The sequence below is a fragment of the Bubalus kerabau genome, chromosome 11 (genome assembly GCF_029407905.1).
Source record: "Bubalus kerabau isolate K-KA32 ecotype Philippines breed swamp buffalo chromosome 11, PCC_UOA_SB_1v2, whole genome shotgun sequence".
Taxonomy (NCBI): domain Eukaryota; kingdom Metazoa; phylum Chordata; class Mammalia; order Artiodactyla; family Bovidae; genus Bubalus; species Bubalus kerabau.
Genome location: NC_073634.1, coordinates 55,897,417 through 55,969,505, shown reverse-complemented (window position 1 = coordinate 55,969,505; position 72,089 = coordinate 55,897,417).

Sequence of the window (72,089 nt, the reverse complement as noted above, 5' to 3'; positions counted from 1 at the left end):
AACTGAAGTGACTTTGCACAACATATATACTATTTCCAGTATAATGAACTATAAGTTCATTATTTACAGGGTGTCAAATGATATTCATAAAAGTTGATAAGCCAGATAGAGAAATGTTAATTATTCTTGAGTTAACTTAAAATTTGAAATATAAAGCATTATATTGTATATACATATGTTTATTCCATATAGGGCTTCCCTCGTTGCTCAGATGGTAAAGAATCTGCCTGTAATGCAGGAGACATAAGAGATGCCGGGTTGGGAAGTCACAGGGTTGGGAAGATGCCCTGGAGGAGGACATGACAACCTGCTGTGGTATTCTTGCCTAGAGAATTCCACGGGCAGAGGAGCCTGGCAGACTGTAGTCCATGGGTCTCAAACAGTCAGACACAACTGAAGTGACCTCAGTACTTATTTTGATTGATAAACCTTATCTTCTAGTAGTAGATTTAAGAAGTGTTTGTGGGTATAGAATTCTCTCTCTCTCTCTTCTCTTGCTGTCTTCTTTACTCATTATTTCTTTTTAGAGGAAAGTGGATTGTCATATGAATATGTTTGAAGTTGGATTTCAATGACTTTAGCCATGTGGTAAAGTTCAACAAGTCCTTATATTTTCTGTATTTCCTATAAATTGAGACAAGAATAGACAATATTTTTTGATCAAATTCTGATCCATTTTAAAATATTGGCCTCTGCTTGATGTTCACTGGTCAACTAATGGTGAGACTATACTTGAACATGGACCCTCTGAAACAGTTTAACAGTAATTGATGAAAATATTGTGTGAAAAAATGAATGCATAAATATAATATATCTGTGATATTATTACTATTATTATTTATTATTCTTAAGATCTTATTTGCTAATCTCATTAAATTTAGTATAAAATATCTGATCCTGGGTTAAGAGACTGATGGGATTGAAATCAAATTTAAACTCCAGTGGCTTTGTGCTAGAGGCCACATGCTTAATCATTATGCTGTACTGCTCTCTATTTACTCTACATTTCAGAGATAGTTATATAATATTCATATTTAACCCATTACTGTATTCTTGCCTGAAGAAATCCATGGCAGAGGCTACAGTCCATGGGGTTGAAAAAAGTTCGAACACAACTAAGAGACTAACACATAACTTATATAATAATCATTTCAAACTTTAGTAGGTTTCATACTCTATCTTCTCTACTCAATTTACAGGCTATACAACATAGAAGAAGAAAAATAAGTATCAGATGAATAGAAATTGTGTGACTGCCTAAATCTAAGATATTAACAGCTGCCAGAATGTTGCCACACTTTAGGCAAAATATATAAGAAAACTCAGTGGGGTATACTCCAGGAAGAGTAGGAGGTAAGCTAGCAAAGAGAGGGAAGAGCTAGGATCAGAAATAGAGTTTAGTTAAGGAATCAACTCTCTGAAACCAAATCTTAAGAGAAACACTTTTATGTCTTTCTTTTACAAAAGATTTACTTTTAATTATATAAAATGATAATAGAAAAATAAGATTTTTTAAATTTCTAAATTAAATATTTTTGTTAAAGTTGCATCAGAAATCAAATATTTCTTTGACTTTTTCAAGAGGCTTTGTTATTAACTACAGCTATAGCTGTTAGTAGTATACAGAAACACATTGTTTAAAATATAAGCCATTTCTTTTCCTCTTTAATTTAAATGAAATATAAAATCAAGGATTTTGCAACATGGATCACACTGGCAAACACTTAACACTGTGTGAACAACTCTTATACAAAAGAAAATATCCCTGAAATCACAAAATGTTCTAACCCATGAAAGTGCCTAGCATAATACTTGGCACATGTTAGGTTCTGTGTTTGTTCGTTCACACTCTCATTCAGTCACTCATCCAGGCCTAAGGAGAAACTGCATGATGAGAATGATAAGGACAATGTTTTATCAACAAATTTGTAGTTTTGACAAAGACTTTGGCAATGGAGACTGGAAGAAATCATCTAATCCTTGAATCTGAGAAGGAATGCATTGTTTCCATCTATAATATTTCTATAATCAAGAACAAATAGGGAATAATTACTTTGAGATCTAGAAACTGATAATATCTAAGTGAGACTATAGATTTCAGTTAGGTGAGTGAAGAATGGAGCAGAATTCATCTTTCTGTGACAAGACTCTGACAATGGAAGGACCTAAATACATGCATAAAGTCCAAGGGACTCTCATAGGGATGTATATGAGAGATGGCACACCCAAAAGCAGTCTGCATGCAACAGACATTTCTATGTTCAGACATGGTCAGTTCAGATAATTGTTCATTTACTACCCATTTAATGGCTGCAAGAGAAGTGAAGAGATTCCATTCGACACCTAGAAAAGTGGTCTGTTATGAAAACTGGTTTAAACCATTCAAATATCAGCTTTACAAAAGCAAACAAATGTTTCAAGAAATGAATAACAAATGGCATTACTTCATAAAAGCATCCTGCCTATTGATGATGGTTCTCTACTTAGGTCTATTTACAAAAAGTGATCCATAGTCTTCGAAGATGCAGACAAATTGAGAGCACTTTTATTTATTAATTCACCTGAAATAAATTCAATCTTGGGCTTTGAATGATACATTTCACACCTGAATGAATATATTTTGGGAGATTGCTATTTTATGTTTTTATCATTTTAAATTTAACTTTAATTTTATATTGGAGTAGAGTTGACTTTCAATGGTGTGCTAGTTTCAGATTATAACAAAGTGATTTCATTATACATATACACATATCCATTCTTATTCAAATTCCTTTCCCATTTAGGTTGTTACAGAATATTGAGTATAGTTTTCTGTGCTATACAGTAAGTCTTTGTTGATTATCTATATTCTATATAGTAATGTGCTTTTTTTTTTACTTTGAAATTACAACCACAAAAGTCAAAACCAAAAACACTTCCTGACTTTTTATTCAAAAATATATTCTCTCCTATTTTGACATCATTAAAAAATAATAATAACCTGGGCATATCTGTGTTCCAGAGAAGTTGAGTTTCATTCTGGAAAGAAGGAACCTGTTTTCTTTGACTCTTTTAGGTATTTATTTTCTGCAACTAAGATGTGTGCTTACAACGAAAGCAGGAAGGGAACTGTGCCCTTGGTCCTGATAAAAACTGAACTAAACTGGTGCACCTTCTGAAAATTTATCATTTGTATCTACCAAGAGTTTTGTAAGTTATGCTGGGAAAATTGGACAGCCATGAAATAAAAGAGCTGTGGTCTGGGGGCCCTACTTATGTCTCAATTTTTCCATATCTCTTTAAGGAGCCAGCATAAGAAATTCTTCATAAATTTGCCTTTTTGGAACAAATTGCTATGCTTTCATGACACATAAGTGGAAACTGAATTAGTGGTCCAAGGTATCTCACAAAATTCTCAAAGTCATATGACATAGGAGAATTGATTTCAAACTCAAGAGGTATGGCTCATGGCTCACACACACACACACACATTTTATGACATTGTATATCCCTTTTTGATCACATGATAAAGGGATAATAGTTAATGACTTACTGAAATATGTGTAAATAACTGATTAAAAAGTGTGAAAAGCCAAAATAAATGTCAGTTATGCTATGTTACTGCTGTCTCTGACATAGGCAAAAATGCAACCAAATTATTAGAAAACAATAAAAACTGAAAACAAACATTCCAAATATTATTTTAGAAAGAAAAAGGTTTTATTTTAACCACAAAAGAAATAAAATTGAAAATATTTTCTTAATATTAAATATATTCTTTGTAATCTTTTTCTCTACTTGCATTTAATTACTATTGGATCATTCAACTTTGTGTTTTGGATTTCATACACTGTTCCCAAAAAGTGTTAAAGTTCCTCAACTCTGAATTTCAGTTAAATTATACTTAATTATAATTGTATAATAGCTGCTAAGAAAATAGCAGACACACACATAACATGCAAACTGATTCTTATTATGAAAATCATGCATTTTTTGGCTATTGAGGGTATTTAATGGCACCCCACTCCAGTACTCTTGCCTGGAAAATCCCATGGATGGAGGAGTCTCTTAAGCTGCAGTCCATGGGGTCCCTGAGTCGGACATGACAGAGCGACTTCACTTTCACTCTTCACTTTCATGCATTGGAGAAGGAAATGGCAACCCACTCCAGTGTTCTTGCCTGGAGAATCCCAGGGACGGGGGAGCCTGGTGGGCTGCCGTCTATGGAGTCGCACAGAGTCGGACACGACTGCAGTGACTTAGCAGTAGCAGCAACTATTTATAACTGGTGTTCTTAAAATTAATCCATCCTCAGACCTTCCTAATTGCTCCTGTTATCTGTGTTCATACATGTTCTCTCCCCTTTAGGCTTGCAACATTGATATAAAAATTGTGCAGCCCATGGTTATTGATTATAATCCTTTTTTTTTTTTTGCTTGTTTGTTTGTGAACTGTTTTTAGATTCATATACCTTTTATCAGTTAAATATTATTGAAACTTTAATACGCTTTTTTCATTCCTAAGTTTATAATGTGAAATCATGATGGACTTCATGACTAGAATACAATATTCTACTAGTAAATGCTGATTAACCTTTCATGAGGAGTTTGTAATAGATAAAAATTTGCAATTAATTTGCCCTGGGATATAATTCTGTAGCTTTGTCTTTGCTAGATCAGGTCTTCAAACTCACTCAAATGTCTAATTTTTCATCATCAATTGAATTGTTTCATATAATAACGTGAACCTATCACTAGGATGGTAGAAATAATCTAATTTACCTTTTTTTGTGTGTTAAAATGATAATGAAACAGCCACTTAACATTCACATCACTTAGAGAAAATTACATCTTCCATGTACCATTTTATCTTAAATCAGTTTCAAGGAATGCTCTGAAGCAAAAATGGTAGTTATTATTAGTCATTCTTTATCTTATCTTTTTTGTTAGAATACTGATACTCCGAAATACAAATTGATTTACTCAAGGTCAGCCAGCCAAGAAGCAGTAGAGGCAAAACTCAAGCTCGAGTGTTTTGGCCTCTGGCTTGGTAGGGTTTTTACTACAAAAGACACTCCTGGATTGACAGCCCTACAATGTTTTAAAAACACTGGCCTATGTCACATGTATCTTCTGACCATCTTACTCTGGCTTAGATTTCTATAATTCAGAAATATGAAGAATTAAACAATTTGACAATAGATCCAGCCAAGTTGAATTTTGGTATTTCAGAATAAACCAGAGCTCTTCGGCAAGAGATTAGGAAATCATTAAAGCAAAGAAACAAAAAATGCTTTGCTTCAAGTTTCTCAGTGAAAAGAGAACAAATTAATCACATAAGGCAAGTTAACCTTTTATAACAATCCACATGTTATTTATGAACACTAATTCTTTATCATGTAATTTGGGATGTAGGGTTAAAAGGGACATTTGAGGTCAAACAAACAAATTAATTAAAAGGATGCATATTCAAGCAGTTTCTAAATGCTAATTGATAGTAATTGTAGGTTTTAAAATTTATTAATTGCATACTTATCTGGACATATTGTGAATTACTGTAGATAAACTAGAAAAAAATGTACATGCATGTGAGAGAGAGAGAGAGAGAAAGAAAGAAGGGAGAGCCTTAAATCAGGAAATCAAGGGTGGTTACAGTTGCAATTGGACCACCACAGGGATGGAATATTCTTAGAGACTGGTCATTCTAATGTTCTCACCGCACTTATAATGCAAAGTCTGTAGAGCCAAAGCCCTACAGAGACAAACTGATATATGCCATGGGCAGCAATACTACAATTCAAGCCTTCTGAGCTATTCCTTGTTAATTCTGCAGTACCATAATGCCTCAAGATGCCACCTCTTAAAAGAATCCTTCAAACTTAATGGAACAAATAATACTACCAAAATATGGTACCCAATAGCTGAATTAATTGATTAATTAATTCAAAAATCAGTCATTGAGTGCTGTGAAAATGAATGAAAAGCCCACTAATGAGAAGAAGCAAAGACTATTCAGAGCTTGCTAAAGTGAAGGGGTAAACCACCACCTCTTGCATTTTGGCAGATATTAGAAGATAGAGGTGGAAGAAAGCTTTGTAGCAAGAAAAAAAGACTGAACAGCTGTAGGTCTGAGTGCAGATTATATTATATGAGGAAGCTGAAGATAGACTATATAGAAGTAGAGTATCCTATGTGAGTAGTTAAAGCAAAAGTTCTAGGTCAGTTGAACAAAAGTAAAAATTGAATAATAAAAACAATCAACCCCAGACTTGAACAAGTTAACAGATCTAGAGTTTCTCTCTTTTTTATAAAGTCTTTTTTCCCCTGCCCTTATCACACTGAAAATTCACAGATTTAATTAATAATATTTGTGAGGTGCTTTTTTTTTATTGTTTGTTTTGCTAGCCAGTATGTGGGATCTTATTTCCCCAACCAGGGTTTGAACCCATACCCCCTGCAGTGGAATCACAGATTCTTAAGCACTAGACAGCCAGGGAAATCTCCAGATCCAGAATCTTTTGAATGAAGGGATGATAGTTTCTCTTGAGGAAGGACTCTGGTACACTGCCAAAAATCAAACTGTTAACTTTTATCCCAGTCTTCTTCAAAGGGACTTATGACCTTTTACAAGGGTACTGTGCACTGGGAAAAAGGAAATAACTAAAACTCTCAGGAGCACTGAACACTGACTCTGAACTGACACTAACACCAGGAGACCCCAAATAACACTCTGATATATTCATCAAAGTATGGGGCTTAAAGATGTCAGGTGATCAAATTAGTTTTATCTCAGATCTATGTCAATATGGGCCTACTAGATCACTAAACTCATCCTATAACTGTTCTCCAGGAATGCATAATTGAAACAAACACTATCAGCAGTTGGTAGAATCCCAATATTGATTCCTTGAGCTGTGCAATGAGTGTCATCATTATAGAAAGATCATATGGAAACCACAAGAAGTGCCTATGCCTAGGAACATAGAAAACCAAAACAATGCTTCATTCCTGGAGGAATTGCAGAGATTAGTGCCACCATGTGGACTTGAAAGGAACAGGGGTGATGTGTGTGTGCATGTGTGTGCTCAGGTGTGTCCAACTCTCTGGGACCCATGGACTGTAGCTTCTCTATCCATGGACTTTTCCAGGCAAGAATTCTGGAGTGGCTTGTAATTTCCAGGGGATCTTCCTGACCCAGGGATCAAACCTGCATCTCTTGAATCTCCTACATTGGCAGGTGAATTCTTTACCATTGAGCCAACTGGTGATATCTATCAAATCCTATCAGCTCAACTACTTGACCTGTGCAGAAGACAGATGGATTTTGAAGAATGACAGTGGATTATCACCAGCTTAACTAGGTGGTGATTCCAATCACAGCTGCTGTACCAGATGTGATTTCATTGCTTGGGCAAATTAACACAGCTATCTAGAAAATATTTTTTTTTCTTCATACTTTTTAATAAAGACCAGCAGAAACATATTGCTTTCAAATGATAAGGCCAGCAATATACCTTCACTGTCCTATCTTAGGGGTATAGCAACTTTTCAGCTGTATGTCATAATTCAGTTTGTGGAAATCTTGATTTGCTTTCCTTTCTACAGACTATTATATCATCCAGTATAATGATACATTATGCTGATTGGATCTTTTGAGTGAGAGATAGTGACTACTCTAAATTTATTGGTGAGACATTTACATGTCAAGGGGCAAGAAATAAATCTGGCAAAAAGTTCAATGGTCTTCTACATTGGTGACATTTCAATGTGTGGGACCTGGAGAGTATCCCTTCTGAAGTGAAGGGTAAGGTATTGTCTCTGGTTCTTGCTGAAGCCAAAGAGAGAAACATGTCTTGTAGGCCTTTCTGGGTTATGGAGATAATATATTCCTCTTGCAGGTATGTTATTCTGCCTCATTTAGCAGTTGACCCCAGAGCTGCTAGCTTTGACAGGTTCAGGCTACTAGGCAGGCTGCTCTGCTTCTTGGGCAGATCTATTGGTGTGTGAAGTGTCCTTTGTTAGAGATGCTGTTTGGCCCCTTTGAAAGATTCCTATTGGCAAATCATAGAGCAGGCCCTTGGAATATTGGAGCAAAACCCTGCCATTTTCTGAAGATAACTGTTCTCCTTTAAGAAAGAGTTTGGCTTACTATTGCTGCTGCTGCTGCTAAGTGGCTTCAGTCGTGTCCGACTCTGTGCAACCCCATAGACGGCAGCCCACCAGGCTCCCCTGTCCCTGGGATTCTCCATGCAAGAACACTGGAGTGGGTTGCCATTTCCTTCTCCAATGTATAAAAGTGAAAAGTGAAAGTCAAGTCGCTCAGTCATGTCTGACTCTTAGCGACCCCATGGACTGCAGCCTACCAGGCTCCTCCGCCCATGGGATTTTCCAGGCAAGAGTACTGGGGTGGGGTGCCATTGCCTTCTCCATGGCTTACTATTAGGCCTTTAAAAACCGAACACTTAGCCTTGGTCCCCTGTGTTACCATACAACCTGAACTGCTCATAATGAACTGAGTGTTGTCTGAACCATCAAGCTATAAATATGGGCATGCACACCAGCAGTCCATTACTGAAAGGAAGTGATATATATATATATATATATATATATATATACACACACACACACACTCAATTTTTGTTATTGCATCTATAAGTGTGCGTGTGTGTGTGTATATATATATATATATATATATATATATATATATGCTATGCTAAGTCACTTCAGTCATGTCTGACTCTGTGCAACCCCATAGATGGCAGCCCACCAAGCTCCCCCGCCCCTGGGATTTTCCAGGCAAGAACACTGGAGTGGGTTGCCATTTCCTTCTCCAGTGCATGAAAGTGAAAAGTGAAAGTGAAGTCGCTCAGTCGTGTCCAACTGTTCGCGACCCCATGGACTGCAGCCTACCAGGCTCCCCTGTCCATGGGATTTTCCAGGCAAGAGTACTATATATATATATATATATAATCAGGCCTGAGAAGACTCTGAAAGCAGAAGTTAGTTCTGTGAAGAAGTGATCCAAATGCCACCATCCCCAGTCCTGGCATGCTACTTCTTTCTCCCAGTCTGTACCTTTAGCCTCTTCTGGAATTCCCTATGATCAGTTCACAGAGGAAGAGAAACCTTGACCTTGCTGACAAATGGTTCTTCATATACAGCTATCATCCCAAAGTGAACAACTACAGCACTAGCATTGTAGTCCATTTTGGTGACACCTCTGCAGGACAGTGGTGAAGAGAAATCTTCCCAACTAATAGAACTTCAAGCAGTGCACCTGGTTGTTCATTTTGCTTGGAAGGAGAAATGGCCAGATGTGTGTATATTGATTTATGTACCCGAAGGTTTGGCCAGACAGTCAGAAACATTACTGGAACAAATTACAAAATTGATACAAGAAAATTTGAGGCAGGGGCATGGGGATTGACCTCTGTATGGGCACACAATATGAAGATATTTGTGTCCCTCTGTTACTGTTCAGTCTCTGATTCCTGTCCAACTCTGTGCGACCCCATGGACTACCACACTCCAGTCTCCCCTGTTCTATCCTTTTGTCTTTTGGTCAAATGTTGATCTCGGCAAAAGAGGATTTGAATAATTAACTGGAAAGAATGATCCATTCTGGAAATACCAGTCAGTTTCCTTTCCTAGACAGCCCATCTTTGCCTAATGGTTTTATGTATAAAGTAGCCATAGTGGCAGAGATTGACTTTTTGTCTGAAATAAGTAGCATGGACGTTCACTCACCCAAACTGACTTGACTAAGGCCAATACTGAGTGCCCCGTCTGCCAGCAGCAGAGGCCAGCACTGAATCCCTGACATTATACCATTCATTCCTCAGGATGTTTAACCAGATAACTGGTGATAGGTTGATTACATTGGACTCTTTCAATCATGGAAGGAACAGTATTTTGTTTTTACTGGACTAGACATATACTTTGCATACAGATTTGCCTTTTCTGCCCAAAATGTGCCTGCCAAAGCTACTATCCATGGATTTATAGAATATCTATGATATATGGTGCTTTTCCTCCCATCACCAGAATTCACCTGGGGCTTCCCAGGTGGAGCTAGAAATCAGTGGATGGAAATGGAACTTGAACCACTTATTATTCTCCTCAGTGACCCACTAGCAAAAAGTTTGCTTACTGTCTTTGTGACCTTAAGTCTACTGGTCTGGAAGTCTAAGTTCTACATGGAGGAATATTTCCACCAGGAGACAAAACAATGATTCAATTGAACAGAAGGTTAAAATTGCTGTCCAGCCACTTTGGGCTCCTAAAACTTCAGGAAAAAGAAGAGAGGTATTGTGCTAGCTGGGATGATTGTCCTGACTTCAAGGAGAAATTGGACTGCTACTCCACAATAGAGATTCTTTAGGGTATCTCTTAGTATTGATCTCAGAGAGAGAATAGAGAGTGTTTCTGAAGACAGACAGTAGTTCCCTACCCAGGAATTGAATCTGGGCAGCCTGGCTGAAAACCAGGAATCCCAAACACTAGTCCACCAGAGGCTAGGGGCTAGACGCACAGTTCTCCCAACTCTTAGCCCCATTGAAAAATGCATTTCTAAAGGAGGTTAAAACTTTAAAAACAGATATAAAATTTCTTTTACAGACACAGCACAATAGTGAGGGAGCACAGCGAAAAACAGTTTCTTTAAGACAGAAGCAAGGCAGAAATACACATCAAGAGAGTTAAGGGCTTGGGCATCCCGCATAATGAGGAGGGGGCCAGTAAAGGGGTGGTTAAATCATTTATATAGGATGGTCCTTCTGGGTCTTTATTTACCTTTGATCAATCATCTTGTTTCTTTTTTTCACAACTAACCAGTCCTAGGATCCTCTCATACATACAGGCATAACATTTTGCTAAGATGGCATGTATGTATGCATGCTTAGTCATTCAGTCTTGTCGACCCTTTGCAACCACATGGTCTGTAGCCTGTCAGTCTCCTCTGCCCATGCGATTCTCCAGATAACAATATTGTAGTGATTGCCATGCCCTCCTCCAGGGAACCTTTCTCAACCCAGGGATTGAAACTGTGCCTCTTATGTCTCCTACATTGATTGACAGGTGGGTTCTTTAATACCACTGGGGAAGCCCCTTGTTAAGATGGATTTCACTGCAAATGCCTGTGCGTATATGTCCATACTTATTATGGGGTGGCATCCACTCCTGTTTTGACTCCTAATGAGTCTTCCTATGCATGTATATATATAGGGAAGTTTTCCTTGACCTCAGGAGTGATCATCTTATCTCTTACTTCAGCAGAGCTCAGCTTCTGCAATTAGCTTTGTCCTTGGAGCATCTACAGAAAATGAAGTTTCTATTTAACTTTGCTTGATGTCACCAGCTGTCCAGTCCAAGGGCCCATCTATCCCTTACCTCAGTATTATCATGTCTTGTGATGAATACCAGTGGAAAACTATAATAGCCCAATTCAAGGTAGACTGTTAATGACATATGAAGATTTGTCTCACCCTAGCAACTGAGATGCTTGTTGAAGGCAAAGAGGATACTAGTGAAAGAAAGTAGTTATATGTGACAGCTACAACAACATGACTAGTTACAGGAACAAGGACTGTAATGGTCATAAGTATTTATGACCATACTCCTTATTTCATTATTATGATGTTGGTGTGATACACACACACACACACACACACACACACACACATAGTTTTTCTCCTCATCCATTTTTATATATTTACTTTATATTATAGTGTTTAAGTATTGTTAATTTTGCATTACAGTGTTTAAGTTACAAAGTACAAAGGGAGTAGTAAACATCAACAAGGACTTCATCTTCTCTTCTGTATAAAGTACTAGTGCATTTGCAGTTGTATTGTATTCCTCAGGTATGCCTTTTATATTAGTTACATTTGCAGAGTAAGTCTCTTCCAATTAACTTTGCAGAATAGGGCATTTTGGTCATTGGTTTAATGATTATGGTTAAGGGCTTGGAGAGAGGGAAAATCTGTGGGTCCTTTTTTTTTTTTTTTAACTCTCAGAGTTACTATGCATGCTTAGTTGCTCAGTCATATATGACTTTTTTTGTGGCCCAATAGACTGTAGCTCACCAGGCTCCTCTCTCTACAGGATTCTCCAGACAAGAATACTGGAGTGGGTAGCCATTGTGTTCTCCAGGGGATCTTCTTGACCCAGAGATTTAACCCTGAATCTCCTGCAATGCAGGCAATCAACACTCAAAAGAGTTCTAAATATTTCCATCAATATTGTTTTATCTTTTCATGGTTTAGGAAAATTTTAACCATAGCTCTTAATTTAACTTCAATCCACGGTTTAAATTCTGCAGTAATGTATATACATAAATCATGGGATGGATTCATTTTTAATTGCAACTTGAATTTTGGGATTTTAGGAAAGTTGTTCAAATAATGTAGAACATCTGAACAAGAGGAAGAGAAGGGAGAGGCAGACAGAGTTCTACCTAATAGAAATCAGAAGGATTAGGGGAAGAGAGAGAACTGGACATAAGGAGGCAATTGAAGGGAGGGAGTTCAGTTCAGTCCCTCAGTTGTGTCCGACTCTTTGCGACCCCATGAACTGAAGCATCCAGGCTTCCATGTCCATCATAAACTCCTGGAGCTTGCTCAAACTCATGTCCATCGAGTCAATGATGCCATCCAACCATCTCACTCACTGTTGTCCCCTTCTCCTTCCACCTTCAATCATTCTCAGAACCAGGGTCTTCTCCAATGAGTCAGTTCTTTGCATCAGATGGCCAAAGTACTGGAGTTTCAGCTTCAGCATTAGTCCTTCCAGTGAATATTCAGGACTGATTTCCTTTAGTATTGACTGGTTTGATCTCCATGAAGTCCAAGGGTCTCTCAAGAGTCTTCTCCAACACCACAGTTCAAAAGCATCAATTCTTCGGCGCTCAGCTTTCTTCACAGTCCAACTCTCACATCCATGCATGACTACTGGAAAAACCATAGCTTTGAATAGACGCACCTCTGTGGAGGAATGATTTACCAGGAGAATAAATCTAGTTTGTTCTTGCTTTAGCTTGTTAAATTGCCCATTTATTTTGTCCAAAGAGCAGTTTTTAATTTTCTGTAAGTGTTTCAAGAGTACTTTCCATTTACTGTTATTAAAAAAATATTGGCACAATACACAATACATTCTTGAGCCTATTTTGCATCTACTAGTCTGTATTTCCCACTTCATCCCCACTGGTAACCACTAATTTCTTTCTACATCTGTGAGTCTGATTCTTTTATGCTATATTTTCTAGTTTGTTGTATTTTTTTTTAGATTCCACATTTAAATGATATCATACAGTATTTATCTTTCTCTGTCTGGCATTTTTTATTTAACATAATATCCTCCAAATTCACCCATGTTGCTACAATGACAAAAGATCATTTTTTTTGCCTGAGTACTATTCTACTGTATTATGTACATACAGCATCATTTTTATCCATTCATGTATTGAACAGTAGGGTAGTTCCCATGTCTTGGCAATTTTAAATAATGCTGCAGTGGAAATTAGGGTACATGTATCCTTTTGAATTTTTTGTTTGTTTGTTTTGTTTTCATATATATACCCAGCAGTGGAACTAGTGGGTAATATGATAGTTCTATTTTTAGTTTTTTGGGAATCCTCCATATTGTCAACAGTGGTTGCACTAATCTATATTCTCACAAGCAGAGTGAAAGTATTCTCTTTTATCTATGTCATTACCAGGATCTGTTATTTTTATATATTTTGATGATAGCCATTCTGAAAGCCTTGGCATTATATCTCATTGTGGTCTTTATTTGCATTTCTCTGCTGATTCATGACGTTTGGCATCTTTTCTTGTACCTGTTTGGCCAAAGTATCTTTTAGTGAAGGGGTTTTTGATTCAAATTTTCACATGAATTACTTAACATATCAATCAAAACTGTTTTGCATTGGGGTCTAAGAAAGCTTATTCCTTAACTTTTTTAAGGTGCTTGTGAAATGAATGATAATGTGTAAATGAAATGTTCCTCAGAGTGACCAGTGAAGTTCCAAGTTATCCTTAATGAAGTGATGTCACTTAAAAGCATAGGATCAATAACTAGAATTCTAATGAGAGTACATGTGAGAAGAAGAGTGTTTCGTGGAAGAGTAGAAAGTTTATATTTTGATAGCCCAACAAAACCTAGCAACATCAGTGAGGATGCAATAATCATGGATTTAATGTATAAAAGTCTCTAATTTGATGGTTGGCCACCTCCAAACAAACTCAAAAATTCTCAACTCTTGGCAGGTAAAAATCTGAATTTTCACTCTGGATCAAATCCAAGGTCTCAAAACAAAAAAATGAGGTTAAAAAAAGGAAACCTTTATGCTATTTTAATTGATAACCCACAGAAAAGTTTGTATAGTTCATGTCTTTGTGGTGAGAACCTCAGATTCATGAGTCTCTGAGGCCAGTTCATACAATAGAAGTATAAGACCTTTGCCTGTGTCTATGATTCTCCTTCTTCTAATAAACACACTTTTAACAGTAACACAAAAGAAACTGGGGAAGGATGGAAAGGAGCTTGATGTCACCAAGGATGACAGGAAATGGAAACCAGTAACAAAACCTGCATACTAACCTGGAAATAAAGAGCTAAGGCACTGAATGAAAAGAAAGCAGAGCTCAGACTACATGCTGACTTAAACAACTAATTTTAGACTCCACAAGTCAGGACCAGCAAGGCACACATGGCATGTGTGAGTGTAATTAATGGTTAAAGGCTGGGGTCTGAGGCAATGGATGGTGCACAGTCAATCTCTGTGACTACTGTAGGGATGGAGATAAATGAAGAGCACCAAAATGAGAGCAGAGCTTATAATAATGATAGAGTCAGCCACCATCACTGGTATTTTGGCAGAGACTTGAAGGCTGAGTGCAGAAGAATTGACAGTTTCAAACTGTAGTGCTGCAGAAGATTCTTAAGAGTCCCATGGACAGCAAGGAGATCAAACCTGTCAATCCTAAAGGAAATCAACCCTGAATATTCACTGGAAGGACTGATTTGAAGTTGAAGCTCCAATACTTTGGCCACCTGATGTGAAGAGCTGACTCAGTGGAAAAGAGCTTGATACTGGGAAAGATTGAGAGCAGAAGAGAAGGAGATGACAGGGGAGGAGATGGTTGGATGGTATCACTGACTCAACAGACATGAGTTTGAGCAAACTCTGGGAGATGGTGAAGGACAGGGAAACCTGGCATGCTGCAATCCATGGGGTCACACAGAGTAGGACATGACTGAGCAACTAAACAGCAACAATAAGGGCAGACAGAGAAACAGGAAAGCTTTCTAGTGGAAAAAGCAGAAGACTTCAGGTATGCCATGATTGGAGGCTGTTAGCCTGAGAACCTGTCTCTGGGGAAAAAAAAAAAGATATCCGTGGCTAAATATATTAGCTCTTCTCTCCTACATGCTTTTTTGGAGATTCACAATGAGCCATACTGAAATATTGACACCTCTGGGAAGTTCTATACTAAAGAAATATTTTTTAATTTGGATCTTCCCAAACTATTTCTTGCTACTTTATTTTCTAAACTTTATTAATGTTCTATACAAACAGAAACAGTTTTATTGAAAGCCAAATGCTCAATCATTGTTAGGTTACTGACACCCAAGATGGGCAGCTGTCCTTCATTTAAGGCTAGAGATCCACCAGTTAACTGACAGAAATGATGCTACCATGAGGTAAGATCAAAATATGCTTCAGTGTTCATCCCTGTCCCAAGAAATATATATTTTTAACAGCAAAGTATATTAAATAAATAAATAAAGATGTATGTTACTAGGTTTTTTCTTGCTATGTTTTCTTTTTTGTTTTCTTTTCTTCCCATCCTGCCAAGCCATCTGGCCATCATATCACTATCACTATTCCTGTGTCTTTGAAATAAACCTAAGTTTCCAATGTTGGCAGGTTTTTATAGGCTATGGCAGAGCTAAAAATTGTTAGATTCTGGAGAATTTTGATGAAATAACAATCTAGGTGATCAAACTGTTCCTTAGGCAGCTTGTATAATGTCTTTCCTTTCTTACTGTCTGGGAAAGGGCACTGCTATAGATTTCCTTCTACTTTGCAGGTTTGAATTTGTGTTATCTTAAAGGTGCAACCCTGCCTAGATAGTACCTCTAATTGGGAGCACAGTGGAGGTGTTTCTCTTCTACCTTATTCATTAGGGGACAGCAAAACAAATAAAAAAGCAGCAATAAGATAGTTTTGAGTCCATTAATATCTGAGAAACATATAATTTGCTGTTTGAATGCAAGTTTTCATGGTATTAATGGCTGCTAAAGTGTTAACAGAGTTACCTATTTTGCATGCAGCAGCATTTTAATAGGGAGCACTTAAGATAAATGTTGTTTTGGGAGAAAACTGATCTTTAATAAAGGCCTTTCAAGTATTAAAGGGAGATAACAGTGATGAATTATGAACACTAGGGAACTGTTCCAGTGCTGCATACAGCAAACTGTCAGTTGCTTACAACACAGTAAGAGAGTATCTTACTGGGGTTATGGGACAGAATCTAAGCTTATAATATATCATAGCATATTATATATGATATTATATTTATGTTATCCTTGCCTCCAAAATTATCCTGTTCACTTATCTTTTCTTATGGATTACATTCATCAACTCCTTGAGATATAATAAAAAGGCTAATGATATAAAATCTTTCATTTCCGGAAGAGTACTCAGTTTTGTTTGAAAGGACACTTCAAGCACACTGAAATATCACTTCTCTTCATAAAAAGAAGGTGAAATTACTGACCTGAGAAGACTGCTTACTAGGTTCCTAGTAAAGGAATATTTTAATGAGTCTTTTAGAAGGATGAGGGGTTAAGAGTAAATAGACCCTCAATCTCCCCAAAATGTCCTGTAATTGTGCTTCCCCATAAAGTCATTTGAAATTGGTCACACAGCCTGAAGAGAAAAATAAGAATCAAACCTAACAAAAATGAAAGAGCCCAGTATAAAACTAACCTAAAATAGAATGTTTGCCCCTGTAATGTAACATTTTTACTTATGCATTTGAATTTATTATCATCAAGAACCTCTGAGGGAGGAGGCCATCTAATCTCCACTTGATCTCAGGGAACACGTACAGATAGAAAAATAAGAATGTGCCTTCTTCCAGCAGAGCCCATGGATGGAGAAGGGATCTGGCACCAACACACTGCAGGACACCACAACATTTTAGGTCATCACACATTTGTTTTATATACCACCATGGGGTAAAACAGAGAAGGCAATGGCACCCCACTCCAGTACTCTTGCCTGTAAAATCCCATGGACAGAGGAGCCTGGTAGGCTGTAGTCCATGGGGTCACGAAGAGTCAGACACGACTGAGTGACTTCACTTTCACTTTTCACTTTCATGCATTGGAGAAGGAAATGGCAACCCACTCCAGTGTTCTTTCCTGGAGAATCCCAGGGACGGGGGAGCATGGTGAGCTGCTGTCTACGGGGTCGCGCAGAGTCGGACACGACTGAAGTGACTTAGCATAGCATAGCATGGGGTAAAAAGTTCATATTATTTTTCAGAATTATTTCAGGTTAAAATTTTCTGGTGTTTCCCTCCCCCAGTATAAAATATTTTTATTACCTTACTCTAACTTTCCCACCAGGTCTCATTCCCCAAATTTCTTTCATCCACAACCTCTATTCACTCTCTCTGACTTTCCAACCCGATTCTTCTCCAATATTTTCAATTACCTTTTTTTGTTTTTGTTGTTGTTGTTAGGTGTAGGTTATCTATTTCATGAAGAATTTTACTCTCTCAATTCTCTGAATAATAAGATGCTATAGTCTTTCTCAGTGTTCACTTCCTCTGAGTTCTCTGCCATCCCCTCAGACACTAAAATTTCCTTCTAGCATTTTAGTGAATATTACCTAGCTAAATTCTAAACCCTTAAAAGATAAACTTGCGTCTTATTTGTCCTTCCTTTCAAGGAGCTGATACAGGGTCTGAAATTAGGAAACAGGAAATGTGTATTTCTTCAGTGAATTAACTGAAAGCCCCAGCTTCCAATAGACAGTAATGTAGCTTCTTCATGTGAAAGAGCTTGATATCATCCAAGGTAGTCATGCTATGTAGCATGGAAATTAAGACTAGGTTTTAGAGCCAGACTCCCTAAGTTTGAATTCTCACTCTTTTGTTACCAGCTGTGTTTTGAATAAAGTCATCTCTTCATGCCTCAGTTTACTCAATTCTAAACTGGATAAGAGTGGTGGAGTGGAGTTGAAATGTTATTTTAATGACATAACCTGGATTGTGTATAAAATTTTTAGACTCATGACTTTTCTCAGGACATCATAAATGCTATATACACATGCAGTTGAGCAGAACTAATGTTATAGAACAATCTCTTACTAAGTGGTTCATTCCTTGTCACAATAATACCTTTTAAAGTTTATACCTATATTGCTCCTTGGGCTTCCCCATTGGTGGCTTGTTGGTAAAAGAATCTGCCTGCAATGCAGGAGATGCAGTAGACATGGGTTCAATCCCTGGATTGGGAAGATTCCCTGGAGGAGGTCATTGCAACCCATTCCAGTATTCTTGCTGAGAGAATCCCATTGATAGAGGAACCTGGAGGGCTATTGTCCATGGGGTCACAAAAGAGTTGGACATGACTGAAGTGACTGAGCACATGCACACATATATTTACTCCTTATTTATACACCTTGATGTGTCTAAATAGTCCCAATGTTTGGATGGTGGCATCTTGATACTTCACTTACACTGACAGTATCTAATCAGTCAGTGAAGTGGTGGCTTGCAAGAGAAAGCCAAAAAGGAATTAATTTAAGCAGAAAGGCCTAGTATGATAGATTATAAGTATGAGAGGGCATGCTAATAAACATGTTAATTTATAGTCTCCATTAAGCATCTCACTTTCCTCCTTCACTGAAATGAAAGCAATCTGCCTAAGCCAGTCATTAATAGTCTCTCAGAGTCTAACTCCCTGAAGACCCATTCTGTTTGCAGGAGAGTATTTTCTTCCCATTTAAAAATGACTTGACTTCAAAGAAATTAAAGTAGCAATCCATTTTGCAAGTTGTAAGTGTACATCCATGAAGCTGGAAATGGCAACCCACTGTAATATCCTTGCTTGGGAAATCCCGTAGACAAATGAGCCTAATGGGCTACAGTCCATGGGGTTGAAAAATAGTGGAACATGTGACTTAGGGACTAAACAACAAACAAGTACACAGTCAACTACTAGTCATTATTGAAAAAGTAATTATCTAGGAAAATATAAAGAAGCTTGCAAAATACCTTTGAACATCACCTAGAATACAAGCAGATTAAAAGGTATGTTTCTGCTAAACACATCTCTCATTTCTTCAGCATATTTCACATATGTTCACATTTCTGCAGTTTCCAAATTCTATAAAATAAAATATATTTTATGTTTATGTGATAACAAATATTTAGATTAAAAATACATCACTTGGATTGGAGAGTGTGTATATTAATATATTACATTCAGGTGTAATTGGTAAACCCCCAAAATGCATTTGTATTTCATTCAGGGAGGTATATAAAATCCATACTCTGCTCTAAATAAACAGTGTGTGTGTGTCTGTGTGTGTGTGTGTGTTAGTCACTCAGTTATGTCCGACTCTCTGCCACACCATGGACTGTAGCTCAACAGCTTCTTCTGTCCAAGGAATTCTTTAGGCAAGAATAATGGAGTGTGTAGGCATGACCTTCTCTCGGGGATCTTCCAGACCCAGGGAGTGAACCCAGGTCTCCCAAATTGCAGGCAGATTCTTTACCATTTCAGCTACCTGGGAAACCCAAATAAACAGCACTAGTACTTTAATCATTTCAAATTTCCTATAACCTCTCTCTTTTTTTCTTTGTTGAAAATGTAAATATCTGTCAAAATCAAGGGCAGGAATTGGGGTAGTGTTGGAAGCCTTACATTCCTATTGCTTTCCCTTCAAAGAGTCTTGAGGCTGTAGAATTCTGCTGGAGAGTATTCTCAATATTATATAATTTATATTATTTTCAAGATCAAAGGAATCGAGGTGGTATTTATCAGACTCAAATTCAAGGGTCAGAATAAAATGGAGATTTTATAAAAGAAATAGTTGTATTTGCTATAGATAGCTGCTTCCTTCTTTGAGGGGGGGCAAATTATGAATTCAAAAAATGTGTGTGTGTGCTTGTGTGTGCATGCTCAGTGGCTAAATCATCCTGACCCAGGGATAGAACCTGCCTCTCTTGTGTCTCCTGCATTGGCAGATGGATTCTTTACCACTGAGCCTCCTGGAAAGCCTCAAATCAGTATAAATCAATTAGTACATCCACTTTGTGGGTAATTCATCTTCAGCTCTCTCCTTTTATTATACTGTGTGTTGAGATGAATCTCCTTTAGCACACCTATATGCAACCCTTCCTTCCTAATAGGCCCACATCATGTACCTTGGGCCTCAAGCTACCTTGAGGTAGGTACCTTGATACCTACCAAGAAGCCTTTTTCCTGGTAGGACATTATTACCTGGACCTACTCTTTATCTTCTCTTGTCCAGTAACAAGTATCTACCTGATTAACTGTCATGTTAGAAACTGTACTTTGATTTAAATTCACATTGAAATTCACTTTATCTCAATGCATTAATTGGTTATTGATAATTTTTCTGACAATGTACCTCATGCTAACAAGTAAAGGGAAGATAATACCTAATGCAGATTTTCAGAGGCTCCAAATATAAAATAAACTGAATAAATATCTGACAATGAGAATTTCGAGTTCCTTGACAAGTTACAGTGTAAAAAGGAGCAGATATATTTTAAGGCAACATAGAAAAATTTTTGTGAAAGAGTATGCTAGCTAAATGCCATAAATCTTAATTTTTATAATCCACCTATTCTCCAGCATTTATTTTTCTTACAAAGTCAATTCTGATTGATGGAATATTAACCTAGAAATCTCATTCTTCTTTGGTTTCCAGTTACATAAGAGATCCTTTTTCTGTGTCATCATTACCATGGAGACTGAGGCAGGCAGTAACTGTTCTCATACACTTCACTGAGATAGCATTTCATACATTTGGATTCCAGGTAACCGAGGTCTAGATGGTCATTTCTTATCTTGTTCAAACTTGCCAGAACTCACACCAGATTCCCTTAGGACACAGGGAGACATATAGCTTTGGATTGCTCTCTTTCCAAACTATTTGGAAAGGGGGCGTTTCAGGTGGCACAGTGAGGAAGAATCTGCCTGCTAATGCAGGAGATACGGGTACAATCTCTGGGTTGGGAAGATCCCCTGGAGTAAGATGTGGTAACCCACTCCAGTATTCCTGCCTGGAAAATTATATGAACAGAGGAGCCGGGTGGGCTACAGTCCATGAGGTCACAAAGAGTTTGACACAACTTAGCATGCACAAGCACATTGAGAGGAAAGAAAAATGTTTGATTTTTGAATCTGTTAGTTTTTATTCTTGAACCACCACAAGTTTCACAATTTATGAAGGGGAAAAAATCTGCATAAAATACATACTCAGGCAAAAAAATAAGTAATCGAAAACTTTCTTTCCTCCCTATTCATCAACTCTCACTTATAGAACCTATTACTATTTTGAGGCTCTAATGTGTATATTTGCATATTGACAGTTTAACTCAGTGTTCAGTTTCCTTATAACATAAGGTACTAGTTCTACTTTCACTGATCTACTTAGAAAATTTTCATCTTGATAGACCTTAGAAGACTCTACTGGCAGCATTTTCTTTGCATCTATTTGAATATTGTTCTATACCTCTAGGCTTTGCCGTTTGGATGTGAACTAGTTTACCAATAGTTAGGATGTCCTGGCACCATGTGGAGCTGTTTTAAGTCTTCTGTTTTTCAGGAATTTGGCACTTGATGTATCTCCTTTTGTAAATAGTTTACTGTGTATAGTGTGGGGCTGATGTTTGGTTTTCCTTATGAACGGATGCACAATTGATGCAGTTTTCACAAGTGATTTAAGGAAAATTATATCATATGTGTGCAATATGCATGCTCAGTCACGTCAGGTGTGTCCGATTCTTTGTGATCTTATGGATTGTAGCCCACCAGGCTCCTCTGTCCATGGGATTCTCCAGGCAAGAATACTTCAGTGAATTGCCATGCCCTCCTCCAGGGAATTTTCACAACACAGTGATTGAACTCGCATCTTCTGTGTCCTCTGCATTCCAGGTGGATTCTTTACCACTGAACCACCACCGTGCTTGCAATAGCCACATTAAAAATGATATATTTTTTATGTTGCATTTTACTGGAAATTGAATGAACCAAAAAAGGATGCTAAGCAAAAGTGAGTAAAATGTTTTCACTAAAAGTTTCACATAAATTCTATTCTAAAAATGCCAGCTAAACAAAATATAGAAAACAACTTACATTTACACTACTCTCTTTCTTTGTGAAAAAATTTTAAATTGAGATATAGCTGACATATAATGCTTCCCTGGTGGCTCAGGGATAAAGAATCTGCCTTCAATGCATGGGCCAGGAGACGTGGGTTCAGTCTCTGGGTTGGGAAGATCCCCCGGAGGAGGAAACGGCAACTCACTCCAGTATTCTTGCCTGGAGAGTCCCATGGACAGAGGAGCCTGGCAGGCTACAGTCCATGGGGTCACAAAGAGCTGGACATGACCGAAGCAGTTTAACACACACACATACATTATATTTAAGGTGCACAATGTAATGATTCAATATTAGTGCAAAATGATCACACCAGTAAGTCTACTTAGCATGCATTGCCATGCATAGTTACAAAATATATTTTTTTGAGATCTACTTAGTCTATTGCATGCTGCTGCTGCTAAGTTACTTCAGTCATGTCTGACTCTGTGAGACCCCATAGATGGCAGCCCACCAAGCTCCTCCGTCCCTGGGATTCTCCAGGCAAGAACACTGGAGTGGGTTGCCATTTCCTTCTCCCTATCAGTAACTTTCAAATATACAATACAGTATTATTAACTACAGTCACAACGTTGTGTACTGCATCTCGAAAACTTGTTTTACAACTCAAAATTTGTACCTTGTGAGCACATTCACTCATTTAATTAATCCCCAAACTCCTGACTTTGGCATCTATCAGTCTGATCTCTGTATCTGTGAGGTTTATATTTTGCAATATTTTAGTTCTGTTTTTCAGATTCTACATATACGTGAGATCATAGCATATTCTTATCTTCTTCTGATTAATTTCGCTTAGTATAATACACTAAAAGTCCACAGATGGATATTTTAGTCTTATGAAAATATCTAATAAGACTTAACCTTCAAAAAATGAATTAAAAATTCACTTTTATTTAAATAAGTTATTTGAAAATTGTATGCACATTAATAATAATTTATATTTTGACTTTTAACATATTATTTATATATTTTAGAATAAAATAACTGGGGAAACTATATGTAAAATAATTTTTAATTTTTTTATTTTAATTTTGCTGAAAATATGTTAAATTTTGTAGTCTTGGAATATGGTTATAAATATTGTAAAAAATAATTTTCATTGAATTATAATTGACCCAGCAATATGTTAGTCCCAGGTGCACAGCATAGTGATTCCATATTTCTATGTATTAAAAAATAATCACTAGTGCATCTACTGAGATGATCATATAATTTTTATTCTTCAATTTGTTAATGTGACCTGTCACATTTGATTTGGATATGTTGAATCACTCCATGGAATAAATGGCACAATCATGGCATGTGATCCTGTTAATGTGAATACATTGTTGAATCCAGTTTTTTTGCCTAATTGTGCATCAATGTTCATCAGTGATACTGGACTTTAATTTTCCTTTTTTCTTGAGTTTTTCTTGGTCTGAGAGTGATGCCAACCTCACAGGAAGCGTTCAGAAGTATTCCTTCCTATTCAGTGTTTTGAAATACTTTGAGAATATGTGGTAACTTCTTTAACTTTACAATATTGTATTGGTTTTGCCATAAATCAAAATGAGTCCACCACAGGTATACATGTGTTCCCCATCCTGAGCCCTTCTCCCTCCTCCCTCCCCATACCATCCCTCTGGGTCGTCCAAGTGCACCAGCCCCAAGCATCCAGTATCGTGCATGGAACCTGGGCTGGTGACTCGTTTCATATATGATATTATACATGTTTTAATGTCATTATCCCAAATCATCCCACCCTCTCCCTCTCCCACAGAGTCCAAAAGACTGTTCTATACATCAGTGTCTCTTTTGCTGTCTCGTATACAAGGTTATTCTTACCATGTTTCTAAATTCCATATATATGCGTTAGTATACTGTGTGTTTTTCTTTCTGGCTTACTTCACTCTGTATAATAATTTCTTTAAATGTGTCATAAAATTCAACTGTGAGGTTTTCTGATGACAGACTTTCATTGGCCAGGATCTTTTTTTCTTTGTTTTATTACAGATTCGGTTTTATTGGTGGTAATTGATCTGTTTATATAGTCTATATCTTTCTCATGTAATTTTGAGATATGTTACATGTCTAGAAACATATCCATTTCTTCTAATTTATCCATTTTATTAGTGGATGCCTATAGGAATCATAATTCTTTGTATTTCTATGGTCTTAGTTTGGTTCTTTTCTTTTTTAATTTGTAATGTTATTTTTTTCAGCTCTCTTTTTTCTTGATGAGTTTTAAATATTTTATCTTTTTAAAGATGTAGCTTTTATTTTCATGATTTTTTTTTCAACTTTTTATTTTTTTCTTTTCACATACTAACTGTGGGTATTGTTTCTTCTTCTTTTCCCAGTTTCTTTAGTTGTTGGTTTAGGTAGTTTTCATGATATTTTTCTTTTTTATTGAGATAGGCTTGTATAGACATAAACTTTCATCTTAAAATTTCTTTCACCATATCCCATAGATCTTGCATTATGGTGCTTCAATTTTCACTTTTGTCAAGGAAGTTTTTTTTATTTCCTATTTGATTTCTTTGGTGACCCATTGGTTGGTTGATAACATATTGCTTAGCTTCTATGTGTTTGTGTTTTTTGCAGCTTTTTTTCTTATAGTTGATTTCTAGTCTTATAACATCACTATCAGAAGATGTGGTTGACATGATTTCAATATTCTTAAATTTATTGAGACTTGTTTTGTGACTGGGCATGTGATCTACCCTAGAGAATATTCCCTATTCTATATCTATCTCCATTTGGTCTAATTAATCATTTAATATCATTGTGTTCTTGATTTTTTTGTCTTTATGATCTGTCCATTTATATAAATCAACTGTTAAAGTCTCCTACTATTATTGTGTTACTGTAAGTTACTGCCTTTATTTGTTAATATTTGCATGATGTATTCAAGAGTTCCTTGTTGAGGGATGACATATTTACAATTGTTCTGGCTTCTTGGATCAGTTCCTCTATTATTATGTAAAGTCCCTGTTTGTCTCATGTTACAATCTTTGTTTAAAGTCTATTCAGTCTGATATAAATACTGCTACCTCTGCTTTCTTTTTATTTGCATGGAATACTTTTTTCTATCAACTTCTTTCCAATGTGTGTGTGTGTGTGTGTCTAGATCTGAAATGAATCTCTTGCAGGCAGCATGTATACGGATATTATTTTTTTTAATCCATTCAGTCACTATACTTTTGGATAGTAGTGTTTATTTATACATTTTAATTTACAGTGTTTATTGATATGTATGTATTATTGCCATTTTTTCACTTTCTTTGAAATTACTTCCGTGGTTCTTTGCTTGCCTCTGTCTTCTTTTGCTCTCTTTTGTGATATCATGATGAGTTGAAATGTTGTTTCTATTTCTTTTTCTTCCTTTTGTGTATATCTATTACAGATTTTGGTTTATGGTTATCATAAGGTAGACATAGATATAGATATACATATGATTTATCAATCTCCTCTAACTAGAAAATGTCAGTTTTCATCCCAATCCCAAAGAAAGTTAATGCCAAAGAATGTTCAACCTATGATATAATTGTGTTCATTTCACATGCTACCAAAGTAATGTTGAAAGTCCTTCAAGCTAGTCTTCATCAGTTTGTGAATCAAGAACTTTTAGATGTGCAAGCTGGATTTAGAAAAGGCAGAGGAACCAGAGATCAAATGGCCAACATCTGTTAGATCATAGAGAATGCAAAGGAATTCCAGGAGAAAAAAAAAATTTACATATGCTTTATTGATTATGCTAAAGCCTTTGACTGTGTGAATCACAATAAAATGTGGAAAATACTTAAAGAAATGGAAAAATTGACACCTTACCTGTCTCCTGAGAAACCTGTGTGTAGGTCAAGAAACAAGAGTTAGAACTGGACCTGGAGCAACAGACTGGTTCAGGTTGGGAAAGGAATATGTCAAGGTTCCTTGCTTATTTAACTTATATGCAGAGAACATTATGTGAAATGCTGGACTGGATGAATCCCAAGCTGGAATCAAGATTGCCAGGAGAGGTTTCAACAAACACAGATATGCAGCTGATACCACTCTAACGGCGGAAAGCAAAGAGGAACTAAAGAGCCTCTTGATGAAGGTGAAAGATGAGAGTGAAAATCTGGTTTAAAACTCATCATAAAAAAAACTAAGATCATGGCATATGGTCGCATTACTTCATGGCAGATAGATGGGATAAAAGTGGAAACAGTGACAAATTTTCTTTTATTAGGCCCCAAAATCACTGCAGATGGTGACTACAGCCAAAAAATTAGGAAATATTTGCTCCTTGGAAGAAAAGCTATGACTAACCTAGACAACATATTAAAAAGCAAAGACATCATTTTGCCAACAAAGGTCCATATCGTCAAAGGTATGGTTTTTCCTATAGTCATGTACTGATGTGATACCTGGATCATAAATGAGCCTGAGTGCCAAAAAATTGATGCTTTCGAACTGTGGTGCTGGAGAAGACTCTTGAAAGTCCCTTGAACAGCAAGATCAAACCAGTCAATCCTAAAGGAAATCAAACTTGAATATTCATTGGAAGGACTCATGCTAAAGCTGAAGTGTCAATACTTTGGCCACCTGATTGTGTTTAGCTGATTCACTGGAAAAGATCCTGATACTGGGAAAGATTGAGGGTACACAGAGAAAGGGGTGACAAAGCATTATGGTTGGATGACATCGCTCTCTCAATGGACATGGGTTTGGGCAAACTTTGAGAGATAGTGAAAGAGAGGGAAGCTAGCATGATGCATTCCATGGGGTCATAAAAGGTCAGAAATTACTTAGAAACTAAACAGCAACAACAACAACAATGGTTGTTTTAAGTTGATATCTTAAGTTTGAATTCATTGTAACAACTCTGTATTGTAGTCCTTCCACATTTTTAATAGTTTTGATGCTACATGCTGAATCTTATTGTTTTGTATATCCTTTAAATACTTGTTATGAGTAAAGATGATTTTTTTTTTAATTTTATCTTTTAACGATCCTACTAGCTTTGTAAGTTTTTGACCAACTTCCACTAACTTTACTGCATTTTTACCTTTACTATTGAGATATTTCTTCTTGTAATTTTTATATTTCTATTTCTGTTTAGGGATTTCCCCTTAACATTCATTATAAAGCTTGAATCGGTACTGAAGACCTGTTTGCAAAATTCTTTGTCTCTCCTTCAAATCTAAATGAGAGCATTACTGGGTAGAATAATCTTAGCTATATATTTTTCTTCTCATTTTTAAATTTATTTTCCCCTTCCTTCTTGCTTGTGGTGCTTCCACTGAGAAGTTGTTTTATAGGCTCATGGAATTATCTTGTATGTAACTAATTACTATTCCATTGCTATTTTAAAATTTCTTTTTATTTATTGATTTTTTCCTGGTTACAATATGTTTTGGTGTGGACCTCTTTGGGTTGATTATGTTTGAGACTCTGTGCTTCCAGTATTCCATGCCTGTTTCCTTTACTGAGTTATGAAAATTTCAGCTCTTATGTCTTCAAGTAATGTGTCTTTTTTCCTTCTGAGAAACTCCCACCCATAATGCAAATGTTATCATGCTTTATGTTGTCCAGGAAATTTTTCATGTTTTTAAAGTTGTTTTAAAACTCTTTTGCTTGGATAGATTTCCATTACTCTGGCTTACAGTTCACTGATCCATTCCTCTGTATCATCTAATCTACCAGTTTTCAAAAATTTATTTATTTCATTATGCTTTTTTTTTTTTTTTTTTTGCTGTATTGGGTCTTCCTTGCTGCACATGGGCTTTCTCTAGTAGCATTGAGTGGAGCAGCTCTCTAGTTGCAGTGCACGGGATTCACATTGTGGTGGTTTCTCTTGTTGTGGAGCACAGACTCTAGGGTGCACAGACTTGGTTGTGGTACACAGGTGTAGTTGCCCTGAAGCATGTGGAATCTTTCTGAACCAGGGATCAAATCCATGTCGCCTTCATTGGAAGGCATATTTTTAACCACTGATCCACCAGGGAACTACTCATCTAATGTACTGTTGATTCCTTTTACTGTATTTGTATTTTAATTGTCATATTTTTTAGCTACGTTTCATTCTCCTTTATACGTTTTAACTCTCTGTTAAACCTCTTTTGGTGTTTTTGTACTCTTCTTCCATGTTTTCTGGGCATCTTGATGATTATTTGATTGAATTCTTTATTGTTATATTGCTTACTTCCATTATGTTTAATTCCTATTGTGGGGTTTATTTTATCTCGTTATTTGTAACATATTTCTATACTACCTCATCTTGCTTATTGTGTCTTTATTTCTATATATTAAGTAAGACAGTTATATTTCCTGGCTTTACAGAGGTTGCCTTATGTAAGAGTGCTTAAATCGGGCTCAGCAGCACATTCCTGATTGGTCACCAGAGGTATTGCTCTAAAGGTACTCCCTATGTAGCCTGTATGTGCCATTGTGTTGTAGTAGGGCTGACTACTATTTGTGCACTAGTAAAGGTCCGTCTAGTCAAGGCTATGGTTTTTCCAGCAGTCACATATGGATGTAGAGTTGGACTGTGAACAAAGCTGAGCACCAAAGAATTGATACTTTTGAACTGTGGTGTTGAAGACTCTTGAGAGTCCCTTGGACTGCAAGGAGATCCAACCTGTCCATTCTAAAGGAGATCAGTCCTGGGTGTTCTTTGGAAGGAATGATGCTAAAGCTGAAACTCCAGTACTTTGGCCACCTCATGTGAAGGGTTGACTCATTGGAAAAGACTCTGATACTGGGGGGGGGGGTTGGGGGCAGGAGGAGAAGGGGATGACCGAGGATGAGATGGCTGGATGGCATCACCGACTAAATGGACGTGAGTTTGAGTGAACTCCGGGAGTTGGTGATGGACAGAGAGGCCTGGCGTGCTGCAGCTCATGGAGTTGCAAACAGTCTAACACGACTGAGTGACTGAACTGAACTGAGGCAAGACTGGCCCCTGACACAGTTGGCTGTCAGGAACTGCTTTGTGTGGAAGTAGCTGGCTTTTAGTGGTTGGTTCAAGGTCCCTAAGAAAATGGTTAGAGGGGCAGGGGAGACCTCAGCTAGTACCTGCTCACTCTTTGGTGGGACTGGGACCTTGTAAGGACATCCACTTGGCCTGAGGGGTCCCAAGACTGGTGCCAACCAGCTGGTGAGTGGGCAAGCCCATAGTCCTAATGGGCAAGAGGGAATTCTACAAGTCTATAAGGCCATCTCTAATATGGATGAAACTGACAATCTCTATTGCTAGGAGAAATTTCACCAATTCCTGCTCCTACCAAATTAATTGGCCAGGTTAAAGATATTTGAATAGACACCCATAATGGAAACTGGGACTTTTTATTATGTACAACAAGGGGACTAAGTTCCTGGTAGTGTACAGAAGAGATGGTGTACACTTGGACCTACTTCTTCCCATGTGAACCCCCCTGGTAATGAGAGTGAGCTTCTGCTTCACATTTGGGAAAGGACTACTTCTACTCTTGCTTTTGCTCGCTCTCTCTCTCTCTCTCTCTCTCATCTCTCTCACCTTTACTAAAGATAACTGGGAGAAGCCTCTTCTCATTTTGGAGAAAATGATTTTTCCTCCACTCTATATCAATCTTGAAAAATCTAAGATTAACAAGGATAAGACAGGAGAAGGGACACCAAGGATACTCCTTATTTGCCATCCCCTACATTTTTGTAAAATTTACCTGGTTTAGAGTTCAGAAACACCAGCTGGTTTAAGACGTGAGTTAAATGCTCAACTAGTAACTGAAATTACTTTAATGTTATATTTTACCAATGATATCACAGAATTATTAGTGGAAGCTACACAGCTCGAGAGACTTTTCCCTACATCTTGCTTATCCAAATTCCTTGTTACAATATCTTTGCTCTGTAAATCAAGATGTTCCCCTGAACTTTCAGTCCCATAGTACTAAATTTAGAAAAAGAGTTTACAGTTACCTATTAATTAACAATTTCAGTTTAAACCTTTAGCTCTTCCATAATGGAGTCAGAGAACATTAGAAAATCATTTTTATAGCAAGTTAATTCAATTCCTTGATAATTTTATCTTAGTTCCATTTCTATCATGGATCTTGATTCTTATTCTAATATATAATTCTGATGGCCTAGAGATCATAGATGCAAGAGGTATCCCATATTTTCCCAGAGATAAAATATGTCAGTATGTAAATAGCTATAATGGCTCTACTGCAGTATGGATGTAATGCTTACTAAGAAAGTTACAGCTAAAATGAGAGATATGAAAGTTGTACCTCATTTTTACTAAAGACATATAAACATGGCCTAATATCATGCTTGTAAAGTTTCAAAATTTTGACTAGTTCACATCTTTTTATATGCTTTTTTCAATAATATTTTGAAACTATTTTAAAACCATGCTGTGATTGATGACTTTGTTGTTGAATACAACTCATTTTGGAGGTGCTATTTTTTGTCATTTCAAACATTCTGCTATCTTTTAGATGAAACCACTCACAAAGGTTTATGTGTAAATGACTCATGAAGTTAGAAAGCAAATTTCCCACTCAATATTCAGGAGTTCAAATATTCAAAAGAAAAAAATGCCTGAAAAGAAATACTCTTTCTTTTTTTTTTTTTTGGTCTTGCATGCAGTTCCATGAAACTTGATAATCTATGCAATAACTTACAAGACCTCTAATATTTGAACCTAAGTTTGAATAAAAATTGAGATATGCTTTTAAATGTCTTCCTGACCCAGGAATTGAACCAGGGTCCCCTGCATTGCAGTTGGATTCTTTACCAAATGAGCCATCTGGGAATCCCTTTAAATGTTTATGGAAATATTATATATATATATATATATATATATATACACACATATATATATATGAAATATTATGCTATTTTAATAATTATATGTTTAAAAAAGAGTAAATTTCTATATAACTCTTTTACACAGAATAAGATATTTCAAAAGTAATGGTTTCACCTAACCACAGCTGCTGGTGAATTCCAATGATCAATTTCAAGGCAAGGAATTTTCACCATTAGTCTAATTCTCCTTTACAAATCATTTATCACTTATGCAAAGCAGTTAAAGTAGTCAAGGAGCTGAGAAGATGAAAAATAATCCTAGCTCATTTCCAGAAATCTCTTCTCTTATCTTTATTTGATGAAGTGTTAAGAAGAATTTATTGAACTCAGTGTGTACAAATGGTTTGTTCTCTTTAAACAAGCAACATATAATGCCACTGAAGCATTGACCAAAAAAGTATTCCCTTAATGGATGTATGCATTGAATTCCTTCAAGAAGATTAAGCAATCTTTGTTCTGAATATGAATGGTGGTTTTGCATAAAGAAAATTCTACATTTAGACAGAAGATGATAAAAGTATAAAAGTATACATCACAGGTATTTATTAGAATTAATTAGTTTCTAAACTTGACATTTTTGTGAGTGTGGATGATGTGCTCTTGTCCTGTGAACAACAGTCATCTTGCCATGTACTAATACAAAACTAACTGACTTGCTACTCTCTGGTAACTTAGATACCATGCATTGAGAGCTAGAGAAATATATTACTTTGGATATATGACATCTTTGCAAGGTTCTTAAAATCACCCTCTCTCCACTCTTATCAAAAAATAAACACACACACAAAAAAACAAACAAAACTACCACCACAGTAACAATAATCATATCAATGAAAAGCACCATAAACTCACTACAGGCTATTCTCACACTACAATCTCTAGTAGTAACATTGAGTATAATAACGCCTTCAGTTCAGTTCAGTTCAGTCACTCAGTCGTGTCCGACTCTTTGCAACCCCATGAACTGCAGCACGCCAGGCCTCCCTGTCCATCACCAACTCCCAGAGTTCACTCAAACTCATGTCCTAATTTAGTTCAAAAAGTTTGCACTAAATTGGGTCAGGATATATAACTTATACTAAATTTCTCCCCATCTCCAAATATCATACAAAGATTTCCCAATCGCTGGGTGTACTGTTCCATTAGGAAAATAGGGTAATTTTTTCTTTCTTTATTTTTTTAAGTTATAGGATAAAAATGAGTTTACCTTAAGGAAAATAATATTACTTAGCAGAAAGTTGAATATGTTTTGTTTAGAATACAAACTGCCAAATAAACGAAGAAGAGATCGACATGTGTGAGAACAGAAAGCAACATTTCTTACCATCCCTAAATCTAACAGTTCTGGGACCAGAATGTTTTTCTGATTCTCTGTTAAATACTACACAGGAAAATCAAAAAGAACTTAGACACACTTGATCCAGGGAATACTTGCTAATTGAAGTTAAGACTGTGAACCAAAAACAATTGAGCTGATTATTAAAAATAGCAGTTTATCCATCATGGTTTTTCTGAAGACTCATGGCTTCTCTGAAGATTCTCACCAATTCAGTTATTATATCACAAAACTTGCCCAATTCTAGCCAGCTCCTCACTATGCAAGACCTGACTTAAATTCATCCAGCCCAGGGTCTAAAACTACTATGACTTCTCTGATTTTCTCCTTCTGAGATCTATTAAGATTCTGTAAAGGCCTAATAAGATCATCTTTGCTTGGCCAAATGGGACTCTCTGGTAATCTTTTAGTGAGTTGATGTTTGATAATTCTGAACCTCAAGGTTCAACCAACATCCTGTTAAGACAATTTTGCTGCTGTAGTTCAATACTCTTGATGTGGAAGAGCTCATGTGTTCCTGAGCCTCATGCTCCAGAAGTCTGTTCAAATATAAGAGTTAAGTAAGAGCTATGTTAGATCTAGATCCAATTTCTTTTCATCAAACTCTAAAATGATAATTTTATTTTCTCTTTTAAGAATAAAGGGACAATTTTATCTATCTTTTGAATATCTTATCAGATTTGAAAACTCTAATCCTTCATGGAAAACTGCCTTGTTACTAACAGCACTGCTGTTTATTTCTTTGTTGGTCTTTGTTACTCTTTGTTGCAAATATATATATACAAAGAAAGTGAACATAGATTAGATGATCAGATGTTAGAACATAGCTCTGTGGGAGCTGGCCCTGAAGAGTGACAAGATTAGAAGTTCTCATCAAACTGGCATCTTTATAGGACAAGCTTTGTCTTGGATCATCTATCAAGATTTTATGGGAATTAGGAATTCCTCAGTTATCTCATTTTGTCCATAAGAATATTATACATAAAGAGATCTTTCCAAAGTTTGTTTTGGATGAGGATTGCAAAATTTAAAAGTGTGCAAATGGAAATAGCTGTCTATTAATGTAGGGATCTAAGCAATGTAGTAATTTATTTAAAAGATTATTTATTGCTTTTCGATTCATCTTGGTCTAGGTCCATGCTCCAGTCTGACCAGTCTCCTGTAACTTAAATGCTTTTGTGCTCAAAATTTAATTCATATGCTTATCTTTTTGCATTTTATGATAATAATTCAAAATTAGAATAGTTCTTTACGGAGACTGTGATATGCATAAAATTATATATGAAGCTCATTAAAATGAAAATAGTAAAATTTCAAATATTTAATATCTACGTTTTTATTGTAATAAAGATGCTTCCAAAAAACTGAGAATTTATTATTTAGTAAAGTCCTTCAGTTCAGTTCAGTTCAGTCATTCAGTCATGTCCGACTCTTTGCGAACCCATGGACTGCAGCATGCCAGGCCTCCCTGTCCATCACCAACTCCCGAAGTTTAACCAAACTCATGTCCATTGAGTTGGTGATGCCATCCAACCATGTTATCCTCTGTTGTCCCCTTTTCCTGCCTTCAATCTTTTCCAGCATCAGGGTCTTTTCAAATGAGTCAGCTCTTTGCATCAGATGGCCAAAGTACTGGAGTTTCAGCTTCAACAGCAGTCCTTCCAATGAATATTCAGGACTGATTTCCCTTTAGGATGGACTGGTTGAATCTCCTTGCAGTCCAAGGGACTCTCAAGAGTCTTCTCCAACACCACAGTTCAAAAGCATCAGTTCTTTGGCTTACCCAAGGCAAATAAACAATCTGAGTAACTAAAACTGTTTCTCTTTCAGGTCATCTCAAACTACAGCCTGGATCTCAATGTGTTTGTTTCATGATTTTTCTTCTTCTGTAACATATCCTCCAACACCTCTGTTCTTGTCCTTCTTCTCTCCCCTTATAGTTAATGAAAAATCCTGATTTCTCTCTGCATTTTAATGATACACCCTGGTTATAAGAGAAAAAAGTTATTCATGGCTGATTTTTAGCCATAGTTTTTGTGTGTACTCAGAGTCATTTTCAAAAAATGTTCTAGTGACTATACAATTAGAAACAAGCATAAGAGTTTAGAATATTTCTAGCAGCACAAAATCTAAGGGATCCAATCAATGTTATAGATTCATATGTTAGAAGGACCATCAATGGGAAAAAATAATGAAAAAAAAAAACAAAAAAACAGACCTGGAAGACTTAAGAAACCATATACTTGTAGAAATCAGAGGTTTCAAAAAACTGTAGATGTTAAATAAGAAGTTTTAGCACTTATTTCCAAAATATTTCTCGTGAAAATTGACTGGGTTGTAATCTAGTAATGAGATCCAAAAATTTTGGATATGTTTAAAAATTCATGGTTAGGCTCCTTAGTTCTTTAAAAGGATATTCAGAAGTAGCAGTTATGACAACAGTTCCATACCTCACATTTTGTGAATAGCTTTTAGCTAGATTTAAGTGAATTAAAATGCAAATAAAAAAATAAATCAGATGAGAAATATCTCCATTGTCAGATCATTTGTTTAAACATTTCAAAAGAGCAATAAAAGAAAAGTCAACTAAGATTCAGAAACAAAAAAACAAAAAAATGATGGCCTTAAAGTTAAGACAACTAGATACAATCTTCCCAGTTATTAAATCTAAGAGGGGAATGTTTTCATAAAGGGATATGTAAAATTACATGTGGTGTATCAGTTTCCATAGATATTGCCATCACAAATTACCACAGATGTACTAAGCACAACACAAATGTACTCTCTCAGTTCTAGCAACTAGAACTCCAAATTAAGGTGTCAGTAGGGTTGGCTTCTTCTGAAGTTTCTGAGGGAGAATTCAAATTTTTTTTTTCTTTTTTCTTTTCTTTTTCTGACAATCATTGGAGCTCATTGGCTTGTGGCCACATTTATTCCCATCTCTGCCTCTGTTTTCATATGACATTTCTCTCTGTGTGCCTCAGTGTCCAACTCTCCCTCTCCTTTCTCTTATATCTATAAGATCTTATTTGTAAATGAGGTCATATTTAGGTCCTGGAGAGATGTGAACTTCTCAGAGATATTGAACCAACTACAGTCTTGAAGTGTATTAAGAAAACATTTTCCAGCATTACCCAAAGAACTGAAGTGGAGAGGAAAAAGACAAGAGTTCAATTGGGTTTCTGTAGTGACAATATCACAGCCTTTTTTCATCTTACTGTTAAACTCACAAGAAAAAAATATTACTAAAAAAGACAAGCTTATAAATCTTTGTTGCACCCTTTATAATGCCAATTTATAAAGCCCTCCATCATTGCACAATTTCTACCAGAGAATAAACAAAAAATGCTATATGGTTATCTCTAAATGCTTTGCATTCTCCAGATCTTAGCACGTAGCTGTCCCTCACAAATATTTAAAGAGCATCTTTCCCTGCTATATGATATCTGATCAAGAACTTAAAGATTTTACATGGACAATAAAATTGCCTAATTAAGTGATTTCTTGATGTCCTTTTCCTTAAAATTCCTAAAATCTCTACTATTTAAAATCAAGAACTAGCTCTTTTGAACTGTTACCTATTCATATTATTTGCTTTTAAACTAATAGTATGTTTAAGTTCAATATGATGTGTCAGCATTATAGTAAAAGAAAAATTCTATTGCTATGTGCAATTACTGTACCAGAACTTCTCAAGAATTAGATTGACCAAATTAAATATTTAGCCAAATTTGCATAATATTCTCTGAAACTGGAAGCCATTGTAATACTCAAACTTTCATTCAGTGGGAAAGAATATAGATACTTTATAATTTCAGGGCCATAAATAAAATAAGTATGTTCTTCTTTCCTGGGGAACCATACCTGAATAGTATCTACCCTCAGTATAATCTGACTCTGCATAATTTGCAATGAAAGTCTGTGTTCTACCTCATTTGGATCCTTTTAGTTAAAGATAGTTAATTATATCCTTCCCTTTAAATTTAAACCGTATATCAGACAGTTATTCCTCTGGGATTTATTAAGACCTCTACCAATTTTTATACGCCTTTAACCGGGACCTAAAGGACTAATAGATGGGGAAACAGTGGAAACAGTGTCAGACTTTATTTTTTGGGGCTCCAAAATCACTGCAGATTGTGACTGCAGCCATGAAATTAAAAGACACTTACTCAAAAAAAAAATAAATAAAATAAATAAAAATAAATAAATAAATAAATAAAAATAAATAAATAAATAAATAAAAATAAAATACACTTACTCCTTGGAAGAAAGTTATGACCAACCTAGATAGCATATTGAAAAGCAGAGACATTACTTTACCAACAAAGGTCCATCTAGTCAAGGCTATGGTTTTTTCAGTGGTCATGTATGGATATGAGAGTTGGACTGTAAGAAAGCTGAGTGCTGAAGAATTGATGCTTTTGAACTGTGGTGTTGGAGAAGACTCTTGAGAGTCCCTGGGACTGCAAGGAGATCCAAGCAGTCCATTCTGAAGGAGATCAGCCCTGGGATTTCTTTGGAAGGTATGATGTTAAAGCTGAAACTCTAGTACTTTGGCCACCTCATGCGAAGAGTTGAGTCATTGGAAAAAACTCTGATGCTGGGAAGGATTGGGAGCAGGAGGAGAAGGGGACGACAGAGGATGAGATGGCTGGATGGCATCACTGACTCGATGGACAGGAGTCTGAGTGAACTTTGGGAGTTGATGATGGACAGGGAGGCCTGGCGTGCTGTGATTCATGGGGTCGCAAAGAGTTGGACACGACTGAGCGACTGAACTGAATTGAAAGGACTAAAATTTTCCTGTGATTCTACTCATGCACAATATGTGGATGAATTATGACTATGTTCTAAAATTGAAATGTTCTCTTACTTTTAATTGCCAGGAGAAATATCAATAACCTCAGATATGCAGATGACACCACCCTTATGGCAGAAAGTTAAGAGGAACTAAAAAGCCTCTTGATGAAGGTGAAAGAGGAGAGTGAAAAATTTGGCTTAATACTCAACATTCAAAAAATGAAATCCATGGCATCAGTCCCATCACTTCATGGGACATAGATGGGGAAGCAATAGAAACAGTGACAGACTTTATTTTCTTGGGCTCCAAAATCACTTCAGATGGTGAATGCAGGCACACAATTAAAAGATGCTTGCTCCTTGGAAGAAAAGCTATGATCAACCTAGACAGTGGATTAAAAAATAGAGACATTATTATTTTTCTTAGAAAGGTCTGTATAGTCAAAGCTATAGTTTCTCTGGTAGTCATGTATGGATGTGAGAGTTGGACCACAAAGAAAGTTGAACACTGTAGAATCAATGCTTTTGAGCTGTGATGTTGGAGAAAACTTTTGAGAGTCCTTTGCTCTGCAAGGAGACCAAACCTGTCTATCCTAAAGGAGATCAATCCTGAATATTCATTAGAAGGACTGACGCTGAAGTTGAAGTTCCATACTTTGTCCATGTGATGTGAAGAACTGACTAGAAAATCCCTTGATGCTGGGAAAGTTTGAAGACAGGAGGAGGGGATGACAGAGGATGGGATGTTTGGATGGCATCACTGACTCGAAGGACATGAGTTTGAGCAAACTTTGGGGGATGGTGAAGGACAGGGAAGCCTGGAGTGCTGCAGTCCATGGAGTCACAAAGAATCAGATGTGACTGAGCAACTGAACAAAAACAACTTGCTATCGATGAGGTTTAACTATTCACTCATTATTCTAACTCAGAAAACACAATGTCTTTCAAGAAATGTATTAATTTTGTTAAGACTAATTTCATGATGTAGGCCTTGATTTATCCCAAGGATGCAGCTTTTCATGTTTCAAATATTATACATAATCTAAAACCTTTCTACCTATTCGTTTTTAAGAAATTCTGTGCAAACTTTTGGTGTCTATACTCAGCACATAAAAGTCATCAGAGACTAGTAGTTTATTACCACTTTTTATTGACCTAATTTCAAAACTCACCTTTTCTCAGGGAAAAGGAAGGTAAACCATTATTCTACTAGGTTTTGGAAATCCTTGCCGACTTGGTTTGAGAGAGTTAATTTTCCTTCATGTTGTTCAAACCTTGTCGTTCCATATGTATATCTATGGCTGATTCATGTTGGTATATGGAAGAAACAAACACAATATTGTAAAGCAATTATCCTCCAATTAAAAGTAATAAAATTGAGAAAACCTTGTCACTCACCAAAAATATACATTTCTCAGCACACAAGCTTTTATCCTTAGAATCCTATTACCACCCACATTTCAATTCATAGGAGTATTATTTTAAATTGTGGCACTCTTCTATTAAAAAATGTTAGCTCCTTGAAAGAAAAGCTATGACAAACCTAAACAGTATATTAAAAATTAGAGACATCACTTTGCTGACAAAGGTCTGTATAGTCAAAGCTATGGTTTTTCTAGTAGTCATGGATATGAGAGTTGAATGATAAAGAAGGCTGAGCGCCAAAGAATTGGTTCTTTTTGAACTGTGGTACTGGAGAAGACTCTTGAGAGTCGCTTGGGGAGTAAAGAGATCAAACCAGTCAATCCTAAAGTTAATCAACACTGAATATCCATTGAAAGGACTGATGCTGAAGCTCGAATACTTTGGCCACCTGATGTGAAGAGCCGATTCAAAAAGACCCTAATGCTGGAAAGATTGAGGACAGAAGATGATGACAGAGGATGAGATGGTTGAATGGCATCAACTGATTCAATGGCCATGAGTTTGAGCAAACTTAGGAAGATAGGAAAGACTGGAACCCTGCAGTCCATGAGGTTGCAAAGAGTTGGACATGATTCAGCAACTGCAAAACAAAAGCAACTCTTTTATTTCCAGAAGTGACTATCCAGTTACCTAGTCTTTTTCCAAGAATGATTTATACACAAACATATTTGTATAGAATACCATTAGAAAATTCATATTTAATTTAGTTGGTTTATGTTTATGAAACAAGAAAATATCAGAAAAAATGACATAATAAGTAATCAGCTACCCCTAGTACATGAACACTTGCCAGAGGCAAATTCAGACTAGATGGAAGAAATCATTATATTTAAATTTAAATTATACCTAAATTTGTGATTAACCAGAGGATCAATACATGCAGTTAGCCAGTATATTTTGGAGGTAGTCCATGGATTTTCACTTTAAAAAAAAATGTTTATTTATTTATTATTTGGTTGCTTTGGGTCTTAGTTGTGGTACATAGGATCTTCAATCTTTATCACAGCATATAGAATCTTTTAGTTGTGACATTCAAACTCATAACTGTGGCATGTGGGATCTATCCCTGACCAAAAATCAAACCAAGGGCCTATGCCTTGAAAGCTCAGAGTCTTATTCACTGGACCACCAAGGAAGTCTTGGTTTTTACATTTCTGGGAAACAATTATTTTTACCAAAGTAGAACACACAATTAAGAATGATCAACAGAGTAAAGAACTTTTAAGTTCTCAACTATTTCCTAAGTATGTTATTGCTACATATATCAAGACTAGGACAAAATGATAACGCAAAGACTTAAGTACATGCTCTGGTTGATCATATACCAGATAGGCAACTTCTGGGATACAAGCCCTATGGTGACAACTCAAATGTAGAAATCTTTGGTGGGGTTAAATGAGACTTTTATAGAATCCTAACAACTGACATAATAGTCAGAAAAGTGATAAAAAGGGTCTGAAAATTACAGGAGGAAAATCTTTGATGTTTTCATCATGGCTGCTTGTTAATTTCAAGGGACCTCAAATGGAAACTTGCAAAGATTTTACACTACCACTGCAAGGAAAAAAAGTCATTGTACTGCATCAAAATTTATAGTGGAAAATTTTCTAAAATTTCTGAGATTTCCCTGATTCTTGTCTCTCCTGTAACCAGTTTTATACTGGGAGCTCTCACAGTGAGACACTACACAAGCCCACACCTCAGAGTGTACTTTAATATCTCTAAACAGTATTCACACATTTACCCCTCCTGATGGTTTCTGTATATGGTCTTATCATTATTTGCTTATTCTCAAGGTGACTTGCAGCATTTATTTTACAGAGAGCCATGGTTCTAACAGTAGCAGATGGTACTTTTAGTTTTCATTCTCAGTTAGAAAATCCCTAATTTATCTCTTCAATGACAGGAACAAGCATTTTACCAAAAGAGCATAAAGAAGCCTTGAAAAATCCTCTCGCTTACTCAAAATCTTTAATTTTCATACCATAACAAACATCCAGGAAAGAAAAAAAAATGGAGTTCTAAAACTACAGTTAACAAAGCTCTCACAGACACTTACACTTTTATAATTTTGATATTCACTTTAGTGACAAAAGATTGATTTTCTTCTGAGATTCACCAACTTTCCCTTTATGATTTAGTAACAAATTGACCAATACCTAGGAATTTCACCTTTGAGTTTTAGTCTCTGCCTTATTGCAGGTAGACATTGCCAAATGCTGAAGTGTTACATGCAATCATATCATTAGTAACAGCTTGAACTCAACATCTTTCTAAATGACTCACACTTGCATGACCTAACACCAGAGTTTTATAAAACATACCAGATTTGTTTAGGACTTTTTTAAAAGAATTCAATTTTAAGTTCAGAGAAAAACAGAGAAAAGTACGGAGATGTCATGTATATCTCTACCCCCACACATACATAGCCTCTCCCATAATCAGTATGTTATAACTGATGTACCTTTGGGCTTCCTAGGTGGTGTTAGTGGTAAAGAATTGGCATGTATGCCAATGCAGGAGATGCAAGAGACATAGGTTCAATCACTGGGCCTGGAAAATCCCCTGGAGTAGGAAATGCCTCCCCACTCCAGTATCCTTGCCAGGAAAATTCCATGGGCAGAAGAGCCTGGTTGGCTACAGTCCAATGGCCCATAAAGGGTCAGACATAACAGCACTCCTGATATGTCATAATAATTCAAAGTCCATAGTTTACAGTAAGATTCACTCATGATGTTGTATATTCTGTGGTTTTGGACAAAACAAATAATGACATTTATACATCATACATAATATTTTTTACTGCCTTAGAATCTCTTTTAACACATGAAATTTTGCTACAGCTATGAAATATGAAAGAAAGAGATATAACTAAGCATTATTAACAACTATCATGGAAACTGGAGATTAAGAGCTGAGAAATCTCAGAATTGTTTAGCATGATAAAGAAGCTTTTACCAAAATCCTCTAGTTTGAGGAGATAAAAGTATGTAATAGACAGCTTTCTACAAATATCCTTGGAATAAGATCCAAGACAACCAAATCACACAATGCATGCTTTATTCTACATGCTTTTGTTTTATGATTAAGTAGTTATTTATTTCCATCTCTTATAAGATTCTGGATTATTACTAGATATTATTGTTCTTAACAATGCTACTAATAAAATGCACATCCTTAATATTTCTCTTTGTGGTTTTTGCTTACATTTATTATGCATCCAACACCTAGCTACAATTATTTTGCTATTTGGCTAAAACATACAAACTTTTGAGTTTATATACACTTTCTATTCTGTTCCACTGTTTCCTTTGACAATAATTTCTGTATTAACGCAGTTGATTTGAGAGTAAATGGATTCATTGTTTGCTTTAGATAGTGATGCTTTAGACAGAAATAGGCACAACATCCCAGGCATCCAGAAATCTATCATAAACTCTATCACAATCTACCTAGAAAATCTGTTTTCTGTCAACACAGAAATAACGTTTGAGAATCTGTCATGAAGGTCAGTCTCTGTACCAAACCAATTACAAAAATAAAGCTGGAAAAGAGCCAGACCAAATGATGTATATTAAGATGTCATCAAACTTTTCAGATCTCATAAGAAAGATACATTAGTTAGGCACCGAGAAGCTATTTTACTTGTCTATCTGATGATCTCCATAGTACAAATTTTATCTCCTTCTACCAGGCCAAGCTTTGAAAGAGTGCCAAACTATTTCCATAATATTCCATAAACCTATATGAATACCTTGGTAAAAGTATACATTTAGTTGTCTAAGAACTGGTATTAGGTTTATGTTCATATACCTGCATTTGAGACTCTGATATTTTTCAAAGGGCCAATTTTTGACTTATTTATTTTTATTTCAGAAAAAAAAGAGTTTCATTTAAAAAGAAACATTAAGCCTCAATTTAAATAGAAAATAAATTAAAAAAAATTCTTAGTCCCCACATAGAATTTTTTTTTTTTTTTTTTCTGCACTGCATAGATAGTTGTATCTTAGTTCCCCAGTCAGGATTGAGCTCAGGCCCATGACTGTGATAGCATAGATTTCTTTTCCTTTCCTTTTCTTTTTTTTTTTTTTATTGGAGAATTGAAGAATAATTATTTTACAATACTGTGATGTTTCTACCCATACATAAGTATGAACTGGCCATAGGTAAACATGTGTCACCCCAATCCTGAATTCCCCCTCCCAACTTCCTCCCCATCCTAACCCTCTCCATTGTCACAGAGCATCAGCTTTTTGTACCCTGCTTCATGCATCAACCTTTCACTGATTATCTATGTTACATATGGTAATGTATATGGTTTAATGCTATTCTCTCATATCATCCTACCCTCTCCTTCTTCCACTGACTCCAGAAGTCTGTTCTTTACATCTGTATTTCCTTTACTACCCTGTACATAGGACTGTCAGTGCCATCTTTCTAGATTCCATATATATGCATTAATATACAGTATTTATCTTTCTCTTGCTGACTTACTTCACTCTGTATAACAGTCTCTAGGTTCATCCACTTCATTAGAATTGACTCAAATATGTTCCTTTTTACAGCTGATTAATATTCCATTGTGTATATGTACCACAACCTTGTTATCCACTCATCTGCCAGAATAGAACTACCAAAAGATCCAGCAATCCCACTACTGGGCAAATAGCCAAAGGAAACCAGAATTGAAAGCACAGATTTCTAACCACTGAGCTTCAAGAGAATTTCGTGGGCTACTTTTATCTGTTCCCAAGCTTCTTTTTTGTTTTGTAATGGCCCTGAAAAATGAAATACTCATATATGCTGTGGTGCAGAGAATAATTTGAATTGTAGAAAATGTATTTAAAGTTACAGAACTCCTTGTAAGAGAAGTTTAACAAATCCTGCAGGTTGTGGCTCAAACTAGATCCAATTTAGATACAGTATGTTCTCTTTGAGGTAAAATATGTAATATGTTAGGGTAAGAATGTTGCATATATATCTTTAAAGATCTCTTTTGAATATTCTCCACTAGGAAAAATATTTTACAAAATAGATTCAGCTAGTTCATTGAAAGACCCAGTCTACCAAATCTAATAAAAGAAGAAATGGATAATCTGAATAAGCCTGTATTTATTAAAGAAATTGAATCAATAATTAATAATCTTCCAAAAAAGAAGTCACTAGACACAGATGAACTCTAAGAAACATTTAAGGAAGAAATTGCATCAATTCTCTACAATTTCTTTCAAAAGATTGAAATGAGGGGAATACTTTTTAACTCATTCTTTGAGGCAAGCCTTAATCTAGCATGAAAACTAGACAAGGACAGCAGAAGAAAACTACAAACTAATATATTACATGAACAGAGATACAAAAATTCTTAACAAATTTAGTCAAATGAATCCAACAATGTATACATACATACATATATATATATATATATATATATATATATATATATATAAATGGTAACCCACTCCAGTGTTCTTGCCTGGAGAATCCCAGGGACGGGGGAGCCTGGTGGGCTGCCATCTATGGGATCGCACAGAGTCGGACACGACTGAAGCGACTTAGCAGCAGCATATATGTATATACCATGACCAAGTAGGATTTATCCAGACTTTCAGGGTTGGCTTAATATTTGATAATCAATTAACGTTAATCATCACATGAACAGAGTAACAAAGAAAAATGACATGGGGAAAGATATAAAATTCGGATCTGGAGAATATGTGCTCAATATTAATATACAAATTGTTTGATTGAATGATTAAAACATCTTAATAATTAACTGGAAACCTTTTCTGAATTCTCAACAAGCAATAAAAAAAAAAAAAGTAGTAGAAAAATATCACAGATTTGCAAAGAGCATTAGTGTAGGTATGGTTAGCAGTGGTTATATAAAGCTTCATGGAAGACTGAGGAACTATGAAAGGATAAGTGGAGTTTATATACACTGTGTACAGCGGCAGAGCATTTAGAACAATTCAGGCAGCAAAATCCTCAAAAGAGAATTTGTTTTGAAAACACTGCTGTGTAAATTGATGAAAAAATTACTTGATCTTTCTTTCTACTCACTGAAACGTTAATGGCACTCATCTCTACAATATCTATCAAGTGCAATCCTAAATTTTCTTTTTTTATTATATGACATATTTTATTATATTTCTACATGTACTTAAGAACTCTTAATATTCTTTTTTAATTTAAATTTTATTTATTTTAATTGGAGGCTAATTACTTTACAATATTGTATTGGTTTTGCCATACATCTAAGGCAAGCTGTCTCAATGGTGGGTTCAGATATGCTTCTTTAGTTAGAAAGGAAAAAAACAAAACAAACACCAAAACTGGATTGAAAGCTCTATATTTGGATCACCAGGGTCTTTAAGTAATCATCAGATCACTCAATTACTGATGATCTTTTCTATTTTTCTCTATGAAAGTTTTAGATTTATGTTCATTTGACAGAAGCAGAAAAACATTTTGTGGTACTCCTGCTGCTGCTGCTAAGTCACTTCAGTTGTGTCCGACTCTGTGTGACCCCATAGACAGCAGCCCACCAGGCTCTCCCGTCCCTGGGATTCTCCAGGCAAGATCACTGGAGTGGGTTGCCATTTCCTTCTCCAATGCATGAAAGTGAAACGTGAAAGTGAAGTCGTTCAGTCGTGTCCGACTCTTAGCAACCCTATGGACTGCAGCCTATCAGGTTCCTCCATCCATGGGATTTTCCAGGCAAGAGTACTGGAGTGGAGTGCCATTGCCTTCTCCATTTGTGGTACTAAAAGATATTTATTTTTCTTATAAACTATAGCTTGCATAAAAGTAAGATAATTCATTTAACATTTTAGAATTGTTAAAATAATAAACAATATGTACTTGTGTGTTTGTGTTACTCTATATTTTAAAAGTCATCCATGTCAATAGAAAAAGATGCTATGCTACAAAATAACTAAACATTACTGAAAATTTCTCTAGTATTCATTATTAAAAGATAGTATCATTCTGGTTAATTACTTAGAGGCAAGTGTTTTGCCACTTACACTCTTGCCTGCTGAATACAGTGGCAGCAGTATTGAAAAATTAACCAATATTTTCAACTTGGGGTTTTAATTTTTTTTTGAGGGAATGTTTTTTATTTTATTTTATTTTTAAACTTTACATAATTGTATTAGTTTTGCCAAATATCAAAATGAATCCGCCACAGGCATACATGTGTCCCCATCCTGAACCCTCCTCCCTCCTCCCTCCCCATACCACCCCTCTGGGTCGTCCCAGTGCACTAGCCCCAAGCATCCAGTATCGTGCATCGAACCTGGACTGGCAACTCGTTTCATACATGATATTTTACATGTTTCAATGCCATTCTCCCAAATCTTCCCACCCTCTCCCTCTCCCACAGAGTCCATAAGACTGTTCTATACATCAGTGTCTCTTTTGCTATCTCGTACACAGGGTTATTGTTACCATCTTTCTAAATTCCATATATATGTGTTAGTATACTGTATTGGTGTTTTTCTTTCTGGCTTACTTCACTCTGTATAATAGGCTCCCGTTTCATCCACCTCATTAGAACTGATTCAAATGTATTCTTTTTAATGGCTGAGTAATACTCCATTGTGTATATGTACCACTGCTTTCTTATCCATTCATCTGCTGATGGACAGCTAGGTTGCTTCCATGTCCTGGCTATTATAAACAGTGCTGTGATGAACATTGGGGTACACGTGTCTCTTTCCCTTCTGGTTTCCTCAGTGTGTATGCCCAGCAGTGGGATTGCTGGATCATAAGGCAGTCTATTTCCAATTTTTTAAGGAATCTCCACACTTCTCCATAGTGGCTGTACTAGTTTGCATTCCCACCAACAGTGGAATGGTTCTTTATTTCAAAAAAGACACATGAATTTTCAGTATCCAAAACGGTTACACTATTGGTTTTTCTTTTTCCCAGTTGGCCCCCAAGGAGATCACACCAAAGGAGAGAAGGTTCTCAGCCAATTAAGCTTCAAGATACACACTTACCAGACCTTACTGGGACCTCACCAAAAAGGGGGGATTGGGTAGGGAAAGAAACCAGCCCATAAACTATAGAGAGCTCTCACAGCCAAATGGGGTGCCCACTGTGCCCCAATCCCAAAGAAACAAAATTTCAAAATAATATAAAATTTTAAAACTATTTTGTACATAAGTTATTCTAGATTTCTCCAGCACTAACTGATGAAATGAGATGACTTTCCCAGAAAAAGGATGCTGTGTTTCGTGTGGCTAAATCAGCAGCAAAAGATACTTTTTCTTTTATTTAAGGAATGCAGGAGAGCAAGTAAGTGGTTATGTCAAAATAGGGGGCACATGATCCATTCTGTGAGCAACTGGGGGCAGGGTAGAGATGGGACAAGAATTTGATCTCAGACAGACATTTCACCATCTTAATTTTTTGGTCGATTCTGATGAAAATAAATAAAGTTCTCCCGAAGAAATCCATACCGGGAGATGGTTACATGACTGAGCAACTGAACTGAACTGAAAGATATACAAAACATTTAATATAATGACCCATACATAATATGTCAATAAATGTATTCTTTTTATCACTATTTCTGGACCACTTTTTATCATTTACTCAAAGATTTGTACATACCAGGCAATTTTCTAAAAATTGAATTATAGTAGATTTACCTAGTTTTGTTAGGTACAGGGGTACAGCAATGTAACTCAGGTCATATATATATATATATATATATATATATATATATGCTATAGGTTATTACAAGACATTTTTATTAGTATTGCTACAATTATCTATTATGTAGAAGAAATTTAGTGACCTGCACCCAAGTAACATAAATGTCACATTGCAGAGAAAAACCTATTGACTTTAGAATATTTGAAGTTAAGTTACAGTAAAAAAGATATTAAATTTTAGAATTTCATTATCACTATCATCCCCATTGTCATGATCATCGTGACCACTTAGTTTCCATTATCACTAGTATGAAGTGACTCTGTCATGTCCAACTCTTTGCGACCCCGTGGAATGTAGCCTGCCAGGTTCCTCCATCCATGGGATTTTCTAGGCAAGAATACTGGAGTGAGTTGCCATTTCCTTCTCCAGAGTATCTTTAATTGTCACTATTATAATCGTTATCATGTTATTGTCATTATAAAATGTTATTATCATATTATTATCATGATAGCAAGGATAATAACTGAATCTTTAAATTTTGTTATATTTAACATATATTTTATTGTTGGTCAGTCACTCAGTCATGTCCTACTCTTCACAACCCCATGGACTGCCACATGCCAGGCTTCCTTGTCCTTCACCATCTCCCGGAGCTTGCTCAAACTCAAATTTGAACTGCTCGAATTCAACTGCATTTAATCGGTGATGATATCCAATCATCTCTTCCTCTTTTGCCCCCTTCTCCTCCTGCCTTCATTGTTTTCCAGCACCAGGGGCTTTTCTAATGAGTCCGTTCTTCACATCAGGTGGCCAAAGTATTGGAGTTTCAGCTTCAACATCAGTCCTTCCAATAAGTATTCAGGACTGATCTCCTTTAGGATGGACTGGTTGGATCTCCTTGCAGTCCAAGGGACTCGTAAGAGTTTTCTCTGCACCACAGTTCAAAAGCATCAATTCTTCAGCACTCAGCCTTCTTTATGGTCCAACTCCCACATCCATACAAGACTGCTGGAAAAACCGTAGCTTTAATTAGAAGGACCTTTGTTGGCAAAGTAATGTCTCTGCTTTTTAACGCTCTGTCTAGGTTTGTCATAGCTTTTATTTCAAGAAGCAAGCATTTTTTCATTTCATGGCTGCAGTCACCATCTGCAGTGATTTTTGGAGCCTAAGAAAATAAAGTCTGTCCATTTTTTTCCTCATCTATTTGCCATGAAGTGATGGTACCAGATGCTGTAATCTTAGTTTTTGAATGTTGAGTTTTAAGGAAGCTATTTCACTCTCCTCTTTCACCTTGATCAAAAGGTTCCTCTTCACTTTCTGCCATAAGGGTGTTGTCATCTGCATATCTGAGGTTATTGATATTTCTCCTGGCAATCTTGATTCCAGGTTGGGCTTTACCCAGCCTGGCATTTCTCATGATGTAGTCTGAATACAAGTTAAATAAACAGGGTGACAATGTACAGCCTTGATATACTCCTTTCCCTATTTGGAACCCGTCTGTTGTTCCGTCCAGCTCTAACTGTTGCTTCCTGACCTGCATACAGGTTTCCCAGGAGGCAGTTAAAGTGATCTGGTATTCCCATCTCTTTAAGAATTTTCCACAGTTTTTTGTGATCCATATAGGCAGAGGCTTTAGCGTAATGAAGCAGAAGTAGATGTTTTTCTGGAATTCTCTTGCTCTGTCTAGGATCAGTTTGATCTCTGGTTCCTCTGCCTCTTCTAAATCCAGCTTGAACATCTGGGATTTCTTGGTTCAAGTACTGTTGAAGCCTAGCTTTAAGAATTTTGAGCATTACTTTGCTAATATGGGAAATTAGTGCAATTTTGCATATATTAACTCATATAATTTTTCTAAAATAGACATTGATGGTTAAGAATATTCAGTTAACATATAGAGAAGTCAGAATTTGAACAGATTTTGAGATTTTATCTCCACATCTCACAATCTTAAAATTTAAAAATATAATATATATAAATATATTTTAATATAAACTTATATAAAATATATAAACACTTTAAAAAAGAGAATGTTATTCTGGAAAAAATAATGTCACATATATGGGGAAAATTGTAATATATTTAATATATAAAGTAATTTTAAGTAACATATAAAGTAATCTATAAAAATTCACAACCTAAGATGAATTAATAATGGGTCTGAAGATAGAAATGCCAAGAGAGAAATACACAGTATTAATAAGATAAAAAGTTCAATGTCATTCAAAAAGTAGAATTCTTTTCCTTGAGTTATAGAAACACAAAAGATGTTTACTTATACAGTTTCTTTCTCTCTCTCTCTTTTTTTTTTATTTAACCAAGAAAATGATCAAAATATTCCAGCTTACTTGTTCTCTTTTATCTGGGCACTATAAGTTTTGTTAAGAGTAGTGATTGCATCTGATTGTGTTTCATGATTTTATCATAATGAAAATGAGGAGTTTTTAAAGGATAAGGAGACAATCAATATTTTAAGAAGTCTAATTTCAAAGTGGTGTGATGAATGAAATAAAGCCTGATTTTAGGACAGACGTGATCCTACCCTAACATCTATGATACTAATTATTGATGGTCTAAGTTATAAAAATGACAATGGAATATCAGAAGCAGGGGAAGCAGGGGATATTTCTAAAGAAGAATAAACAAAGCATAGATGTAGTAGTTAGGAAAATAAATGCTGTATTGTACAGCATCCAGTGGAGTTTCTCACACTGTTAAACAGGGCTCTTGGTGAACTGCCTTTCATAAATCATCATTGGTCAACCTCTGCCATTGAAATATCAAAGTTCAACTTGACAACATAAAATTAGTGAGAATCACATTAACCATCTGACATTACCATTATACCACGCCAATGTTAATTTTTAAATCTGAAGTTATAAATGGAATTTCTGTGAAGATGCATTTAATCTCTCAACATCACAGTTTCACAGAGCTGAGAAATCTGAGTGGGAAAATACAATGTAATTAAAACTCACCAAATAAATACAGAATCTAAGCAAGAGGATTCATTACATGATTTGAATGTTTATGTACATGAAGCTAAGCTTGAGTGCCAAACCCACTTTTACATTTATTTTTACAGTCAGTTCAAATGATATCTGTGTCAGAAGAATCCTCCTTTCTGGGTAAAAGTAATTTTACTAGAGGCAAAGCTGTTTCTGTAAGTACCCTTATCCTTTATTTCTGTGGTTGTAAAGTGAACTAACATCACTACTGCTTATTTACACAACTTTATATTCCCTACTATATTTGTGTGTATATGAGTTAGCCGCTCAGCCATGTCCATCTCTTTGCAACACCACAAAGTGTTTAGCCCATTAGGTGCCTCTGTCCATGAAATTCTCCAGGCAAGAATACTGGAGTGGGTTGTCATTCCGTTTTCCAGGGGATCTTCCTGACCTAGGAATCGAACCTTGATCTCTTGCATTGCAAGCAGTTTCTTTACAATCTGAGCTACCAAAGAAGCCCAGTATATTTTTAAAGATTTCCGATAAGACCATCTGGCAAGTGTGTTACTTGTGGATATGTAATGTGGTTTTACACTTCCTGGCTGTGATCTACTTTAAGTTGATTTAGTTTCCTTCTCAGGAGACAGTAATGGAAGCTGCTCTATTGAATATTGTGAGGATTAAATGAATGGATATATGCAAACTGTGTAAAAGAAGGTCTGGCAAGTGGTTAGCCATGTATAAATAGGTGATCAGACCATATTCTTAGATACATGAGATTTGTAAATTTTAAATACTTGCTCAGGTATTCACACTTAGTAGGAAGCCCAGCTGGAAGCCCAACATTAGTCTGAAAATAATTTCTGTGCTTTGAGTGATGCAATCATTCTCTTAATCAATAAGGAGTGCAACCTTGAATCTTTTAGTACTACTATTTAATAGTAATACATCCATAAAAATGTAAGAAAATATAATAAAGTAATAATAATAGTAGACTGCAAATATAATAAATTAATAATAATAGTAGACTGCAAATATAATAAATTATATTTTCTTACATTTTCATGGATATACTACTATTAAATAGTAGTACTAAAAGATTCAAGGTTGCACTCCTTATTGACCAAGAGAATGATTCTATCACTCAAAGCACAGAAATTATTTTCAGACTGATGTTGGGCTTCCAGCTGGGCTTCCTACTAAGTGTGAATACCTGAGCAAGTATTTAAACTTTACAAATCTCATGTATCTAAGAATATGGTCTGATCACCTATCTATGTTGTTTTGAGGATTAATTGCATACATACTAGCTACTTGACCATTTCTGGACATGGTAGTTTTTTTGTTTGTTTGTTTGTTTTACTTCTACATTGTTTATTAAATGTGAGACTTTCAAAATAAATAAAAGTGAATATGAATCATTGAAGAACTATACAAAAACAAATCTTCATGACCCAGATAATCATGAAGATATGATCACTCACCTAGAGCCAGACATCATGGAATGTGAAGTCAAGTGGGCCTTAGGAAGAATCACTATGAAAAAGTTGATGGAGTTAAAGGAATTCTAGTTGAGCTTTATCAAATCCTAAAAGGTGATGCTGTGAAATTTCTGTACTCAATATGCCAGCAAATTTGGAAAGCTCAGCAATGGCCACAGGACTGGAAAAGATCAGGTTTATTCCAATCCTAAAGAAAGGCAATTCCAAAGAATGTTCAAACTCATCTCACACGCTAGTCAAGTAATGCTCAAAATTCTCCAAGCCAAGCTTCAGCAATACATGAACCGTGACCTTCCAGATGTTCAAACTGGTTTTAGAAAATGCAGAGGAACCAGAGATCAAAATGCCAACATCCACTAGATCCTTGAAAAAGCAAGAGAGTTCCAGAAAAACATCTATTTCTGCTTTATTGACTATGCCAAAGCCTTTGACTGTGTAGATCACAATAACCTGTGGAAAATTCTGAAAGAAATGGGAATACCAGACCACCTGACCTGCCTCTTAAGAAACCTGTATGCAGGTCAGGAAGCAACAGTTAGAACTGGACATGGAACAACAGACTGATTCCAAATAGGAAAAGGAGTACGTCAAGGCTGTATATTGTCACCCTGCTTATTTAACTTATATGCAGAGAACATCATGAGAAATGCTGGGCTGGAGGAAGCACAAGCTGAAATCAAGATTGCCAGAAGAAATATCAATCACCTCAGATATGCAGATGACACCACCCTTATGGCAGAAAGTGAAGAGGAACTAAAAAGCCTCTTGATGAAAGTGAAAGAGGACAGTGAAAAAGTTGGCTTAAAGATCAACATTCAGAAAATGAAGATCATGGCATCTGGTCCCATCACTTCATGGGAAATAGATGGGGAAACAGTGAAAACAGTGTTACACTTTATTTTTGGGGGCTCCAAAATCACTGCAGATGGTGATTGCAGCCATGAAATTAAAAGACGCTTACAACTTGGAAGGAAATTTATGACCAACCTTGATAGCATATTAAAAAGCGAAGATATTACTTTGCCAACAAAGGTCCGTCTAGTCAAGGCTATGGTTTTTCCTGTGGTCACGTATGGATGTGAGAGTTGGACTGTGATGAAAGCTGAGTGCCGAAGAATTGATGGTTTTGAACTGTGGTGTTTGAGAAGACTCTTGAGAGTCCCTTGGACTGCAAGGAGATCCAACCAGTCCATCCTAAACAGATCATTCCAGGGTGTTCATTGGAAGGACTGATGCTGAAGCTGAAACTGCAATACTTTGGCCACCTCATGTGAAGAGTTGACTCATTGGAAAAGACTCTGATGCTGGGAGGCATTGGGGGCAGGAGGAGAAGGGGATGACAGAGGATGAGATGGCTGGATGGCATCACCGACTTGATGGACATGAGTTTGGGTAAACTCTGGGAGTTGGTGATGGACAGGGAGGCCTGGAGTGCTGCAGTTCATGGGGTCTCAAAGAGTCGGACATGACTGAGTGACTGAATTGAACTGAACTGAACTATTTGGGAAAACAATCATTTTAAAGCAAACGAAATCCAGGTTCCCACTGAACACTTCTTATGCTTATAGAGGTAGCATCCATAGAGCTATCTGTGGACTTTTTCTCTAACTAAGAACACTGAAGATCAGGTCCCAGTAAATAGGCAGTAATTTAATCTCAAGTTGGTGCAATTCTTGTGCTCTGAATAACTGCTCTCTAGTCTCACAAGTTGCTTTACATATTCTTCCTTTCTCTGGTCAATTCTACTCTTTGCATCAAAGCAAGTATACTTTAGTACAATCATTCCACCTGTCAAGCAACAAGCACAAAACATCAACAACAAATCCCATTACTTATCAGTAAAAGCAAATAAGGTCTTCCCAGGAGGTCCAATGGTAGAGAAGCAGCATGCCTGTGCAGGAGACAGGTTCAATCCCTCGGTCAGGAAGATCCCCTGGAGAAGGAAATGACTACCCATTCCAGTATTTTTCCCTGGAAAATTTCATGGACAGAGGAACATGGGAGGCTACAGTCCATGGGATTGCAAAGAGTTGGATATGATTGAGCCCCAACCCTCCATGCACACACAAAAGCACATAGCTCCTTATGAGCCTAGAAACACCTGATAATCTGTGAATTAAAGACTAATTAGGCTAAAGCCTGAACCGCAACTGGACTTGCTTTATCGTAAGGCGTCCTCTTGGCAATTGCCTTGAATAATATAAGCTCTGAGGAATGACTATTTAATAAAGGAGATGACTCATGCAGACCTAAAAAAAGCAGGACACTGTGTGGTTTAAAATATGGGAAAAAGGGTCACTGAATGCTGTGAGTATTCAGAGCAGACTATTTGACTTGAATTAAGATAAGGAATTAAGTTTATAAATAAAACACACAAATAAATTTGGAAATAACTAACTCTAGGGGTTATTGATTGTTTATTTGAAAAGCATACCATTCCCCATAAATTTTGAACGTAATCCAAGTTGTGCTTTAGTAAATTTCAACTGGTGTCAGTTAACTAATAGTCATGATTTTAGTGAATGTTAAAATATTGTACTGTCCCTTGAAATTATGAGTGTCTGACCACAATTTAACTGTAAAATCCCTAATAAACCTTTTATTGGGTTATGTTTCCATATATAAGTATGAGCATTAAAATTATTAATTCAACAGTTCTCTTACACAAAATTACACAGAATTACTATTTCCAAAAAGGAACTTGTCAAACCTGACTTATTAATTTTGAATACTTAAATGGGACAGTTTTCCTGTGCAAGTAAAAAAATAGTAAATTATAATCACTAATAGTATAAGTTATCTTGAATACCTAATATTTCCTCCTCACTCATTTAATAACAATAATAATAAAAAAATGAGTGAATTAAAAAAAATAGTATTATTTAGTAAATACTATTACTAATACTATACTAGTAAATATTATAATACTATTATTTTTTTAATTCACTCATTTTATTATTATTATTATTGTTATTAAATGAGTGGGGAGGAAATATTAGGTATTCAAGATAACTTATACTATTAGTGATTATAATTTACCATTTTTTTACTTGCACAGGAAAACTGTCCCATTTAAGTATTCAAAATTAATAAGTCAGGTTTGACAAGTTCCTTTTTGGAAATAGTAATTCTGTGTAATTTTGTGTAAGAGAACTGTTGAATTAATAATTTTAATGCTCATACTTATGTATGGAAACATAACCCAATAAAAGGTTTATTAGGGATTTTACAGTTAAATTGTGGTCAGACACTCATAATTTCAAGGGACAGTACAATATTTTAATATTCACTAAAATCATGACTATTAGTTAACTAGTATACCCTTTTCAGATGCTCAGTCATGTCCAACTCTTTGTGACTCTTTGGACTGTAGCCCTCATGGCTCCTCTGTCCTTGGGATTCTGCAGGCAAGAATACTATAGTGGTTTGTCATTCCCTACTCCAGGGGATCTTCCCAACCCAGGCAGCGAGCTCGCATCTCTTATGTTTCCTGCATTGACAGGTGGATTCCTTATTACTAGCTCTCCTTGGGAAGCCGAACCAGTATATTAAGCTGATGTTTTAGTTTGGGAGAGTGTATCTCAATGCACAAGGAAATGTATTTAACTTTCTCAAGGTAGTCTGATAAACAAAATCAAATGTGTTTGTAAAGCTGTCTCAGGCATAGGAAAAGGCCCATATACACGTGAGAATGAAACTGATGCAATAGTGAGCACTATTAATGAGACCAATTGTGCAACACTGGCTGATGCCATCATGGCATATTTTCAAAGTAAATACAAACAACAATGATCAAAATTACTTTGTATTTCCAATATGCAATGTATTTCCCTTCCCATAGGGAGAATTATATAAAGACATCTTTGATAAGCCCTACTTAAACATTTTTCTGACTTTAGTGAGCATAAAATCTTAACGTGAAGAAAGAATGCACACACATGACTAAATGAAGAAATTAAATTCACTTTAAAATCAAGAACTGGGGAGAATTCAAGTTCCAGAAGACACTTTTCATAAGGTAAATATTTTGGGTGATCAAGGGAGGCTTTATAGAGGGAATGGAACTTGAGAAAATTAACAAAGGTTGAATAATTGATTAAAAAAAATAAAGTCTAAAAAGAAAGTAAAAAAGATGGTTAAGAAAGAGTGCAAAGGGAACTGACTTATAATAAGCAGAAGCAACACCAGAACTCCAAATTCACAAATGTAGATATTATGATATTTGAGCTTTGGTAAATTATGTGAATTGTCAAAATTTATACTGCTGTGAGTGACTGAAGCAGGATTTGAGGTAGGATTCTTTTTGCTAATTACATTAATTTGCAAAGAAGGGTGTTAATTCAAGTGAATATGGATGAAACATACTTTCAAACACATAGCAGTACTATCATATAAATATATATGTATAAACACACCTACATACTGGGCTTCCCTAGTGGCCCAGCAGAAAAGAATACATTTGAAATGGAAGGGACACACATTCAATCTCTGGGTCTGGAAGATCCCATGGAGGAGGGCATGACAATCCACTCTAGTATTCTCTCCAGGAAAATTCCATGGACAGAGGAGCCTGGTGGGCTACAGTCCATGGGGTTGCAAAGAGTCAGACACAACTGAAGCAACTGCATGCATGCACACCAACTTACTATTAAAGTTTGTGATAAGGATTTAATGTTTGTGCTCAGTTTATAGCAAATATATAAATATAGAGATAGATAAAATATATCAAGTTATGATATTAATATGCTAAAAAAGCAAAGTCATGGCAGATATCAACCTTATAAATATAGATGCAGAAAAAGAGTTACAGAACACAACAAAACAATTTTAGCAAAAGAAAAGCAAGATGCAAGACAATAAATATATACTGATGAAAGAATTTCATGAAAAAGTTCCTTGTAATTGAATGATGACCATAGATTATAAGTTACCTTTAGCATCAAACACACTAATAAAAATAAAACAAATGCTTATTTGTATAAGATGGTTTTAATTTATTGCTACATGACATTGTTGAACCTACTTTTAACATCTTTGAAGAATTACTTGGGGATTTTATACAATAAGTAAGACCCATTATTTTGACTAACTATAGAAAGGACACCCATCTTTATCTTTGGAGGTCACTTTGAATATTGGGAATATTAAGAGCAAATAAGCATTCAAAGCAAATAAGCAAAGCACATAAGCAAATATATAGTGAAAAATAGCATGATTAATATTCTACTTCTCAAAAATTAACAAACCTGTTAAAAGAAAAGAAGAAGAGGTAAAATGAGCATTATCAGTCTTGTGAATAGACCACGTTCTTCATAAATATTTGAGTAACGAAGTTATATAAAGGCTATTTATATTCAAGACTAACTAAAATGTCATCAGCCTCGAGGAACTCATAACATTTACTGATGCAACTTTATTTTTTTTTCCTCAAAAAATGCTGACAGGCCACTTTCAATGGAAAACATGAAATCCCAAGGCATGGTTTGGATTGAAGGACAAAACATAGACACAACTCATAAGTTAACATGAATATTGAGTTAGAGCTTCAAGAGAGAGAGAAGGGGCTCAAGCAACATGGTTGAGCACTGATGAGTTGAAGTTTACTAGAAAAAAATATTTGTCAAAAAGAAATTACCACCCTGGGAGTGATTAAAAGATTTTGAAGGACACATACATCTAATATCACACTTTGAAAGTAATGTTTAAATACAGTTTAACAAACATATACCTTGTTAAGTGGGAGTTTTTGAAAGATTATGGTCCAAATCTCCACCCAGGCTTTAGATGTAAAACTCAACAGTGAATGGGAGGTCAACAAGAAAAGAGAAATGAAAGCAAGAGAATGTAAACTTCTGAGGATTTGCAGAAATCCAAGGAAAGGATTTAGATTTCTGACAAAGATATAAAAAGGAGGTTAAAGAAAACTGTAAATCTCAAAGTTAATCTTAACCTGTCATATAGTTAATATTTGAATGGAGAAAAAAATGAATATATACATCTCTCTATTTATCCATATATCTATCAAGGTCTTTCAAGAAGAGGTTAATTCTAAATCTTCAAAAAATTAATTATGCTTTCTTTTTTAATTATGTTTTCTTTCAGTAAAATATAATTATAATGAACATTTGCATTTGTTATAATGAACTGGCATTTAATATAGGGAACTTCCATGTGCAAAGTCCAATTTAATCTTCATTCTCAACTTGTAAATTATATTTTACTCTATTTTCCTTTTAAGGAAGTGAAGCTCAAAATGGCTAAGTGTCATAACCAATATAACCGGTAAATTTGGGGATCAAATTATGTCCTTTGATATTAAAATCTGTATTTTTACAGCCATTTACTGCATCTTCTGATGCTCTATTTAGCCTCTCTTTTATTATTTATCGAACAAGCTCTGATCAATCTTAGGGAAAACTACAGAGTAACCACCTACCCTCCACCTCCAAGTCTGTGTTATTTGTCTATTGAAGTTCAACTGTCTTCTGGCAGCCTAGGACAGCCGGAACAATTCTCTAACTCACATCTACCTTTCATCAAAATTGCCAGTGTCCTTGACTTTCATAACCAGAATGAATATCTTGCTTCTGAAAACAAACCTGGTTTCATCACACGGAGGACTTTCTGAATGCTTATATAGTTGAGCATTAGACTCCAATAAGTTTGCATTAACGAGTGGGGAAAATAAATTAAGCACAGGGTGCTTAAATCCCTCTAAGAACTTTCCCTTCCATATAATATGTATTTTACACATATTCCCTAATGTTGGCCTTCAGATTATTATTATTTTTAATGCAAGGAATTGACACATTTAATGAGGCTGGTTTAATATTCCCTCAAGTCCTAGAAACTAGATAGATATGGCCATCCAATTAATGACAATCATCCATAACTTTGGACGCTGGGGTACATTGCTCTGCGGTTATTAGAGCAAATGAATTCAAAACAAACAAACAATGCCCTCCAACTGCAATGACAGGTTTATTAAATGTTTCCTACTTTAGGGATGGCCTACTCTTTTCCATTGTAATTGAAAATATTTATTAGGCAAGTTTCCAAATCTATTTGAAAAAAAATTACATGCATTATGGGTATTACAGGTGATGAAGTAAATATAAGGGAGATTTTCATAAAATTCTGATGATATGACATTTCAAAGTTAACTTTTGATATATCTGAAATATAGTAAAATAGAACCTAGCTAAAGGTATAAGCGTGAGAGCTATGCCACATGTTTGTTTTATGCAGAAATCATTCTAACCCAGTTCTTCCCAATAGAAATACAAATTATTGAAGAAGAAATTCTAGAATATTTTATTTATATGACCTTTAGTAAAAGTGTTGCATGAAATTTGATTTCTACAAGTTAATTTGAAAGGACTTAGTTTGGAATACATTCTAGAAGAGAGGAAAATAATTTGCCACACTATCGAAAAATACTGGAGGGCAATGAGGAAATCAATCACTATGATAAAATGTCAAAGAATATGAGGCTGATATAGGGTTGTTGTGAAGTCTGGTGTGTTTTAACATCTTTATTAAAGCCTTAGAAAAGAGAATTGATTGACTTTGGGAATTGAAGTTGCTCCCGCACAAAATTATTTAGATAACACAAATGCTAATGAATTAGTATGTATCCATTTATTTTCAAAAGTAGAAGATTGGTACACCTATTTCGTAAGATATTTTCCAGAACTAAGTAGCTGGATTTAAATACAAGTTATTGAAATTTCCATTTGATATTGTAGGGGAGGCAAAATTTTACCTCCACGCTCTTTGGGTTTTTCAACTGAATCTGAGAATTAAACTGACGTAAGACAGATTAACAAGGAAGCACAAATGTTTAAGTAAGTTTTTCATGACACGAGTCCTCAAAAGGAAATGAAGACTCCAAGAAAAGATGAACCTGTAAAGACCAGCAATTGTGGAAAGTAGCTAAATTATGAGAGGCAGCTAAAGGAAGATGTAAATTATTTTACCAAGGTCTATTTGCACAGAATTGGCTCCGTCTCAACTTCTTATTTTTAGTGATAAGAATGATGCTTTCATTCTAGTACAGGAAGGGCATCTTTCACATGGGAATTTCATCTCTTTCTTTTAAGAAAAAAAGGTCAGAGTGTTTTTCTTCTATGTACTATTTGCTGTTTGTTGTTGTTTAGTTGCTATGTCATGTCTAACTCTTCTGCAATACCATGCACTCTAGACTGTTATGGTCCTCTGTCTATGGAATTTCCCGGGCAAGAATAGTGAAGTGGATTTCCATTTTCTTCTCCAAGGGATCTTCTTAACCCAGGGATAGAAGCTATGGCTCCTACTGCTTGTTATGCAACTTTAACTCAAAGTAGTCAATATGCCAGAGTGGCATATTTTGGGATGATGTTAATACATTCTGTCACCTTTTAATATCAAAAGTTTCATTTGTTTAAGTTTGTCATGGATATTAAAAATGATTGTGCTAGTGCCTGACAATGTACTGCTGCTGCTGCTAAGTCACTTCAGTCGTGTCCGACTCTGTGCAAACCCATAGACGGCAGCCCACCAGGCTCCCCCATCCCTGGGATTCTCCAGGCAAGAATTCTGGAGTGGGTTGCCATTTCCTTCTCCAATGCATGAAAGTGAAAAAATAAAGTGAAGTCATTCAGTCGTGTCCGACTCTTAGCGACCCCATGGACTGCAGCCCACCAGGCCCCTCCGTCCATGGGATTCTCCAGGCAAGAGTACTGGAGTAGGGTGCCATTGCCTTCTTCGAAGAATATACTAAATATATCTTATTTGATGATGGAAGACAATGACATGCCTATGTGCTTCATTCAAATTTTCATATTCATTTACCAACACACAATTCTGCTGTGTATTATGCATACCTGATTTAAACCCAGTGATCAAATTGATGAAAATTTACAAAATAATCAGAAATAGAAACCCATGTATACTTTAAAATTACAGAACTCACAGAAAGAAAGCATTAATTCAGCTAAATAATTTCATATGATATATGTGTATTTAATATCTATCACAATAAATGACTTCTCACCATTAAGAAAAGAAAAATGATGACTTAATTTTGTTGTTGTTCAGTTGCTAAGTCTCGTCCAACTCTTTGCGACCCCATGAACTGCAGCATGCCAGGCTTCCTTGTTCTTCATTATCTCCTACAGTTTGCTCAAACTCATGTCCGTTAAGTCAGTGATGCCATCCAACCATCTCATCCTCAGTCATACCCTTCTCCTCCTACCCTTAATCTTTCCTAGCCTCAGGGTCTTTTCAAATGAGTCAGCACTTTGCATCAGGTGGCCAAAGTATTGGAGCTTCAGCTTCAGCATCAGTCCTTTCAATGAATATTCTGGGTTGATCTCCTTTAGGATTGTCTGGTTTGATATCCTTGCTGTTCAAGGGACTCTCAGGAGTCTTCTCCATTACCTCAGTTTGAAAGCATCAATTCTTTATTGTTCAAACTTCTTTATGGCCCAACTCTCACATCAGTACATGACTACTGGAAAAAACAAAGCTTTGACTATTTGGACCTTTGTTGGCAAAGTGATGTCTCTGCCTTTTAATGTGCTATGTTTGTCATAGCCTTTCTTCCAAGGAAAATTGCAGTAGCTGTCTTGACATTTTTGCTTACTCATTATTCTTCTGACTAATCACTTCTTTGGTCCTCTAAGAGCCTTCTGAAAAGATGGACTGACTCTTCAGATTGCTATTTGTGGTCTTGAAAAAGGCATTTTCCTGAGACGCTGTGTGAGACCTATTTACTATTCTCAGTAAATTTACTATTCTCACTCCAGCCATGGACAGAGAAAACTTACAAATGTGAATGAACTAAATCATCTCCTTGGATTTGGCCAAATTATTCAGTTATCTTTATCTTAATGTACAAAGAAAAGTGTATACAAATTTAATACAAAGAGCTACACAGCCATACATATTGCTCAGAACATCAAGTATCAATTTAAGTAGTTCTTTAAGAAGAAAGAAGTTAAATGGAAATAGCTTGCCCTTTATCCTGGGGTACACTCACCACTTCTTTCTCATAAACAAAAACAATAAAAGATGAACATGAGTTTGACCCTCAGATTTTGACAGAGAGTTTTCAATTCAAAATAGTTGTATTTCCTAATTTTATAATTAATTGAATGAGACATGATCAAGTTATTTTTAAAAAGTTTTGTTGTTGAAGTTGTATTTTTATAAAATGAAAATAGTTCACTTTTCCTGATTGCGTAATGATATGAGTTAATCATCATTATTATCATCATCAAAATTCAAGGCAATGAAGGGGGAAAAAAAAGGAATAAATGTATTCCTTCTTTAATGTAGACTAACAAATAGCCAAATGGATAACTTTGCATAAATAAGTTCATCATATGCATGATGTTTTTATTTCAAGCACCCCTTTTTTTAATAATTTTTATTCATTAGTGATCCCATTCCTCTTTCATCTCTGTTGTCCTTTCACCTCCCACATCCCACAAACTTCAGAGGTAAAACATGATTCTCCATGTTAGATTTATTATTAACCATTTCCATATTGTGAAATAATAAAAAACATAGTTTTGGGGTTCAGGCATGATACTAAAAATTCTTTCAATTTAACTACTAAAACTCTAACTCACTGTTTTTAATGATTACATAATAATCCATGTTTGATTATAACAGAATGTATTGTTTTCTCTATTGATGATTAATATCAGATTCCTTACAGAAATTTTTTTCCTCTCATACCATGCTACAGTCTACATTCTTTCTTCTTATTTCTATGGAATAAATTTGTAACAATGGAAATGATTTTAATAATCATTCCATAAAGCAAACCAAATAATTTTTAAGCTATGCATAAATGCACATTTTACTAGCAATGAATGAAAATGTCATTTTTTCAACCCTGGAATCTCTAGAAGCAATGGATTTATCATTCCTTTTATTGTTGCTTGTTTTGTGTGCAACAGAAGATGGAAGATAGTATCTCATTTTTTATTCAGGTTGCATTTCCTTAGCTTTTAGAGAAGTTAAAAGAGCTTTTAGTGACTGTTTTTCCTCTGCACTTTGCTGACTGCCTATTTATGTTTTCCCCTCTTTTTCTATTGTGTTTCTTTTGTCTTTTTTCTTAATTAATTTTCCAAACTTTGTATTAAACTCATAGCTATTGTCAACTTAAAAAAAAAAAAGACATAAAATAAGTGTTGCAAGTTCAGTTTGATTTGGGGCAAAATGAAGGCTGCAGTCTGGGACATATCACCTCAGACAGCTCTGAGAATCTGTGCCAAACAGGTAGGATGAGAGGACAATATATATGTGATTTTGGTGAAGGGGAAATACATGCAATCAAGCACATATTTTCCAGAAGGTTCCTGCTAATCTTGTGAAGCTTTTGTTAGTCAAAAGGACCAGTTGTTACCATGAAGGACAAAAGAGTCCCAACAACAAATTATCCCTCCACACTAATAGAGAAGTGAAAAGTGAAAGTGTCAGTCACTCAATCATGTCTCACTCTTTGTGACACCATGGACTATAGCCCTCCAGTCTCCTCTGTCTATAGAAGTTTCCAGGTAAGATTACTGGAGTGTGTAGCCATCCCCTTCTCCAGAGGATCTTCCCAACCCAGGGATCAATCCTGGGTCTCCTGCATTGCAGGCAGATTCTTTGCTATCTGTGCCACAAGGAAAACTCAGTAATAGAGAAATGAGGGAGAATACAATTTAAATATTGAAAAAAATTATTTGTGTTACCTGCATTAATTGCACTAAAACAACTACAAATTTCACAATATTTTCACACAGAATTTCATACAAATTTACAAAGAAAAGTAGAACAGATAAAAATAAAAATGTTTCCCATATACTGTGAGATTGTCTTGCATATAGCTTATGAGAGACCTTTGAGTTAATTTAAATGATTTCAAGATTCAGAAAGCCCATGAACTTGCATTATAAAATCAAAAGGTTGACATTTTTATTAGCTCTATTATGGCTTTAGGAATACACCCTAAATAGGAGAGAATGGGTAGGCAACAGCCTTGGTACTCATTATTTTACCCTAAGAGTTTCACAGATATATTTTACATAACTGAATTTTGATGCAATAATTATTCATTTTCCTTTCTCATTCATTTATTCCTAAACTGTTTCCTGTATAGACATGGCTCTACTTAAGTAATGGCAATTGTTATATAATGGCCACATTTCTTGAGAAAGATACTTTACAGATTATTATAACAATAAGTTGAAACAAGTAAATATTATTTGTGAAATGATTGTTCCAAATCATTAATAAACCTAATTTTTAATAGATAATATGAGAAACAAAGAAGGTTGGTGATTTGAAATTTGCTATCTTGTAATAAAGAAACATGTGATCCTACCATAGTCATAGTCACAATTACCCTTCTAAATGTAGGCAAAGGATTTGAGCATTTAAGGAATTATGAATTATTGAAAAGTTCTCAGGGCTAAATTTGCTAAGAGTGTCTGTTAAGTGAGCAATTGAGGACTCTGTCACACAAAACACCTCAGCACCAAAAGTGAATTATTTTCAAAAGTAAAACTGAAGAGTCAGTTGAAGAGCAGACCATTGTACATCTTCTGCAACACATTCTTTTCAACAACTAAGAGCATCACATTGGAAAATGAATGAGTTGCTTCAGGACAGTCTTAAGAACTGCTTCATCATGAAGATTGCAGGTCACAAAATGAGTATGATGAGTTTCTTTTTCTGTGATTAAAATTGATCATAAAATAATTAATCTTTTAAGTTGTAAAAATATCATACAAAGTTTTAGTGTTTTTGATCATGAAAGACCATGATTATAAATTGTCTTTCAAAGTAACTGTAGCCTATGCAATGTAGAATCTTCAACACTATAAACGTTTATAGGAGTAAAGAAGTAACTAACAATGCAGTGAATTAATATTATAAATACTATCTTTAATAGCAGTCCAAATGTGATATACGTTATTATTGGAGTAAATTGCCATAAAACAGTGAAGTGGGAATATAACAATAAGATATACATCTATACAATGTCATTAAAAAAGCTGAAATGAAGAAAACATCAGAGTAACTTTGTCCCTGAATAGCTTGGGGACCAGGCCAATCTTGGACAGTATTATCAGTAAGGGCAGGAAAATATGTGTGGACATGTGGGTGTATGTGTGAAAGAGCTAGAAAGAGAGAGAGATGAGGCATTTAGCTCTCACTAGGGTAATTCATTATCATGTTGTCAAAGCAATACTGGGCCAGGAGGGGAAATGAATTAAGTGAAGAAAGTTTGAAAGTCAAGGAAGCAGATCAATCAATGGGTCAAATTAGAGGAATTACAGAGAAGAAAATATATAAAACAGGTAAAAAGAGGGTAAGAGTGATATACTTTAAGGTTGGGGAAATATTTCTTCCAATGTTATCTACCATCTGGAATCATTTTTGCACAGGTGACTCATAATTTTTTAAAGCAACTCCATGACCCTGCAAATGTCTGACCCAGGTAATTACACAAAACTCTTCAAGGATAGCTACTTCATAAAGCTTACGGATGACAAGTCTGCTACTTTGTCACAGTTGTAGACCTTTGAGGCCTAAGTCTTTTTATATTAAAGTGGCAAAGCCTGATTCCTCATTAAATTTGATGAATTGTTATGTGCATATCTTGAAGCTGTAAATATATAATCTTGAGCCATTAAATTTTTAAGTTCTTAATTTATACAATAAAACCCAATTTGCAATAAAAATGGCTATTTACTAAGATCCCCTTGTGTTTTGGGGCTTCCCAGGTGGCACAGTGGTAAAGAATCCACCTGTCAGTGAAGGAGACATAGGAAATATGTGTTTATTCCAGGGCTGAGAATATCCCCTGGAATAGAAAATGACAACTCCCTCCAGTATTTTTAGCTGGAAAATTCCACAGACAGAAGAGCCTGGCAGACCACAGTCCAAGAGGCTGCAAAGGGTTGGACATGACTAGGCATGCACACATACACTTTATGTTTTAGGAACTTTATGTGTTTTTCTGCTTCCTTACAGAAAAGCACATTACAAGGTGAATGAACTAAATTTTAGTTAAATGGAGTCTCTTGTCAAGAATCATAAACTACAAAAGGGCTGTCCGAGGCAGCAGAGGATGACATGGTTAGATAGCATCATTGACTCAGTGGACATGAATTTGAGCAAACTCTGGGAGATAGTAAAGGACAGGGAAGTCTGGTGTGCTGTAGTCCACAGAGTTGAAAAGAGTCAGACATGGCTTAGCAACTGAACAACACCAATCACTTATGGCTGTGTGTCTTTAAAGCTTAGGCTCTTGACTTTGTTTATTTTATCATGCCAATATTGGTATTATTTGCATTATGGTCATTATTAAAATATATGCATAATTAAAGTATAAACAGATTCAGAAAGGTTTTGTGTAAATCCTCAAAGAAAAATGTAGAGCAGGCAATTAGGGATATGGAAAACCATTCCCAAACTTCTGAGATAAACTTTGTGCGAAACAAGGTGACTCTAGAAAAAGACCATATAAGAATACTCTTTGTTGGGCTCTGTGTCTTTAGCTTGGAGTGGAATTGCCTGCATTTTTGTTCTCTTTTTTAAATTATGTCTTTCTTAGGCCTTTACAGTCCATAGGCTAAACCTATGTTCAGACATAAAATTCTAAGCTCTGAATTAAGGTTACCAATTTGCCCTAGTTTACCTGGGATGGTCCCTGTTGCCTGAGCATTTTCCTGCTTTAGCATTGAAATTTCAACTTGAGATATAATATTAGAAGAGGTAAGTAAGAATCAGATTCCAAATGGAATATGTCCTAAAAATGATGTGTGAAGATTTCAAGTTCACTTGGTTCAAATTGTTGACAATTCACAAACAAGATATAATGCCTTTGACTATGCTTATTCTACAATGAAATTTTAAAAAAAGAGCATTAGATAAAGAGTAATTAAATATCATATACTAAAACATATCTATGGAATCTTGAAAGATGGTTTTGATGAACCTATATCCAGGGCACCAGTGGAGATACAGACATAGAAAACAGACTTGTGGACGCAGTGTAGGAAGGAGAGAGTGGGGCCATTTGAAAGAGTAGCACAGAAACATATGCATTACTGTATATAAAACAGATAACCAATCAGAATTTGCTGTATGACACAGGGAGTTCAAATTCAGTGCTCTGTGACAATCTAGAGAGGTGAATAGGATGGGAGATGGGAGGGGGTTTCTGAGGGAGTGGAACATATGTATACCTATGGCTGATTCATATTGATATATGGCAAAAACCAACAAAATATTTTAAAGCAACTATGGGCTTCCCTTGTGGCTCAGCTGGTAAAGAATCCGCCTGCAATGAGGGAGACGTTGGTTTGATCCCTGGGTTGGGAAGATCCCCTGGAGAAGGGAAAGGCTACCTGCTCCAGTATTCTGGCTTGGAGAATACCACGGACTGTACAGCCCATGGGGTCACAAAGAGTCAGGCACGACTGAGTAACTTTCACTTCACATCCTCCAATTAAAAATAAATAAAAAATAATTTCTGACTTATCAAAAATCTAAGTTCCTTACTCTCTTGTTTATATTAAGAAGCAAACTGCTCAGATCATTAACTTATGTTTGAAAGAAAGCTTTGTTTCTAAATAACTAAAGTTTCAAGAATTCTTCCTCATTTCAGAATTTTCAGTTTGTAGCTTTTAAAAAATGCAAATATTTCTAAAACATAATATTAAGACTCCAATGTTTTAGTGTGCATGTAAAGCTACAGGATTGATTTCTCTGAGGCAAGAAAACAACACAAAATCATTATTAGTGTTTTTAGAATGCTGAGAATCTATAAAGGAGATGGAGAGGAAAAAGGAAACATGATAAAGACAGTCAGTGCAAATTTTTGATAAAATTTGAAGAAACATTTTAAAAGAAAAATATTCCTTCCTACTGGACATGAACACATTCATAAATTTTGATACATATCCAGGATTTATTGATCTAGAGATATTCAAAGAAATTTGGGGGACTTAAAGTTAAGAAGACAGGGTAAGAGTTCATTGCCAGAAGGTGTCTCTTTTATCCTCTTTTTACATGTTCTTTTTGCATTTTGTGGATGACAGTAACATTAACATAATTAATTCTATCAAAAATTCCTAATCCTAGTCATCAAGAACACGATTCATTGTAGAAAGTAGAACAGAGATGCATGATGCTATTAACTGCAGTGTTTTCATAGTATCTAAGATTATGGCATCTGGTCCCATCACTTCATGGGAAATAGATGGAGAAACAGTGGCTGACTTTATTTTTTTGGTCTTCCAAAATCACTGCAGATGGTGATTGCAGCCATGAAATTAAAAGATGTTTACTCCTTGGAAGGAATGTTATGACCAACTTAGACAGCATATTAAAAAGCAGAGATATTAGTTTGCCAACAAAGGTCCATCTTGTCAAGGCTATGGTTTTTCCAGTAGTCATGTATGGATGTGAGAGTTGGAATGTGAAGAAGGCTGAGCGCCAAAGAATTGATGCTTTTGAACTGTGGTGTTGGAGAAGACTCTTGAGAGTCCCTTGGACTGCAAGGAGATCCAACCAGTCCATTCTGAAGGAGATCAGCCCTGGGATTTCTTTGGAAGGAATGAGGCTAAAGCTGAAACTCCAGTACTTTGGCCACCTCATGAGAAGAGTTGACTCATTGGAAAAGACCCCAATGCTGGGAGGGATTGTGGGCAGGAGGAGAAGGGGATGAGAGAGGATGAGATGGCTGGATGGCATCACAGACTCGATGGACATGAGTTTGAGTGAACTCTGGGAGTTGGTGATGGACAGGGAGGCCTGGCGTGCTGTGATTCATGGGGTAGAAAAGAGTCTGACACAACTGAGTGACTGAACTGAACTGAACTGAAGAGATGTCAGCTGATCCTTAGTAAATAAATACTCCCATGTAGAGTTTATGTATCTTTTAAATAAATAATTGGTGATATTCTACTGAATTTTTTATTTCTCTCAAGTCATTCAATTTCTAAAAGCAATAATCTTTGTGTAACTTTCTTTAGCTATTTTATTATCAGCCATTTGAGATATTTGGATACTTATTAAATACACACAGCTGCGTGTACATATTATCAATTTATCTTTGCTCAGATTTTAAATAAAATGATATTCAAGAGCAAAGGGCAAGATAACTTTATTTCTTATAAATAAAATTGGAACCCCATCAAGTATGATCAGTTTTGTGCTATGTTTTCTTCATTTAACAGTTTATCTTGAACCTTTTGTCAAGTCAACAACACATATATACAACATATATATAGATGGGAGAGTGAATGGATTGAGTTCCTACAGTATGAATGCCTAGCAACATTAAAGCACCATCTGTGACTTGTGGTCTTGAACTAAAGTGAGACTTGTCAAATGATTGTATTTTTTCTCTATGCCTTTGAAACTTTCTGAGTACAAGGGTAGAGTATAAAACTTCATTGGTTGAATCAGCAATGTGGTTTGGGTAAGAAGTTGGATTGAAAAGGAAAAATGCTCAAGGTGTAGGTAATGGAGTGATTAATATGATTTATCATGGATTTTTGAGCCAATAAAGGAAGAAACAGAAGATATCAAGGATGTGAGGGACTATGAAAATCATGTGTAAGTTTTCATGAATTGTTGTAATCTAGACCCTAAGTAGGGGAAGGTTAAAAAAATTAAAAAAAAAAAAAGATACTAACCACAGAATATAACACATATATTAAGATGATGAATTCATTGTTAGAATTGATAATGATAAGTATAACCTAGGCCTGAAATTGTGTGGAGGATATGGTTATTGGAAGAGATAAGCTCAAATACAAGAAGCACAAACATAGGAAGGATCACCTAAGTGTGATTAGAAGCTTCCAGGAATTAACTAAGATGCCAGTCTTGGTGAACCAAAGGATATAATTTTCAATAAATTAAAATAAATTACTTGCTTGTTATTATTTAATAACAACATTCAGGGGTAGTGGGTGATGTAATACATTAACATAAGGTTCAGAGCTAGGATTTTGTGGAGAAGAGGAGAAGAAATAAGAATTATCTATATACAGAAATCGAATTTACCTACCCCACTTCCAGGCTCAATGACACTAAAGTTTAGTCAAGCTGAGAGGAATGTTACGATGTCTTGGTCAGACTTACATGCTGTGTAAAGACTTTGATCATATTTGGAATGTGTTGAAAAGGTAGTGGAAACGTTGTTATAAAGAAGCATTGTGATCTAATTCATATTTTTAAAATTTTACTATGAGCTTTGTAGGAAGAAATAACTGTAGGGGGAATTGTGGAAATAGAGAAGTCGCTTGTCCTACAGAAATTCAGATGAGAGAGAAAGGAAGCTTAAACCAAAGTTGTAGAAATGATTATCCCTATGTAGAGATGATGTACTTAGTTTCTCAGTTGTGTCCAACTTTTGTGACTCCATGATAGGTTCTACTAATGGACTATATTCATATTATATACAGGTAAGAGGAGTTAATGATTGTTATGTCTTGATTTAAAAGACAGAGTGAATGTAGTGACACTTAGTGAAAGACTCAGGTAGTGAGGCAATAAAGTGTCTTACTTGAATATATTGAGTTTTTAAAAGATAAATTACCAATGTGTGAAAATTCATAGGAAAAACTATAGTGAATAGCATTGTATTCATCAAATCATTTTCCTTTCATAGTTCCTTCAGTTTTTTTCATAATACATTTTTCAGATAAGGTTACAGCCGTTTACCATATACATGATCCCATTTTTATTTACCCTTTCTTTCTCAGACTTACCTATTTTGCTGAAATTGATATTAACATTTCTGTACAGATTTTCATATTTGTGACTTATTCATATATAAACAAATGTAGTCTTTCAGACTTAAAAATTGTATGTGTATATATTTGTTTTTCCCTACTGTATTTATTATTATAAAATTTGATTTCTGGTGATTTAATATGCAATGGAGGACATCTGATTTTGATCCCTGGGTTGGGAAGATCCCTTGGAGTTGGGCATGGCAACCCACTCTAGTATTCTTGCCTGGAAAAACCCCATGGACAGAGGAGCCTGGTGTAGTGCAGTCCATGGAGTCACAAAGAGTTGGACACAAACTAATCGATGAAGCACAGCAATATGGTTACATTTTGAAATGTATGGCTCTAGTAGATTCATTTTGACTGCTACATATTATTCTGTTTTATAACACACCATAGGTAATTTTGGTATTATTTCTCCTGGATTTACATTTTTTTTTAATTACATTTCTTCTGGATTTACAATCCCACTAACATATTCAAAGGAATATATCTGAAGATATTTTCTTTGTATTTAATAAATAAATGGTAACATTCTTTAGCTTATACTGAGAAGAGAGCACCTGGTGGTCAAATAAAACTACAAAAGTGTCTTTCAAGTGTCTACACCAGTCTATAAAATTCCCTTTGCACCATCTCTATAACAATTTCATCACACATTTTAAAAAAAGCTTCCCATTATAATAGGTGTGGAATTGTGTGCCATGGTTTTAAAATATATTTTTGTGGTTGTAAGTTTAAATATTCACTCATATTTATTGATCATCTCAGGACCTTAAATTTGAGATGTTTTCCAAGGGGAGAAATGGAGTTGGTGGGTCCTCTAAAGCGTCTCGTGACATGTACAAGAGACCAAGATCAAGACCATCCCCAAGAAAAAGAAATGCAAAAAAGGAAAATGGCTGTCTCAATAGGCCTTACAAACAGCTGTGAAAAGAAGAGAAGTAAAAAGCAAAGAAGAAAAGGAAAGATATACCCATTTGAATGCAGAGTTCCAAAGAATAGCAAGGAGAGATAGGAAAGCATTCCTCAGCAATCAATGCAAAGAAATAGAGGAAAACAATAGAATGAGAAAGACTAGAGATCACTTCAAGAAAATTAGAGGGGATACCAAGGGGATATTTCATACAAAGATGGGCTCAATAAAGGACAGAAATGGTATGGACTTAACAGAAGCAGAAGATATTAAGAAGAGGTTGAAAGAATACACAGAAGAACTGTACAAAAAAGATCTTTACAACTCAGATAATCACTATGATGTGATCACTCACCTAGAGCAGACATCTGGAATGTGAAGTCAAGTGGGCATTAGGAATCATCAATACGAACAAAGCTAGTGGAGGTGATGGAATTCCCATTGAGCTATTTCAAATCCTAAAACATAATGCTGT